Consider the following 72,089-nt stretch of genomic DNA (forward strand, 5'->3'; position numbering starts at 1 on the left):
ACACCTGAGAAGGGGAGCACTTCTTTTCCCCTTTCTTTCCTCCCCCTGCCAGCTGTTACCATGGAGCCCAATTGGTAACTTATCTTAGAAATGTAGACATTTCTGTGAAGCCCAGCTCAAAGCTTAAGGCTTCGTTTCAATATTTCTACAAACTAGTATACTGGATATGTTTGTAGAAAACTAGTAAGGGAGTGTCCAGCACCTGGAGTGTTGATTTTGTTGATTTCTTCCCAGCCAGTGGTCAAATAAGATAGGGCAACATGAGAATAGGAAGTTTATCTATATTAAACTGTTTTGCAGAGACTCTTTTGTTTACAGTCCTAAAATCAGACATGATGAAGATTCTGGAGAAGCCTAGTGAAGAGTTTTATGCGGGGAAAGGGGGTGGCAATTCAATTCAGCTCTTTGTATATTTTATTTATCTTTTCTAAACTCAACTTTAAGTTCTATTGCTTTTTTCTACTCTCTGTTTTCTATTTAATTTATTTGTTCTCAAATCTTTTATTTTTTCCTTTCTGCTAACTTTGAACTTAATTTGTCTTCAATTTTCTAGTTACTTGAAGTGTGTAAAGTTAAATCTGTTTTTCCTTTTTAAGATAGACATCTGTTGCTCTAAACTTCCTTCTAAATATTACTTTTGTTTTATCTGAGTTTTTGGTATGTTTTGTTTTCATCTTTCTTTATTTAATTCATTTTTTATATGAAATATTTTTTAAAAGTTTTTGTTTTTTTCTTTCTTCCAATGATCACAGTGAAAATTTCTAGAAAATAATATAGTCAATATCTTTAAAAGTCCATATGATATGCAAGTTATAATAGATAAAGTGGATTTCATAAGAAACTTCCATCTCATTTATATTGTATAGACAGCAAAATCACAACAACAACAAAAACCTAGTTCATTGTGACAAGTTGACAATGAAAAGACATAAGAAGAGAGCAAAAGTAATATTTGTAGAATAATATATGCTATGACAGCAAAGATATTGAAACACTCATGTGGTTGATGTTAATTATAGAGGATACAAAGATTAAGGGAAGATACAAAAGGGAAATAAAGTACTAGGAGTATAAAAGGCACTTTTCCTTCATTTGATGGAAGAGGATATTAGATACCATCAATGTGTTGAATCTCTGTACCATTTACATAAAGTGATTCCTTTATTGAATAAAGTGGAAAATTCAAGTTATAGAAAATTCTTATTGACTGAACATTGTATGCCACCCAGAAAAACTGATAAGTATCCAAAATGTGGTTGATTGTCATAAATTCTTCATTTTCCTTGTTTGCAGTATCAATGGAATAATGAGAGAATAATAGAGAAATAAAACAGAATGTTTGTGACTGGATCTAAACTGAACCAAGATACACAATACTGTTTTTATAGGAAAGTGATTCTTCAGCAAAAACATTTCAAACATGATTTTTAATATGTTATTTTTACTGCTTTAATACTTCATTTTAAAATAAAAATCTTCCTTGTGTATTCTAGTAACTGTAAGTTTGTCTCCATATGAATGTATTATGACAAGTACAATCAGAATTTCTCCACACAATGACCTTTTTATTATGACATAGTCTTGTATTTACTTTATTCCTGTCCATTTAAATCCATTTTTCTAGCTTTTCTTTAACTTCCTGAATATGTAGATTATTTGTTTTTAATTTTTAACCACTGTGTTTTTACAGGTATTTAACTTAGGATTTAAATTATGGAGTATTCTTGAAAACAATGATATTTTAGTACTATAATTATGCATGGTTAACCTGTCTCCCAATCACATGCAGTACTTGATTGTATCTAGTACTGAGCTCTCATGAAGATCTTAAAATTATTTGTCAATGTTAAGAACAAAACCATTGCTTGGAATCATAAAAATTCAGTATGTCATCCATTGGGCAAGAAAAAAACCAGCAATAACTAACTGTAGGAAGAGTATTTTAAGCTTTACTCTTTGTGGTATTTTATAGAATATGCCCATTAAAGCCACTGGCTTGCCCTACTTTGAAAAAAAATAATTTTTTTTCTAAATTTTAGGGTTTATTCTATAAGAATCTTCATTATGCTATCCTTGAAAACATGGAATATAAAAATATAAATTATTATAATATTTCACTCTTCCCAAATTATTACTGAATGAAATTTGAGTTTACCAATAGTCAATTTTGGAGTGCCCAGGGTAAAAGAGATGTACAGACTAAGAATGAAGTAGCAAGAATCTGTTGTCCATTGGGTCATACAATCTAGAGGGTGGAGCCCCTGAACTACCAGAATTTTTGGTGTGTAATACCTTTCTCTGATATTTTTCTGTCTTTTGACCATGGATTCATTAAACAAGTGTGATTGTCTTGTAATTAGTTGTGTTAATGCTATTCTCCTTTCAGTCTTCAATATCCCAATCCAGGCTGCAATGAATCCCCATGTTTTCATTGAGTGTATATGATACTCAGCTATTCTATACTATTAAGTTTACTAGTTTACCAGAAGTAACCTGGAAGTAACTTTTTTTTTTTTGATGTGTCAGTTTCTTAATTTGGAAGGGGAAAAGACAGATTACTTTCAATACAAAATTACTGTAAAAATAAATATTTTCTATTGATACACAAATACACACCAGGGAGAGGAATGCCTTTTTCCACTAGTTTCTTTCTTTGTCAACCTTATGTTTTGTGAGCTCAGATAGAAGTAAGCTAAAGGTAGTACCAGAAAATGTGCAAGAAAGTCAAGAAAATAGAGTAATGAAAAAGGAGAAGAGTAGGATAACCCCAATCACAGCAGGAATAGCAAACAGAAAGTCAAATTTTTAGTTCACTTATCTCATGAAAGACACAAATGAGCCTAGGTAAAAGTTTTTGTTATTTTACTGTATGTACGATTAAAATGATAATGAAACATAATGAATCAATTATTTTGCCATATTCTATTTAACATGGGAATCATGGGACTATTTTTTAACATAAAAACATTTATGTCTCTTAAAAGAATTTCTCTATATCTATCTTCTAATGTAATGGGGGTAAAGTATATACTTGTATTTTGAATTTAATTCCTTAGATATAGTCAGGGAGAGGAAAAGTCTTCAAACTTTATTGAAAATGTGAACAATACAATAGAGTTTAATGTAATTTCAATTATGATTCTTTTTATACTTTCCACTTAGCCTAAAGTGTATTTAATTTACAATGTAATTGAACAGATGAGAGTGGAGTCAAGAAAGAGCCACCAGCATTGTGTGAGATGCTCCCTTTAATAACCAGAGAAAAGAAGAGGTAAAATAGTCAAAGAAGAACAAGCAGGGTGATGCATTTCTAAAGTTGTTTCCTGAATATTCTGTTTCTGGGAATGAACTACTACTATGTGGTGCTTTTCTTATTCTCTTTCTCTTGCAGTATTGTGGATCAAACCCAGGTCCCTTCACATACTAGGCACTGAACTATGATCCCAGTCCTCAGAGATACTCTAGGGAGATAGAGAGGAAGTTCTTACCACTTAGGGGAAAATCAGACAGTCATCCCAGTGATTCAGAGTTATGTTGATTTCCCTAGTGTGGTAAAATTGTGTCATAAATCCTTTTTGGCCTTAGGACAGTGCTGCTTACTAAAGACTTTAGAATACAGAATTATTTGCTTTTCTTATTTGTTTATTTTACTTGATTTATTTTGTTTTAGAAATTACTTTAGGCCAATTTCAATATCTAGGAGCATTTCAAAATTAAAGAAAGGAATCAAACTATACTTACTTTCCTCTATTTTTCAGATAAAAGTTGCTTCATATTTTAAAAATTAATTAAAGATGTTTATCAGTATCCTATATGCAGCTGGCTTTTTTATAGTATTGGCATTAATACAGCCATCAGACATTTAACTAAATGAATTAAATAAAAATATCTGTGAATAAAAAGACTGTGTACATAATAATATAATCATATGTGAACTAAGGGTAGTTATATATCAGATGCAATTACTGCCCAGGAATTCAAAGGAATAAATATGAACAACACCAAAAGGGAAAAAAATGTTAAATGAATATAAAATAAAATAGGGAATAAAATAAATATTCAATAAAAAACATAAAAAGAGAATATAAAATCTCAGATTACTCTCTAAGGGAACTATATCTTTCTCATAGAATTTTATATGCTATTAAAAATTAGATGTGAATAAGAAGATATAGGACATATATTATAATTTTTATAAACTTACATGATACTAATTTAATCATAAGATAAATAATTTTCCATTACAGAAAAAAATCAAAGTGTTTTTTCTCTTCCTAGGATCCAATAGACAACTTATCAATATACATATATTCATTATCCACAATGTTTCCTACTACACAGAAAATAAAATAACAGTGCCTTCAATTGCAGGTCAGGCCAGATTTTCAGCACCATCTGAGTTCTGATGACAAACCATGAAGTATTGCTCTCACTGATTTCCAAAATGATGCAGAACACCATTTACAAAGTACTGTATTAAGTTGCATTAAACATTGATTATCTAAAAATATAAAATCCAAAATGCTACAAAATCCATATCTTTTGTCCCATTTTTTTATTGCTCCATCATAGCTGTATATATAGTGGTATTTATTGTTATATATTCATTCATGTACAAAATATAACAATAAAATTTGGCCAATATCATTCCCTGGGATTTATTTTTTCCCTTCTCTCCTCTCTCCCACCCCTGGTTTGTTTCATTTACTGTACTGATCTCCCTGATTTCCTGATTCCTCCACTACCACCTTTCTTTATCCTCTGCAGTTTCAGCATATAAAAGGAAAAAAAGTGACTTCAGCTTATTTCATTTACCCTGATGGTCTCAATTCCATCCATTTTCCTGCAAATGACATACTTTTATTCTTCTTTATGACTAGATAAAACCCCATGGTGTATACACCACATTTCTTTTATGTATTCATCCATTGCTGGACACCTAGGCTGGTTTCTTGGTTTGGCTATTGTGAATTGTGCTTCTATAAACATGGGTATGCATGTATCACTTTGGTATGGTGACTTTCTTTAGAATAAATACTAAGGAGTGGTATAGCTGGATCATATAGTGGTTAAAATCCCAAATTTTATGAATACTGAAATGAAACAACAAGTGAAAAATTCTCTACCATGAAACCTTGTTTCATGCACAAAGTTATTTAAAACATTGTAAAAAATTATTTTGAGCCTATTTGAGATTTAAATGAAACATACATGAACTGTGTTTAGACTATTTACCCTTCTGCAATCTCTGTCTCTCTGTCTCTGTCTCTCTGTCTCTCTCTCTCCATACACACACACACACACACACACACACACACACACACAAGCGTGTGTGTGTGTGTGTGTGTGTGTGTGTGTGTGTGTGTGTATGCATGCATATATTCCAAAACTCAAAAATTTCCAAATCCTAAACACTTCTAATACCAAGCAGTTAGGCTAAGGAGGCTTTATTGGTATTACTAAATTACTCAGAATTTCTACTGGGAGAAGAATTTTGCTTCCCAACTCCATTGGTTTCATGATCACCATGTAAATTGAGCCAACTGCATGTGGGCAAAATGCAACACTTCTGAGCAGAGAATTTAAGAGCCAGGCCTAGTTTTCAATTATCTCTTTATCTTTCTGGTTCAGCCTGGAAATGACAGATGGTTTTTCCCATCCAATGAAGGTATTGGAGTGGAGACAACATACATTTCAGTTGTAATAGATATGTAGTGCAGGTGGAAAATACACCCCATTTGTTGTAAATCTCCCAGATTTAGAAGTCATTTCTTATGCAATCATAGCTTTGCCAAACTTTATTAATATACCAGGCAAATCCAGGAATTAGGATAATATTTTTATCCTTTTCTGAGCACAGGAAATACCTGAGAGAGAAATTGAGCAAATAGATAATAGGTGAGTTCTGAGATAACCAGAAAAAAATAAAACTGATTCTAGACACATTGGTAAATCAATAAAACAAAGAGTTGAATAAACTAAAATAGTTTCCCTTCATTCTCAATTTAAATCCTAGTGGTGTGGAATTTTTTGTAACATTTTAATTCAATAAACATGTTTAAATGGCTTTTATTTAGTCTTATTAATGATAGACTCAATAGCATTTCTCTTGCTGAATACAATAGTTTTTATAATATGATATTCATACTTCTAGGCAAAAATATATAAATATAAATATACATGTAAGTGAATATTTACATTTCTGTCCTGTATTTAGAATACTGACGTATATAGAGTACTGCCTTCTAGGCAACTGTACTGTATATATTTATATATACATATACATATGTATGTGGATATATACACAAACACATATCTACAAACAAATATATATATATATATATATATATATATATATATATATATATATATACACACACACACATATATTTGGAATAGTGCCTTCCAGAGCATCTTTTTTCCCCAAATATAGATAAAGATCTATTTGTTTCTAATTTTTCACTATTATAATCAAGATTAGAAAATATATGCATATATATATTCTTTTCATATATATGTTACACTTGTCTCTGTTTCCTATGTATATATGATATGAGAAGTAATGAAACTCCCTGTTAATAAGAAATCCAATTTAAATATTAATAAAAGCTTCCATTATTGACCTCCAAACTGGATATTTTAAACAACCAGGATCAGAAAAGAAAATAACTTACTATGCATTCTGGCAAGCATGTGATAGTTTTATTCTTTTAACAAATGTAAGTGTTAAGTATATCTGCTGTTTTTGTTTGTGCTGGCTCCAATTGATGATGATTTTGTATATTTCTTAATGTATTCTTTGGGCATTATGTATTAACTGCATTTTTTTTCTACTGGCATTTGCTTTTTTTTTTTCAATTTATTTGTGGAGAATCACTAGTGAAGACCACTGATCATTCTCTTGATTCTTGGCATATTATTATCAGGGATCGTTGCAAAACTCCTTCTTTTGTTTTGTTTGTGCCCAAGGCCTTCATGCTCTTGTGTGTGAGGTATGCTGGAATATATGTGTGTCCTCCTAAAATAGACAGTGTTGCTCTGAATGTTCTAATAAAAAAATATATATTATTCTATGGATTCCCTGTTTTTCATGTTTTACCCTGTATTACATTTTCAAAGACCAGTGCATGTTACTCCACATATCTCTAATTTATTATTTCTCTCATCTTCATAATTCTGAGATATATTCCCACCATATTTTGTCCTTGCAGGCTCTTTTTCTCTGGCAGTATTGTTCATAATACATATGAACAGAAGTTTCTCTAGAACAGGTATTTGAGAATGGAATTGATGTTGTAAGGCAGACAGACAATTTCAACTACTACTATTACATTGTACTCAACAGGGCTTTAATTTGCTTCCCCCCTCCCCTCTCTCTTTCAGTTCTTGATTTACCTGAAGAAGGGATTCCTTCTCTAAGTTTCCCAGGCCTTCATCCAGCCTACAACCTTTAAGTAGCTTGATAACATAGTGACATAATTATTAAACACTGGAGAAATAACAGGGATAAAAGCTTATTCTACTCCATGAAACCTGAGCTAATAAGGTCTAAACTGAAGAGGATGTTATTGCAGGGAAGTGATTGTCCTATTACTTCAATGGAATCACAGTTTCATCCTAATATTTTTCATTTCTTTTTATCACTTAATTATTTGACATCATGGTCTCAGAAATGCTAATTATTAGAATCTTTGAATCTTCTTTGAATCTTCAAAATAGGGCTAAAAATATTGGAAAAACAACAAGAAAATAATGACTTTCAGATGTGTCATAGTGGCAGGAGGACTGCAAGTTCAAAGCCAGCCTTGGCAACTTAGTGAGGCCCTGAGCAACTTAGCAAGATTCGTTCTCAAAATAAGAAAAATTAAAAGGACTGGCATTTGACTCAGTGGTTAAATGTCCCTTTGTTCAATTACCCTGTACCAAGAAAAAAAAAAAAAAAGAATGGCTTTCAGAAAAGCGTAGGATTTACACAAATAGAATTGGATGAAAAGTAGAACATGGCTAATAAGCTTGAACTTTATTTTTCAATAAGAACATTTTTTTTTCCTTAGGCAATTTGGAATCTTAACATTAGAGTAATTCAGGAGATCATTATCATTTTTGTTGACATATATTAATTGTATCAATTAATGGGTTTCACTGTGACTGCCATACATGCATATATCACACATAGATCCTGTCCACCTTCTCCCTGTGTCATCATTCTCGCTCTTCCTGCTCCCCCCAGCTACATTCCCTGTGCCTAACAGTCCTACTCTGTTTTATGGTCATCAAGTTTGTTTGTGTTCAGTTTTATAAAGAAGAAACACATGTGATACTTGTCTTTCTGTGCCTCACTTTTTATGTTTTGTATGACTTTTATTTCTATCCCTTTGTGCTGCAAATGACAGGATTTCATCTTTCTTTAGGGCTGAATAAAATACCATTGTGTTAATTTTTCCATTGACAGGCACCTAGAGTGTTTCCAGGTCTTGACTGATGTGAACAGTGCCACAATAAATGAAGGTATACTAACTTTATTTCCTTTGGCTATATACCCAGAAATGGGAGAGCTGGATCATATGGTTGTTTTATTTTTAGATTTTGAGGAAATTTAATACTTGTTTCCATAGTGGTTCTACTAATTTACATTTCCATCAACATAAATAGGTTTGTTTTTCTCCACATCTTTGCCCTCATTTTTTATAATAATCATCCTAAGTTGGGTGAAATCAAATCATTTCTCCGATTGCTAATATGTTGACTATTTTTAAAGATATATTTATTCTCTATTTGTTATGGATTGGATGTGAATTTTACCCTCAAACCTCCTACGAGTATAAGAATATTCAGAGGTGAAATGATGTGATTATGAGAGCTGAAAACTAATCAGTTTATCCTAACTTGAATGAACTGCTTGGGTGATCACTATAGGCAGGTGGGGTATTATTGGATGTTGTGGGTCCCTGGGGACATGCCCTAAAATTTTTCCCTCTCTCTGTCTTTGTATCTTCTAGCCACTATGGGCTGAATAGTTTTCATCCAGTAGGCTCTTCAACCATGATGTTCTTTCTCATGTCAGGTCCAAACAAGGGAGTCAACCCACCATGGACTGAACCTCTGAAACCATGAACCAAAGTCAAGTTTTCTGCCTCTAAGTTGTTCTCAGGAATTTTGGTCACAACAACAAAAACTTGATTTTAAATACTCCATTTATTTTTTTTAGATATTTATACTGTTGATTTGACCATTTTAAAGAATTTTTTTTGTTTTAATAGTTTTTAGCTTTAAAAAAATAAATATTAAACAACTATCAAATGAACAGTTGGCAAGGATATTCTGCATTCTGTATGTTTTATGTCTTCACTCTCTTTCTTGTTTCCTTAGTAGTGCAGAAACTTCTCAATTTAATGTAATCCCATTTGACTGTTCCTGGTTATGCTTCCTGAACTATTAGAATCCCATCTAGAAAATTACTGACTGTGCCAATATCTTTAGGGATTTCCATTAAGTTTCCTTATAATAGTTTCATAATTAAGAGTTTTATAATAAGGTCTTTGATCAACTTGGAGTTAATTTTTGCATAGTGTGAGAGAGAATTCTATTTTCTATCTTCCACATGTGATATACAATTTCCACAACACCATTTGTTGAAGAAGACTGCCATTTCTCCGATGTATGTTTCTGACAACTTTGTCAAGATTGTGTTGACTGAAGCTTTGTAGCTATTTCTAGTTTTTCTATCTTGTTCTATTGGTCAACATGTCTATTTTTATATAGAAAAATATGTTGCTTCCCTACTGAACTTATGTAGAATGTTTTTAAATTAGGTATTGTGAGGCCTTAGCATGATGTTTTTTCCAGAGAAATACTTTGCTTTCAGGGTCTTTGTGGATAATTTTTTCTAGTTTTGTGAAAAAAACATTGGTATTTTGATGGGAATTGCATTGGATGTGTAGGTAACATTGTTCGTTTTAACAATATTCATTCAGCCAATTTATAAACATGAGAGGCCATTGTGCTTTCTAGTGTCACTTCAATTTCTTTAATGCTTTATAATTTGCATTGTAGCCATCTTTTAAATTCTTAGTTTGTATAATCCTCAGTTTTACTTTTTATAATATTTTCTTTTTTCATTGCCCTTTATTCTGTTTTGGTATTATGGATTTTATGCTTTCCTTTTTTCATTCTCAATGATTTAATTTTGGGTGTATGGAAATGCTACTAAATTTTTGTACATTAATTTTGTTTTCTGTTCTTTACTGAATTTGATTATCAAATCTAAAGTTGTTTGATGGAGTCTTCAGTATTTTTCTATATGTAAAATCACATCATCAAGCAAACAGGGATCATTTAATAACTTTCTTCCTTATACGTATATAAATTAAAACAATAATTTATTATTCTTATTACTTATTAATAATTTCTTATTTGTTTTTAATCAATTTATCTTGCCTCATTGCTGTGGCTAAAATTTAAAATTCCTATTACTCTATTCAAAAACAGTAGTGAGGGCATATGCCTTTGGGTTGGTCCTGAACTTAGAGAAAATTCTTGCACATTTAGTGTGATTGGTTCTAAGTTTAACATATATAGCTTTTATTTTGTTAAGATATGATCCATAGTTTTTTTTCTCAAGAGGCACATTGAACTTTATCAGAGGCTTTTGTATATCTATTCAGATAATTTTTGTCCTTAACTACTGGCTTTCATCATGTTGAGTCATTCTTCATCTTGGAATGAGACCAACTTTATCATTGTGTATAATCTTAATTATTGCTATTATTAATGTGTTAATAATAGTACACAAATTAGTGGGTTTCACTATGATATTTTCATACATGCACAGATCATGCACTAATCATATAAAACCACACTGTTTCTACTCTTGAAGCCACTCCCCACTCACCATTCTCTGTCATGACCCAGAACCATTGCCAGTCCTGAAAAATCCCTCTTAATTTTGTTTTGCCTATGAACTTCTTTGAATTTCCATGATTTTAGTGTGTACTATTCTATTCCATTCTTTGAGAAGGTTGCTGATTTATTTGTTTCTTCAAGTGAGTGAGAACATGTGGAATTAGCCTTTCACCCACTGGCTTATTTCACTCAACATAAAGTTCTCCATATTCATCCATTTGCTACAAGTGATAGGATTTTATTCTTTTTATGGCTGAATACTACTCCATTGGGGAAACAAAGCATCTTTTGTGTAACTGTTCATCTGCAGAAGGGCAAGCGTATTGACTTCACATTTTGTCTATTATAAATAATGTTGCAATTAATATTGGGGTATAATTATCATTTTATTATAAAGATTTCACCTTCTTGGAAATACACCAAATACCAAAATTTCTGGGTGAAATGGCACTTATATTTTTTTAGTTTTATGAGGAATCTCCATACTGTTTTCCATAATGGCTGTACAGATTAACGTGCCACTAGAAGTATTTTAACAGTTCCCTTATCTCTACAGACAGAATTTGTTAATTTTTGCCTTTTTGATGATAACCAGTTTAACTGGATGAAATAATACCTCATTATTATTTTCAATTGGATTTCTCTAATGAAAAGTGAACTTCAGCAGTTTTTCACGTGTTTTTGGCCAGTTGCATCATTTAAAGCACTGTCTAGTGATCTTTTTAAATACACTATTTGAATTTGATTTGAAATGTGTTTTTGAAAATTTTTGTGTTCACATTCTTCAAGAATATTGGTGCTGGCAAAATGTGTATATAGAAGAATAAAACTCCATTACTTCCAGTCACCATATGGAAAGGTCTGCTGACCTCTTCATCACCTTGGAGTAAATTCAGATTAAAACTACCAATGATACTTTCAAAATGACTAGAAAAGTACAAACGTTCCAATGCATGAGAATAATTATTGCATGTAAACCTGACAATGCTTATTACCTTGATTTGATTATTAAGCATTGTATACATGTTTTTGTCATTATTATATAACCTCCAATGATGTGCAAGTAGTATGTCTCATAGAAATAAACAAGAACACTGTTTAAAAGAAATGATAAATGAAGAGATAGAAGCATTCAACTTGATTCAAACATTACACAATATATTTGTGTATCTAAATATCACATTTTACCCCATCAATATGCAAAAGTTTGTTTTTCTGTGTCAGATAAGATAAAATAGATTTAGTCAGTTTTGGAAAGAGTAAATAGAAGGAATATGTCTATTTTATCTAAGTCATAAAATAATTAGCAAATGTTATTTTTCACAATCTTTCAGTATGTGTTTAAGCTTGATGGCTCTGTAGTAATACATTCTCTTTCATTCTTGATAACACTGATTTTATTTTTTTCTGGTTTTGTTTATTCAGTTCTGCTAGGGTTGTCGATTTTGCTTATTCATTTCTGTAGGGGTTATGGACGTTATCAATCTTATTATCGGTTTCTTTTTTTACCATGCTTGTCAGAGTGAATCTATGCTCATGGAATGCAGTTATTATTCAAGGGCAGAGTCCTTCAGAGTTTCCAGTGAAGTGACTTGGGTGTTTACTGAGCTTTTATGAATTGACATTGTATAATTTCTAAACTTTTATTTCCACAGTGACAAAAAGTAGCTAAGATTTCTGTTCACCCTTTTTTCATCCTCCTAGTTTTTGGTCTCTCCCTAGAACTATGTACACTGCTCTGTCCCTGTCAATTCTCCCTGATTTCTAGCTAACCTGAAATGCACAAAATGTTTATTACTTGTAAACAAAATACTGTATAGATATTACCCAATAATGTTTACTTAGTTTGACATCTAAACTTTTGCCTCTTTTGTAGTAGGTTAGTACTTTTAATTAGTAGTAATTTTTCAATATTAAAAAAATGGAGATTGATCCTCCTATATGAAGTATGGCCATTAACAAAACTAGAATTACAGGGATGAAATCTTTGCTGGGTAAGGAATCTGTCTAGAGTGAGGGCAGGGATATTAAATTATTGTGGCTTCAGTTATTTATAATTCCATTTCTGGGGACAATATGTCTTATTCATAGAAACTAGTTGCAGTAATTTTAGGAAATTGAAAAGTGGCATTTTAAGATTTAAAAGGTAGGACTTATGATTATTATACTATTATGAGGAATACTTCTAAAATTTTTGGAATTTATTCATGTTTAGGTAGGAAAACAAAAGACAAAAAACAGTCAACAACAAAAGTAACCAATTAACTAGTCACATAATTTTAATTAAATTTGTAATTTGACAACTCAAAAATTCAAAATTGCTATTTGATTTCATCTCCTCAGTCTAGTAGCTACCAAACTACCCCCGTCTTCAGTGTAGTCATGAGACTTTCCAATGCTTCAGCCATTGCATTGAGATACACTTTTGAGAATCTTGGTTTTCGGGCTGGGTTTGTGGCTCTGTGGTAAAGAGAGTGACTTGCATGTGTGAGGCACTGGGTTCCATCCTCAGCAAAACATTAAAAAATTAATGAAGTAAATGTACTGTATCTATCTACAACTAAACTAAATAAATAAACAAATAAAAACTAAAAAAAAAAAAAAAAACTTTCCTTGTATTCCTTTTGCAAAGAGTTGAACACTACCATAGAAATCAGGTATCCCATTCTCTTTAAACATATGATTCTGTGAGAGTGGTCATTCAATTTTTACACTTTTTCTTTCATTCTACAGTTTTTCCAGGTGGTCACTGATTACAATCTAATTACTTTTCTCTCCTGCAGGCAAGATTTCTGAGCATGACCCAGTAAGAGTAGAAGAATTTAAAACACCATCAGCTTCAACATGGCCAATCAATAACGGAATGTTTACATTTTCCTGAGTGATTATCCACAACCTTGTATAGTGACAATTACAGAAACAATTGGTTTTGTTTTTAAAGGGAAAGTAAATGGCTTAATGTTTTAAGCATAGAGATTGTTGGTTAATTGGGATGTCACAGTTGTGGGGGGAAAGGGGGACTAGAAAGAAGCCGGAGGTACAGTAAAAGCCATACCACAGAAATCAAGACCCTGTTTGCAGTAAATAATTTATAGAGAAGCTTGCCCTGTTGCTTCTGTTTCTAGCATCAAAAGACAGTTTTTCTCCTGGAAAACATACTTGGCTAACCCAGGTTCCTCTGCCAACCGAATACATACTCTTCTCTGCTCATCTTTATCACTAAGTCCTTGCTCGTGGCATGACTTTGTGCTTCTGATGAGCTGCGGTTATGCAACCTGTCCATGAGTTAGGTGGGATAGTAAGTGTATTGAACAGCTTCATTCAGCTTTTAAGACAGCAAATATAATCTCATGGTCTGAACAAAATACAACAGTTCTTATTTCCTTTACATGCTAGCTTTGTGTTAACTGAGGTTTTTCTCCATGAGCATTATCTTTGCAGAAACTGGGTCACAAGAGCAGCATGGCTACCAAAGTTTTGTCGCTGACATTACACTTGTAAAGTCCTTGCTTACCATTTGGATGACCATCTTAAGTTATAGCTACCATTTTAAGAAAAAAATTTCACTTTCCTGCCCAGGAGCATTTTGATAATGGCTCACCACTCCCTTGTACCAACCCAGCCCTATATATGCCTGCATTCTTTTCACCCAACCAGTATCACCACTCCCTCTTTCCAAAACCACCCTTAAACACCAACATGAGGACCTGCCAGACTCTAATCCCTGATCCTTCCCCATAAAAGTCCCAAACCCCAAGCCTGTTTTGACTCTTTCCGTCTATGGAGAGATGTGCCTTTATTTGCCAGCTCTGACAAATAAACTCTCTTGTGTATCTCTGCCTGGTCTTTGTCTTTCAATTCTCACTGGCCCATCTCCTGGTTCCTTGTTTTCCTTTCAATACTCAACCCTTTCTGCTCACATTTCATTGATGAAATCAAGTTGCAAGTCCATGTGCGATGTTAATGGGGCAGGAAATTAAACTCCTCCCATAGAGAAACACAAAATATCTTAGCCATAGGCAGGGATGTAAAATCCCTTCAAAATAAAGTCAGAGAATAACTGGAGACATTAATAAAGTTGACTAAAGTAATGTATTTCCTCCCATAGTATTAGATAAGCCACATCAATCCTTTCAGGATGGACATACACCAAATACAGAAAAGGGTTTCAGATGTTTGTCAGTTTTATTATGATAAAAGTGTAAATTATAAACTTTGTGATTCATTCCTTGAAAGATAGTTTTTAACTTGTTTGATCACTTTTGGATACAAGAATTATTAGTTGCAGAGGTGATAGCTGCAGAGCACAACAAAGTCGCAGTTTTTAACTTCTGGCATAATATTTTTAAATGCATGAAAAATGTTACCTACTTAGGGATCTACCTCATTCCCTTTAGAAATATTTCAAGTTACTGGAAATATCCAAATGGGTTTGGTAAGTAGTTTTATAGTACTAACAAAGATAACCAAGTACAGGTACAGTAGACATGATGTGATCAAGAAATATGTTTTAAAAATAGAGCTCATCTTTGTGACTATGAATGACTAATATACTATTTGAAATACTACCAGGATTTCTGAAACAGACTTTCATATTAAGTGTGATCAGATTACTACTGGAAATTGCTTTGGGAATAATGTCATTGAAATTAAGCAATGCATTGCAAGAATATCCAAAAAACTAAACAAGTTCTTCTAAAACAAAGTTCAACAAATTTCATCAAACTCATCTCTACCTAAAGGCAAACTTCTATTTTTATACAGATGATACAGGTAAACACTTATAATTCTGCTATTGATGGAATATAAAACAATAATGCTCACAGTAATTACCATCTAAATATAGCTCTGGAAATTGAGAAACAACTGATAGAGGCAAGTTTTTGGAGGAAGACAACTTTTAAAAATTTTTGTTGATAAAGTATTTAAAATAAAATTTTGAAGGACCTTTTGAATTTTGAAAGACCTTTATTTTATGTATTTGTATGTGATGCTAAGAATCAAACCCAGTGTCTCACATATACTAGGCAAGCACTCTTCCATTGACCTATAACCCCAGGCCAAGGTCTCTTTTTCTTAATAGAGGGCAAGATAGTATGTATGAGCTTGCTCCAAAAAGAGTCAGGGACAATACATTAAGATATAAGGAAAAATAAGGTAATTTAAGCAACATTAAAGTGAAGACAATTAAGTGGAACAAAAAGAGCAAGTTCTGAGATAATAAACTGAAAACAAAAGTTCTTTGAAATAAATGGGAAAAGTCTTGAGCTTTTTATAATAGCTGATGGTACATTTAGTTGAGAACAAGCTTGATTAGAAATGGAGAGGAAGGTACAATGTATTAGATACTCATGTTAGCAGCCTAAATTATTTTTTTCTCTCTCCCTGTATGCACAATGTGTGTGTATACACACACACACACACACACACACACACACACATAATTGTACCTTTTGTTTATGTATATATACATACATACATATGTATATATATTTCTAACTTTAAGATATATCCCCAGACTTTTTTGTTTTGTTTTTCTTTTCTTTTCTTTTTTTTTTTTTTTTTTTTTTTTTTTTTGAGATCATCTTGCTGAGCTTCCAAGTTTGGCCTCAAACTTGGGATTTTCTGTCTCAGTTTCCTGAGTTGCTAGGATTATAGGAGAACACTAATGTGCCCATCTGTAATATACTTTTAAAAATTGATGTTATTTATTTATTTATTCTGCCGTGTTGGGTTTTGGACATTTCTACTATTACATTTACTAAATGAAGACATAAGTGTTTAAAATAATTATAAATATATTTTAAAATAAAGGCCAAGGATCAGGATAATTTTTAAAATTCTAATAAACAAAAAATCTGAATTGAACATAACTTCTTCATTTTATTTGATTCTCAGTAAAAATTTGTATAGCAATTCATGTTGTTTAAATACCTTTAATTAATTTTCATAAATGTGATCTTTTTTAATATGCTCTACATACTGTGGTAATGGCATAATTGTGTCTGTATTTTTATATTATGAAACAAAGCCTCAGTAAATTATGCAGCATTCTCGTGTTATCTCTTTTTTCATCATTGTGCCCCAAATACCTGAACAAGTAAGACTTAAAGGAGGCAAAGTTTATTTTGAGCTCATGATTTCAGAAGTTCATTCCATGAGTGGCTGACTCTATTGCTCTAAGTTAGAGCTGAGGCAGAGCATCAGGTGGAAGGACATGGCAGAGGATAAATGCTTGGTCCATGGCAGCCCAAGAGAAGAGAAAAATAGGAGTTTGGGAAAAAAACATAAATCCCAAAGGGCATGCTCCTAGTGACCTACTTTTTCCAGCCATGCCCTACCTTCCAATAATTACCATCCTATAATACATTCAAATTATTAGACCATCAAATAGATCAATCACTTATTTGTTTGCAGGGCTCATAATCTTATGATTTCACCATTGAACAATCCTACATTGCCTAACACCATAAACTTTTCAGGGGACACTCCATATCTAAACCATAACAGTACTTGAAGTCACAAAATACATACATGAAAAACATGTTATTAAGCACATCCTCTCTGATCTTAGACTATACTATGTCCATTCTGTCTCTTGGCCCAAGAGGATGCTGTAGGTCATGGAAGGTGAGGGGATACCCAAGGACCTAGAAGACCACATAATAGAAGCATAGTGCTACTGCAAGTACTGTATAATAGGTTTTCCAAGTATTTCACTTTACCAAATATGGATTATATTGCATTATCTCTTTTTTATGTATTTCTTTGTAATTGGCTTCATTCAGAACCACCACTCAAATTTATAAATATAAATCAATTGAATATTTCTTGGATCAATGTGCTTCTAAAGCCTTTTGATTCATTATTAATGTATGTTAAGTAATAAAGGTACACAAAATATTCTAGGAGAGGTAAAACTATAGATACATTCATTTTATTATGAAGACACCAACAAGAAATAATAATTCAGCCATTAGCTAATATATATGATAGTTTTGTTGGAAACTATATATTAGGTGCAAAGATAATTTCTTAACACTATGACTCAGTACAGTAGATGCCATTATTATTTATGAATAATTAATGGCAATGAAGGGTCATAGTTGCTGATTCAAGTTCACAGAGCTAGGAGTTTATAATCAATCATAGACAGATTTTTATCAATGCAAACTGTCTTAGTTTTTAACTCCATGTTACATTTACCACACATAGTCATGCCCAATTTTCTGTAGGGCAAATGTTCCAAGAACCCTAGTAGATGTCTGAAATTGTGTATAGCACAGAGATCCATGTGTATTATTTTCTTCTGCATGTACAGAACTATGATAAAGTTTTGCTTAGGAATTGGCCATGACAAGAAAACAATAACTAATAAAATAGAACAATTATAACAATACACTATGGTAATATTTCCAGAATTTGTATTCCTGTAATTTGTGGCCATAAATTAAAACAGAGGATACATAAACTGAAATGCTGCCATTCTACTTCAGTGGATCTGAGAACTCTGACAGCCATTAAGCAAAAAAAAAAAAAAAATTGGAAATGTAACACACTAAGCAGGGGCACGCTGGGCACAGGGTGATTCACATCCTGGGTGGGTCAGAGCTGGACTTGCTGATCATGCTACTCAGTATGGAGTACAACTTAAGTTATGAATTGTTTTTTTCTTGCATTTCCTATTGAATATTTTTGAGTCATAGTGACCTTGAGTAGTTGAAACATAAAAAAATCGAAAGTACAGACAATGGTCAAGAGCTGGAGTACAGTACAGGATTTCCTTTGACTAACATCTGCAGTCAATGGTAGATAGAAATAATAGGATAACTCATGAAGATGTAGTGACCTATGATTGGAGACAGAATGGCAGAGAAGAATTATAGAATAATGGAATGATATCAGCAAATACCAACTGTACTCAAAGTAGAGGGTCTTAAAATTCAGAAGATGAGAGAGATCAAATTCAATTTCAAATCAATGAGAGTTCAATATTGGAATTTAGAAGTGACACAGGGCTAAGAAATTTTTATTATTGTGGCTTTCTAGATTTAGAACAACTTTTTATCTTTTTGTTTTCCTACATATTATGCAAGCAATAAAGTTTAAATCTCTTTAGAAATATTTTGGCCTACTTTAGAAACATTACTGAAAGCAATTTTTATTACATGCAAACAAAAACATTTTTGCAAAATTTAGGAAGTGCTAAGAAACAATGAATGCACCACTTTTGCCATTATTTATTATTGTTTGGGGAGTGTTATGGATTAAATATGAGGTGCTTCCTAAAAGGTCATGTATGAGAAAATGCAAGAAAGTTTAGAAATCAGATAAAATTGGGATTCATATTTTGTTTATAGTAAATCGAACTTTCTCTCTCTCTCTCTCTCTCTCTCTCTCTCTCTCTCTCTCCCCCTTTTTCTCTCTGCTTAGTGTCTTAAGTGATATCCTGAGCTGCTTTCCTTCACCACACTCTTCTGCCAAAATAATCTGCCTCACGTGGAGCCCAGAGCTATGGAGTTATAATTTATGGACTGAGATTTCTGAAACTATGAGCCCCCAAACAAACTTTTTCTCTTCTAATCATTCTTGCCAGGTCTTTTTTTCATAGCAGTGAAAAAGCTGACTAAAACAAGGATAAAGTCACTGGTATAGGAAATAATGGAAGTAGTGTAACAATTATGAGAGTTTTGCAAGATTTTCTGATTTTTAAAAATTAATCAAATTATTCAAATCCTCAGAAGAATTTGAATACCCACGTGTTCAAATGCTAGTCTCTATTGTTTATCTCTTCATAAAATATATGAATTTTTTTCATCCTGCCTCATCTTATAAAATAGTATATTATACTCAATGAAATAAGATTCTTCCTCATGCTACTAAAATCTAAAGTTTGATATGTCTTGATACTTTGTTTCTTAAATTAATTAGATTAACAATAACAATAATGACAAGAGTAATAATAGAAATTGATTGAATACTTCTCCATACCTGGTCTGTAACTGACTTGTTTCTCTGAAACTTACTCAAAATATTTGTATGAAGGGATCTTAGAAAACTGCGAATGGAACCACCATTTGACTCAGTTATCCCACTCCTTGGTCTATTCCCAAAGGATTTAAAAACAGCATACTATAGCGACAGAGCCACATCAATGTTTATAGCAACACAATTCACAATAGCTAAACTTTGGAATCAACCTAGATGTCCTTCATAGATGAATGGATAAGGAAAATGTAAGACATCTAGGTTGGTTCCACAGTTTAGCTATTGTGAATTGTGTTGCTATAAACATTGATGTGGCTGTGTTGCTATAGTATGCTGTTTTTAAATATATATATATATATATATATATATATATACACACACACACACACACACACACACACACACATTCTATAGCTGTGTTGATATAGTATGCTGTTTTTAAATCCTATGTATACACCCCCCCCCACACACACACACGGAATAATATTCAGCATTAAAAGGGCATAAAATCATGGCACTTGCAAGTAAATGGGTGGGACTGGAGAATACTAAGTGAATTTAGCCAATCACCCCCCAAAAAAATAAATGCCAAAAGTTTTCTCAGATGTAAGGATGCTGATTCATAATGGGGATGAGAGGGGGATCATGTGAGGATTAGATGAACTCTAGATAGGGCAAAGGGAAGGGAGGGGCAGGGAGGGGGCATGGGGTAGGAAAAATGGTGCAATGAAATGGACATCATTACCCTGAATACAGGTATGAAGACACTAATGGTGTGAAGATAATTTATATACAACCAGAGATATAAAAAATTATATGAGGGACCCACTATTATTGTTCATTGTTTGATAGGTTCTATGCTGATTCTACCCAACCCCTAATGACATATTAGTGTATTTATTAGTATATCAAGAGTAAGTTTTATATGTTGTTCACTCCATGCTCTGTTCTTGGTTTGGCTGTGGCTTTGTCTGAGTTGCATTCTTCCACCCCAACACTAAGGATGCAGCCAGGAGTGTTGTATATGCTATTCTAATGAGCTACATCCCCAGCCCTTCTCTTTGTATTATTATTATTATTATTATTATTATTATTATTATTACTTTGACATAGGATCTAAGATAATTATTCTGACCTCTATCTTGTGATCCTCCTGATGTTTTCAGACACTAAGTTTGTAACAACTGATTGTACAAGACCTAGGATTTTAATATAGGTTTTGATACAGAGATATGGGACTCATGGGATTATATGCATACACCACCATGCCCTGGCTATCACAGTTTCTTAATTCTGAGATCCAGACATAAGCATAATCCCTTATCTGAGACATGCTGCTATTAGGCAAACACATGCTCCTGTTGGACTTCTTGATGTTTCCTATGGCTTCTGTTATAATAGAGTGCATGAAACTTCCATCCACAATCCATTAGGCAAAGGCAAGTTATATGTCTAATTCCAGTTTCAGGTGTTATGGCACAAGCAATTTTGTACACACTTCTTGTGAAAAGGAATAAATAATGGCAATAATAATAAAATTGGCCGCAAGAATATTTTTCATTTTGCTATAAAGTAAAATAAGCAATACTAACAATGGCACACAGCTAGTCAGTAGTGGATCTTGAGTTCCCTTAAGCAATGTGGTTACAAGTCTACTTCATTTTGCCTAAATTGTAGTGTGACACTTTTTTTGTTTGAATACACATAATCTTATGTACCAGGGATGAGACCCTAGTTGCTCTCTGCATTTTCATTTAGCTAATGATCTTGCTTTCTACTGATACACATTTCCTAAGTGATTTTTACTGAATGTTCAGATATGATAAGCAGGAGTGTGGCCAGGCAGATCTGTGAGAGAGCATTTCCATTTCAAAATATATGCATTTTGTTTTTTTGGAAGTATTGTCCCCAAAATCAAATTATAATAATCTCACTCCCAAGAAGAAAGTGATAGAGACTGATTGGTCCTTTGAAGATGCTTGTAACATAATGAACTGAAATACAAGGAAATGAAATTCCTGCAGCACAGTACATCTATAATTGCTACATTTTTGTGTTGGCCTATTGCTTCAAATCAGCAGGTTGTCTTGCAAGAAATTGCTACTTAATAGAGAATATTAATTATATGCATTAATGTTATAACAGTGGCTTTGCCAGAAGGCAATGAAGTGCCATGTGTACTAAAATACAAATAGAATATTTTTTTTCCAGTTTTAAGGCAATATTCTGCATCTTTAATGATAATCACATGATAAAATATTTACTGAATGTCTGAAAATAAAATGTAAATAACTTCAATAGTTAACCCACTGTGCAAACACCATTATTCTAAAGAAAGCCTATATATTATGTATCAATTGAAAAACCAGACTTACTAAAAGAGTGCATACTGTAACACCCTTAAATGATACTTATTTGTGCAATCTGAAAAATTACCTTTTACTACATTCAAATATACTGAACTTCTTTAATAGAATAAGTAAACTTTTAAAATCTACAGGGTAATAATAGAAAAAACTTGAAGCTACTTTTAACAAAGCAATTCAATCTAAATAGTAATGTGTTGAATGCTGTGAAGGTGAAGGCAGAGATTAGAGCAGCCTTAATAGATGCATGCTAGCAGCCACCAGAAATGTAGAGGCAAGGAAATAATCTCATTGTAGATCTTCTGGAGGAAGTGTGACCTTCCTGACACTTTGTTTTTGTCCCATTAATGTCTTCTCTTGGCTCCAGTCTCTGAAATTTTGTTGGGATACATTACATGGTTCCAGACATCAAGTTTGTAGCAACTGATTGAACAAGAGATAGGATTCTAATATAGATTTTGATACAGATATGGAATGTTGTAACATTAAGTACAAGAAAATGTGTTAGAAACTTTGGAATTGGATAATATGAATGGAGGCTACAAAAATTTTTAGTCACATAATAGAAAATGCTTAAATTTTCTTGAACAGTCTGTTGATAGAAGTATGGATGTTAAGAGTTATTTTTGATGGGATCTCAGAAAAACAAAAAGAAAGTCATCATTGAAAGATGTTGGAAAGGTAATCCTTATTGTAGAATGATAAAAAAAACTGTGCTAAATTATACCTTACTGTTATGTGGATAATAAGAAATTGTAAGAAAGGGATTTTGATTAAGCTGAGTACTGAAGGTATTGCCTACTTGTGTATATAATGTCAGAAGACAAAAATATATTGAAGAAAAACTAATTAATCATAAAGGAATCATGTGTTGAAGACACCTAGGTTGATTTCTTAATTGTAAGTTATTTAAGGGTTGGGTTTATGAGTTTCACCTCTTTATAGTCCCTGCTCCTTGCCCAAAGTGGGTGTTTGGTCATTGTTGATGGACTGAGAATGGGGTTTCATTTAAAAAGTATTACAAAATTAATACTTTCCAGACACATCAGTGGCATTTAAGCTTATTATTTACAGACTGGTAATAATGACTGCATTAATAGGTTACTGTGTGACCAATGTGATTCTTCAACCTATACAATCAGAAAAATTAGAAATTATACCCCATTTGATTCAAATGTATGAATTGTCAAGATCATTGTACTGTCATGTGTAGCTAATATTTTTTTTTCCTTCACACAAATACTTAAGTGCAAATATGTAGTTTCATAGGTGTAAAGATGAATAGAAAAGTTCTATCAGACTCTTTCATACTAAGAGAATTCTATGTATCTGATTTATACTACATGATAATATATGAAAATTTTGGATTGATCAATCCTATATAGATGGCACTTTGGCCTTGAACTGCTGTATTAATATGTCAAAGTTTTTAAAATGTCAATAAGGTATGAATATATTTTAGATCTGAAATGGCCATAAATCTTTAAATTACTAAACTGATTACCAGTTAATACAACTTTATTCTTTGCATAATTACAGTAGCCAATTTGCTTGAACATGGTGTTTTTGAACACTGATATTTTACATAGTTGATGTATTTACATTGGTAAAAAGAAAAAAAAAGGAAGCAGCATTGGATTATTTGGGACAATATCAATCCTGCTTGGTTTGCTAAATGTGATAAAATTAGGAAAGTAACTGCTAGGAAAATACATAGTAGAAGAAATGACTATGGTGTAGATGAAATTTTTTTATTAATTCTGAAGAGATTACATGCATGACACACGAATTCACTCAGCTATCCTGCACAGTACAGCAATACATATTGTGTGAGACAGGAGAGATGTGAGGAAGATGCTCTTTACTAAAGGTGCAAATTCCTGTGGCATACTAGGGGGAAACCAAGGCTTTTCAGAATGATATATCATCATAAGCACTTCCTCTTGAACTGAAATAGACTGAAAAAGAATTCAATGAATAAAAGTTTTTGAACTAAAAATATTACACAGGCAGGAAACTACTAGAAAACACATTACCCTTCAAGATGAATACTCCTGCACCTTGGAAAAAAATTAAAACCTTAAAAAACTTACCTGCATGAAATCAGAATCATTTGGGACTGTGACGACTTCTTCTTCTTCTTCTTCTTCTTCTTCTTCTTCTTCTTCTTATTATTATTATTATTACTATTTCTATTTTGTAAAATGTTTCCTCCCCTTTCTGTGTGTGGGAATGTCTAAGAAGAATATAAGTATGTCTGTCACATCTTTGGAACTTTTGTAGCTTCATGGGTGTAAAGATGAATAGAAAAGTTCTATCAGACTCTTTCATACTAAGAGAATTCTATGTATCTGATTTATACTACATGATAATATATGAAAATTTTGGATTGATCAATCCTGTTTAGATGGCACTTTAGCCTTGAACTGCTGTATTAATACATCAAAGTTTTGAAAATGTTAAAAAGGTATGAATATATTTTAGATCTGAAATGGCCATAAATATTTAAATTCAAAAAGACTACATAGGCTGAATAAGGTTCCCCAAACACTAAGTGTTTTTCTGTTGGGTTTGGGTATCTTATCATATTTGGAAAGAAGGGGGGGGGGGCTTTGCCAAATGGTTTAAGGTAAGAATGTCAAATAGGAAAGATTATCCAGGATTTTCTGGATGATCTCTATATGCATCCCAGTATATCCATATAAGAGGCAGAGGCAGATTAGATACATACAGCAAGAATGCAATGTGATCAAGGAGGTGGAGATGGGATGAAACAGTGCAAAGCAGAAAAAGCCATCAGAGGCTCTACAAGGAAGGGAAATCTCTTCTCTTGATCTTCTTTTGGTAATGGGCTCTGCCAAAATATCTTTTGATTTTAGCCCAGTGATAGTGGCACTGAATTTTTGTCTGTGATAATTTGTTATAGCACTAATGTGAAACTAACATGATATGTTAAGATCACAACATTAATGTTATTTGCTATGGGAATCATGCTAACATTTTCTAAGAATCTTACATAAAATGCCCACATTTGAACTAATAGTCTAAATGCTTGTTTTGTTTTTAATTTTTGTTAGCAATTTTATTAATAAAATCAAGTGCCTACCTGAATACAAAGCTTCATGTTAGAGGATAGATTTCCAATTTTAAAGAAGAAAACAAAGAAAAAAAGAGAGATAGATAATAGGGAAAGGATAAAAATGTTTTTTGGGTGTTTTTTTTTTTTTTTTTTTTTGAGCTCTGTTGAACTTCATATCCAGTTTAAACTGCTGCCTCAGGACAGTTGTGAGGGTCACATACCCTAGGAAGTACATGTTGTAGTGACTTTAGCTCTATGGTGACATGTTGATATAAGAAAGACCATTTTTGTTGTACTGATTCTCATTAGAGGACCCTGATGTAGACAGACTTCTGTAAGATCTATAGACCCCCCATTCTCTCCAGATCTTCCTTACTTTTTGCTACACTTTATACACAGCTTTTTTTAAAAAAAAATGTGTTTATGTAGTGGAATAAATTTTTGCAATCTGAAAATTGTGCTTTCTTATGGGAAAAACAAAGTGCCTACTACCACAGTTTATTTATTTATTTATTTATTCACTGATGATTGTATTTGATGAAAATCATGTAGTCAATAATAATGATGATCATGACGTGTGTGTGTGTGTGTGTGTGTGTGTGTGTGTGTGATAATATAATTAAGCTGGTAACTCTGGGACAGGCTAATTTGATACAGACACTTTTAGAAATCTCATACTCCCATGCTGGCTTTTAACTAATATCTGCTCTGATAAACATGCACATGTGAATTCTGTATTTGAGTTTGTTGTATGTAGAACAAAAGTCATTTTCTATGTTTTACTGATGGAAGGCAAGACTTAAAATGTCATTGTCCAAGAAAGTGTGTACAGTCAAGAAGTACATAATTTCTAAACCAGGAAGCAACAGCAGAAACATCACAGGAACCACTGATGTTTTCAAAAGAGAATGTGTCTAGTTTCCCTAGTAATGTGCACAGTGTTCTGAGCACATTGGAAACCCTGCACATTTCTCCATAGGAAAGCACCTCTAGGCATGGAACTACTGGTCTCAATGGAACTATTAGAAATTTTAATGAGGAAAGAAACTTTTCTCCATATGCACTTTTTGTTAACTTGCTCAATTGATGAAAAAAGTTGAGATAATATAGTGATAAAGTTCCCAGGGCATTAATAATATTGCCTTCTGATGATATCCCAAAAAGAATTATCAGGAAAATGACTGGTTGAAAAGTAGTAGAATGTTGAAATTTGATATGTGCTCACTTTGATATCATGTTTGAACTAAGTACTCAATCATAGCTAAAAATATAAAAAATATGGCACACTCTATGAGATTCTAATTTATAGGTAAAGGTAGGCAAAATGCATTCACAGGAATAGATTTTCATTTTTCTAGTTCAAAATAGGATTCATATTAAAATAATACTGTTATAATTCTGAATTCTTAATAGTTGGAAAACATGGTGATTGTGCATCTACTTTCAAGTTCAATTCAGGTACTCATTATATTTATGGTTTTCTACCTGAGAGAAATTAATGAGCTCTTACCTAACTGACATATATATTTTTGAACTAAATTAAATTCAAACACACAATGGACAATCAAGAAAAATTTTCTTCATCTCTGTTACTTCTTAGTAGAATATTAGGTATTAGGTGAGAGAGATTTTTCTTGATCTTGTTCTAGTTTCAAGTGTGAATATCTTGCATCCTTTTTACCCTTGTCACTGCTATGGATGAAACCCAGCTCTTGCATATGCTAGCCAATCACTTTATAATTTGGCTCCCCTCCACTACCTCCCAAACAATATTTTACACCTGAGTTATAATACTATTTATAAACTACTCAGCGAAATTTTATGTATGAACTCATCTTCACATGGTATTTAAAATTTTATTTTTGTTTACAATATGTAAATGAACAACACACTGTAAAGTTGGATATAAAGGTTCTCAACTTTATAGAATCAGAGCCTTCTAATTGTACTTTCAGCCCAACTTATTAAAACAAATACACAGAAATCTAGAAAAATGAGAAAAGGCACAAGACAAGAAACACCCATGAATCCCACTCACTTTCGCTAATATTCTTCTGTGAAGTAACTCCAGACAAACATGATTTTATTATATATATATATATATATATATATATATAGAGAGAGAGAGAGAGAGAGAGAGAGAGAGAATGACAGCCATCAGATTCAAATTATCACCCTGAAAACATTTTATGTTTGCATTTCTTTTAACTATTTGTTCTGCAAATGTATTTCATAAACTAGATATTAGAACTATTGCAAGCATCAATAAACAAGTATAGAATTTATTTGGCAGAAAATTGTAGAATACAACAGAAAAATTAATGTAAGAAATGATGTTTTAGTATCTAAATACAAACTAGAATCTTGAGAAAACTAAATACATGTACATGGGCAAAAAGTAAGTAAATATATTTCAAGAGAACAGCAACTAATCACATTGTGTGAATCACATTTCTTAAAAAAAATTTTATTAAGAGAAAGTTATACTGAATTTATTTTGGTGATTGTCTTTTGGCCTAAGCAATCAGCATCTCAGAGAATGAATAATGCTGTTTAATAATACACTGTATTTGAAAGCTCATGAGATGATTACTACAAAAAAAGGAAAGGAACTAGATTAAAAAATGTTTTGACAAGGAGTTTGCAGTTGTAGTTAGATTTTGATTAAAAACTTAAATATTAAAAAAAATTGACAGCTAGTACAACATACTGACATTAAAAATATGTCAGGAGGCTGAAGTAGGAGGTTCGAGAGTCCAAGGCCAACTTTAGCAATTTAATAAGGCTCTAAGTATCTTAGTGAGACCCTGTTACAAGAGGAAAAAAAAAAAAGGAGTGGGCACTGAATGTGGCTCAGCACCTCTGGGTTCTATCCCTAGTACCAAATAAATAAATATATAAATAAACAAACAAAACAATATCAAAAAAAGAGCTCTTTGCATTTTTCTTTATTTCTTGCTTTTGTGGGCATGTAAAGAGTAATGATGTCATAACACGTAAAATGGTGGTAGCTAAAATACTGACTTTTTGCTCTAGGGTATAATTTATCCTTTGCACCATATTTAATATATAATTTTAATTGTGGTCCCGGTCAACTTACTGGTTTACCGTTTCATATATAGCATTTTCGTCCAGTGTCTGTTCATAGCAACTTTCTCTAAATTTAGTTGACTATGGATACATGTGTTTACCTCTAGACTCTATTCTGTTTTGCTTGTCTATGTGGGTCTTTGTAAGCCAATACCATTCTGTTTTTGTTGTTACCATTTTGTTTTGTGTGATTCTGGGGACAGAACTCAAGACTTAGGACATGCTAGGCAAGAAACCTACTTCTGTGCATCAGCCACAGGTCCCTTGGTGTTTTGTTTACTCTGTTTTTTTGATACTTTTTAAAGCCAGTATCATAATGCCTCCTTCTATGTTCTTTTTGATCCAGATGGCTTTCTTATTCACTGTTGCTTTTGATTTCCTGTACATCTTAACATTTATTTTTGGTTCTGTGAATTTCCTCAAAAGTTTAAAAATATAACTACAATATGATTCATCAATTCCTCTGCTGGATATGTATTCTAGCCAATGCAGAAATGATGTCAAAGAGCAATCTGCAAACCAGTGTTCATGAAGCCACATTCATAAATACCCAGGAAATGGGAACAGAGAAGTGTCCTTCAACTGATTAATGGGTGAAGAAAATTTGCTACATATACACAAACAACTTCTATTCTATTATAAAAAGAACAAAATCCTGCCATATGGGACAACATGGAGGAACTAGGAAATCATATGTTAAATGAAATATACCAGACACAGGAAGACAAGAAACACACAGTATTACTTATGTTACTTATGTATGGAATCTAAAGAATTTGATTACTTAGAAATTAAGAGTAGACTGCTGACTAGCAGAAATTAAGATCAGAGGAGCTTGGGGTGTGGAAAATTTCAACAATAGGTACAACGTTTCTGTTGGGAGCAACAAGATCTAGAGTGCTATTACACAATATTAAAAATAGGTAATAATATACTATACATTTCAAAAAGCTAGACAACAGCATTTTGAAAATTTTCACTACAAAGAATTGATAGATACTTGATGGGATAAGTATCTTTAGCCTTATTTAAGCATTTCATAGGATGCACACATATTAATCTTTACACACTACTCCATTAATATACATACATTTTCTGCTTTTGTGTATGTTTGAATTACATTTAAAAAAGTGCTTTTCTTAACTTTAAATGTCTTTGCTGGTATCTTTCCTCATGGAAAATTATTTATATTAATTACCTTTTACTAAAACTTAAACTACAAAATTGTCCCTGCTTAAAATCTATCAAACTTTTAATTACTATATTTATTAATAATAACCATTGCAATAGTAGATTTTATATTTTATAATTTTAAAAATTAAACTTTAACTTTCATTGTAAACATCAAATGTTAACAAACCCAACAAAAATATTAAAGGTGAGAAAGTTTCAGAAAATTAAAAATCAGCAGATATTTTAAATTTTTTGTCATAATATGAAATTACTAGATATTATATAGAAATATTAGTTGATATAATCACAGTTGTTTTTATAAAATTAGTGTATTTATAATTTTATTTTAGTCGGTCATGAAAAAAAATAACTAAAATTATGAACTTCAGGGCTATGTGCAAGAGGGAAATAAAGCAAAAAATGGATGAAATTTTAATTTCAAGAAACTTTAAAAAATATTAAGTACTTTCAGAAACAAAGTTTTTTTTAATAAAATAATAAAATTGATAGCAATTTTGAAAGCCCAGATGGTTCATAATACTATTAAATCACAAAAAAATTAAAATGCAATTATATTGAAATAACTTTGGACTTTTCAAGGCTAAGTATGGACTAGAAATTGTGAATTAAATATAAAGCCAGAAAAAAGAAAGAAGGAAAAGAATCTGGAAGATTTTAAGGCCAGAATAATATATTACTCTCACTTTTATGTTACAATATGATAGTGATTGATGTAATTTCAATGAAGATAACACATAGAATTAATATTTGATCAATATCAATTAGTATTAATCCTTAGTCTTATTATTTACCCATCTTAATATAAGTTTAACTCTCATACAAATTAGAAAGGCCAACATAATGACTGAAAGCTAACTATTATAACACCAGGGGAAATAATTGGAATTCAATGAAGTCAAATATCCCTAAATATAAAGAAATGTCTTACATGTAAATTAAACTAATTAGCCTTAAAGGATTAATGCCGCTTCCAAAGGCACTGTTCTTAATAGTGAAGAACAGTTTATGAACTGAATGAATCTGGTTCATAAAGCCTTATAGCACACTATCAGTTTTTATAGCTTGGATGTTGAGACATGAAAATTTCTAAGTTTTCAAACCTCACCTCAGTGGTCATTAAATAATCCCCTTAATTAAGTTTCTGTTCTATTGCATCTCAAGATTTTAAAGCCAGTTGAGTAACATTTATTAAATTTGTATGAGATATACATGTCTTTAGTATATAAATTAATTTATGAGATTTTTAATATTAAATGTTTATCTTTTGCACAGTTAATTGTGCTCCATTTATTTCTACCGTTTGCTTTTTCAACTTCAATATCTGTGACAAAATAAATATTTTTTTATTTTTTATATTTACCTTTACAAAAAGAAATGGAAATAATACAAAAATCTGATATTTCAAACTTCATAGGAAAATTATAATTAAATAATATATTTTTTCTAATTTATGTTTATAATTCACTGATTCCTGTTAAAACTCATTTAGAAGAAAATGGCAGCATATATTTATGAAATACACTCTAAAATAATGTGTATTTAACTAAATGCAAATTAAGTATCAATTAGAAGGCCACCATAATATAGCCAACCTCTATTTATAGTCATCAAATTTTCTTGGAAGTCATTTTCAGACTGTGAATCTGCATTAAGCAAAAATTATGATTCTAATATTTGATCATATACTTATTTTCTAAACTCATATTAATCATGAAGTAAGGACAATCTTTGAATCTCATTAATATTTAATTTATTTTATGAAGTATTTGTGATAGTCCTAAGCATGGTTAATATTATGTAACGCCCCAAATATAACAAGAAAGCAAAGCAGTTTCATCCTGGAAGAAATTTACATAAAATTGAAATTATTTTCTACAAATTCACATAAATTGTGTATTTGACATATGTCATAATATTTCTCTATTGAATTTGTCATATTTGATCAACAGATTGTGAGCTTTTACAAATTAATACTTGATTTTTTTTTATCCTCAGCATTTAGAAAAAAACTATTTCATTAGTGGAATATATATGTTTGATGGTAATAACAAATATGTGTATTTAGATAGACTCCTCATTTTACAGGCAATGACTTTTTGGATAGGACTCCAAAAGCACAGAAAACTAAAGCAAAACTTGACAAATTTGGCTTTACATCAAACTAAAATGCTTATGCACAGCTAAGGAAACAATCAATGGAGTGGAGAGACAGCATACAGAATGGAGAGGAAAAAATGCCAGCTATTTATCTGACAAAGGATTTGTAGTAGAGAATGAGGGTCCGAACACTGAGATCTGGAAGCAACACTTTATTAGTGGCATCATGGCTCAAAGGGTTCATTTCCAAAGTGTGAGGCCTGAGCATAGCAGGGCTTTTACTTTTATGCATAATCAAGCTGTGAGCACATCAAGGCAAGAGAGTTGGTGCAATTCTAGTGGAGGGTATATCTTACATTCCTTATATTAGTACAAGTGGTCAACAGCCTAAGGGCTTTCAGCTCATACAGCTTGGGGACTTTTACTAAACTAAGCTTATAGGATTATTATTATTATTATTATTATTATTATTTTGCCCTTGCTACTTTATTTCTGGTCATATTGTTACAGGTACCTGTAGCTGATGGAAGCCTCTAATGCTTATATGTCAGGTTTTATGTTTATATATATATGCAGAGAGAGAGAGAGAGAGAGAGAGAGAGAGAGAGAGAAGTTATGTGTCAGTATGCAGAATTGTAGCCTTTCCATTCTGTTCTACTACAAATTAATTTCCAGAATATTCAAAGAACTTATGAAACTTAATATTAAAAAATCCAATCAGGTTGGATGCTGTGATGCATGCCTGTATTTCTAGTGACTTGGGAGGCTGACACAGGAGAATCACAAATTTGAGGCCAGCCTCAGCAACTTAAGTGAGGACCTAAGCAGCTTAGGGAAACCCTGTCTCTAAATGAAAAAAAGAAAAAAGAAATGGGAAGGGCTGGGGATGTGACTCAGTGCTAAAACACCTCGGGGTTCAATTCTCAGAATTGCAAAGAAAAAAGAAAAGAATACATTCACAATGAATCCAATTTAAAAATGGGGAAAATTATCTGAATAGATATCCTTAAAAAGACAAAATATAAAAGTCCAATTTTTATTTGTGAGAAAAAAAAACACTTCAATAGTATCAACCTAACCATCAGGGAAGTGCAAATGCAAATCAAAAGTATCATGATACATCGTTTCACTACATTTAGAATGTTATCAAGAAAACAACCAAAATAACAGATGCTGGTGAAGATGTGGAGCAAAAGGAACACTTATACAAAATTGATGAGAATGTAAGTTAGCACAGTCACTACAGAAAAGAGAATGGAGTTTCCTCAAAACAAACATTGATCTACCATATAATGCAGTTATCCCACTCCTTAGTATATATCCAAAGGAAACAGAGATAGCTACCTACCCAAGTTTACTATAACACTGTTCATAATAGCTAAGATATGGAATCAACCTAGGTGTTCATCAGTAGGTAAATAAATAAAGGAAACATCATATATAAACTTAATAAAATACTATTCAGACATAAATAAAAATGACAGGTAACATTTTAGTTAAAAGCAAAAATAAAGCAAATTATCTTTGATACAATTTAAGGATTGACTAAATTAGGTATTTGGTTAGAATTGGTTTAACTTTTTAATTTATGTCATAGTTCAGACTCAAAACTTCCTAATATAAAGAGAGTATTTGTAAGAAACTTAACTTGTAATTTGCAGTAAAATAGATGTAAAGAGGACATACATGACAAGTGAAATACAACAGACACAGAAAAATAATTATTATATATTGTCTTTCTTATGAGGAAACTTTAAAAACAAAAGTCAACCTGAAAGTAGAATCATAATTCCTAGGGTCTAGAAGGGTTCAGGAGGTAGGACTAGTGATTGGATATAATGAATGCATCTATAGAAATATCACACTACTCTAATATGCACAATTGATGTTTTGATAAAAAATTTAAAAGAGTGTTATAAATTTGTCATAAATATCATAAACATTTTAGGCAAAAGTATAAATTGTATTTATTTATTTGGTACCAGAGATTGAATGCAGGGGCACTTAACCCCTGAGCCACATCCCCAGCTAATTTTATATTTTATTTAGAGCCAGGTTCTTTATAAGTTACAGCCTTGCTAAATTGCACTGGGATTACTTGCATGAACCACTGTGACCAGCTCAATTGTATATATTTAGATATATAAATTTTAAAGAACACATAGATTTTGGTTGATTAAAATTATTACAAATATTTACCTTGTATTACTTACATTAGAAAGGTTTTGCATTTTGATGAATTAAATTAGAGACCTAATTTAGCCAATCCTTAAAAGTATATAAAAGAACATTGGTTTTGTTTCATGTTTGTCTTTAACTAAAGACATGAAAGCCATGAAAGGAAGAAGAAAACTTCAATAAGTGAAAACTGTGAACATGCACTACCAAGATAATTTTGCTAGTGTGTATAAATTTTTTGAATCTTAGTATGATTTTTTTTTACAGCCATGTAAATAAAAGGCTCATGAGAAAAGGATGAAAGTATCTAAAACAAAAAATATAGGATTTATTTCTCTGATTCAGGAATGAATTAAGAATTTTGGTTTCTAAACAAACAATTTACTACAAATAGATTAAATATTCTGCCTTAGACTTAATAATTTGAATTAGATTGAAAATAACTAAGTTATACAAAATTCACTGTGATATATAGAATTCACTGTTATTAACATCAGATAATTTAGGGGAACTAATATTCACCAGGGAATTTCTTGAATGAAGATGTTAAAATTCATTTTTTGAAGTAGAATGAAACTTTTTGTTTATACATAATTTCAATTTCTTATGAATATTTTAGTTGTCTAAAACTTGATCATCTGAGTTAAAAGCAGATGAAATCCATAAAGGTGATTGGCTATCTAAGTAAATTATTCACAAATAATTTACTAAAACAACACTGTATTTTTATTTTAATTTAAATTTTATTCAGATAAAGTCCTAAAACCTTTTTAGAATACAAAATATGTACCTGATCTTTCAAATTAAGCCTATGTCATATTTTCTGTGATTTTCATAGGCAACTTTGAGACCATAGGCTTATTTTAAAACTACTTATTATGTAGTGTGGCTGGGTGGGGAAATCTAATCACTATTTGACAATTTTGACAAATTTATAGGGACTTTTATGAAAAGTTTCAGTGATAAAACTCCAGGAGGAACCTACCATAAAATTTTTGTGATTTATATGTTCTGAAGTTTGACTAGGCTTTCACTGTGTCTGTTAGTGAAAAATCTTTTTTTTTTTTTTTTTCCTGAAAATGGAGGGGGAAATGAACACTTTTGAAATGCATAAAATGCAGGTTTTTTTTTTTTTTTCTAAAATATCTGTAATCAGAAAAGACGATTTAAGTAGCAACTAAATTGCTGAATTTCTATTAGAGCTAGCTATTCTGAAAAAGAGAAATATGAATCTTTACTATCCTCTAGTAACCTTGTCCCAGCTGAGTTGGGGACACTCAAAAGCTCTTGTGAAGTCCACAACCCAGAGGTACAAGCTAACTAACAGAGTAAGAGAAAGCTTCTGAACCCAAGTCTCAGAACACACATTTTTAGAAGGCCATAGAACATAAGAAAGTTGTTTTTGTGAAGTAGTTTGATGCTCGTATTAAACAATTTTTGCATCTAGGATGAATGGATGAATATCACTTCATCATGTGCACTGGGACAATATTATTTATCACCACTGTGGATTAAAACAAACAAACAAAAAACTTATTTGTACATACAGAGGGGGTGAGGGAGGGAAGGAGGAAGGGAGGGAGGGAGGGAGGGAGGGGGAGAGAGAGAGAGAGAGAGAGAGAGAGAGAGAGAGGAAAGTTCACCAGACAAGCATATAACAGCATACTGAATGTTTGAAAGATGTGACTGAAGGATCAATGAAGGATCAACTGATTTCTCTCCTTTACTATGACTCAAATCTAGGTTTTGGAAGATGACTGGAATATTTGTGTGGAAGATAAGATATCAGGATTAAATTCAGGGGCTTTAGACCACTGAGCAACACCCCTGCCCTATTTTGTATTTTATTTAGAGACAGAGTCTCACTGAGTTGCTTAGCACCTCATTTTTTGCTGAGGCTGGTTTTGAATTTGCAATCCTCCTGCCTCAGGGTCCCAAGCTGCTGGGATTACAGGCATTCACCACAGTGCCCAGCTAGATGACTGGGATTATAAGAGTGAGTTCTCTAGCCATTCTGAGGCAATGCAGGTTTGGAAAAACCAAGGCCTGAAATCTTAGAAACTATTTCAAAACAAGTTGTTCATAGGAACCCAGGGCCATGTCAAAGTCGTCTATTTTTAAAATTTTCACTTCTAGAATATCATAATGATGAATGACTTTAGGCAGCAACATTACCTGAAAATTCCCACTTAAATCATATTATTTAAGGTAATGTATCTTGCTTATTTTGAAATGTAAATTATTTTACATAATATGAGGAATGTATTTTCAACACACTCAGCAACCAACAGTTCATCCAGTCAGCAAATGAACACATAAACATGAGAGTTCAACTTCCTTCTAAACTAAATGAATCTGACAGACATTTACAAAATGTTGCATTCAATAGATGCACACACAATCTTCTCAATTGCACATGGAACATGTGATCTATCTAGTAGAGTGAAGATTGAAATCATATGAAGAATCTGTTCTATCACAATGATATAAAAATATGAGAAATAAATAAATAACCGGAAGAATTTAGAAATTTAAATGAACGTGGAAATTCAACAATCAATGAATAACCAAAGTGTCAATAAACAGATTAAAAGGAAAATTTAAAAGTTCCTTTCAAGAAATAAAAATGGAAATATAGCATAAAAAACCCTATGGTGTTCAGCTAAAACACTTCCAAGAGTAAAGTTTTTGTCAATAAAGGCTTATGTCATAAAAGTAAAAGATAGCAAAGGGACAATCTAGTACTACAAATCAAAGAATGAGAAAATATGAACAATCTAAAATGAATTTGGTGGAAAGGAAGAAATACCAGAGTAACAATAAATAAAATAAAGACTAAATTTTCAATGAAACAGTGTTTTTTTTAAATTAACAAAATTGTCAAAACTTTTGCTAGACTAAAAAAAAAAAAAGAGAGATGTCTAATAAAAATTACAGTTGAAAAAGGAGAAATCATGGCTGATGTTGTAATGTAAAAGAAACATTGTACAGAAATATATAGAAGTATGAGAGACTGATGAATAATATGTCAACAAAACAAATAAGGTAGAATAAATTAACAAATCCCTTTTCAGATTTAAGTTACTAAGAAAGAATCATGAAGGAATCGAAAATATGAATAGATTAATAAAGAGTTTAAAAATTAAGCTACACTAGAAAATCTTTCATAAAAGAAATTCCAGGACCGGTTATCTTCTACAAAACAGTTATAAAATTATTGCCAGTTCTTCTCAGACTATTCTGATACATCAGAGAGAATGAAATCCTTCTAAGTTTATTTTTTGAATCAAGAACAAAAGAAAAAAATCAAGAAAACTATTGGACAATATCACTTATGAAAGTGGAAGCACAAATCCTCAATAAAATATACTCAAACCAAACTCAATAGCACATCAGAAAGATCACCCACTGTAATCAAGTAGTATTTATCCCTGGGATATAAAAATGGTTTAACATCAAGAATTGTGAAACATCACATGAACTGAATAAAGAATAAAAGCATTCATTCACTTCAATAGATGCAGAAAAACAATCTGCAAAATTAAACAGGATAAAAAATCTCACAATTAAAATTCTCAACAATTTTTCTGTAGAATTTATATACAATACAATAAAGGCTGTAGAAAACAAACCCATAGCTAACATCATGTCAAATGGAAAAGAGTTGAAAGCCTTCTTAAGATCTTGAACAAAAAATGAATGGCCACTTTCAACACGTCTATTTAACACAGTATTAGGAGTCCCAGACAGCAAAGAGACAAGACAAAAAAAAAAAAAAAAAAAAGAAAGAAAGAAAGAAAGAAGCCCTCTTAATTAGAAAGAAAAAAATTAAGTTTTTCTTGTTTAAAGATGGCACAATCTTATGTTTAGAAAACCCAAGAAAATTCACACAAAAAAATGTTAGAGCTAATTTAAAAATGTAGCTTAGTAGTAGGATGCAAAATCAACATACAAATGTTCATAGTGTTCCTGTACATTTGTAGAGAGTTATCTAAAAAAAAAAAAAGAAATTAAAATATGAGTGACTTTAACAAATTCTGTATACTAAAAATATCTAAAACATCATTGATGCTTGGTGTGGTTGTGCATGCCTATAATCCCAGCAATTTAGGAGGCTTAGGCAGGAGGATCACAAGTTCAAGGTCAATTTCAGTGATTTGGTGAGACACTGTCTCTAAATAAATAAAAGTATTGAGAATGAAGTTGAGTGCTAAAGCACCCCTGGGTTCAATCCAAAGTACAAAAATAAAGAAACAACCAAACATTGACAATATAAAAAACACAACACAAATAGATCATCTATATTCATGAATTAATAGGGTCAATATTGTTAAAATGTCCATACTATCCAAAGATATCAAAGGAGTCAATGCAATTCCTACCAATACAATAATGACATTTCTTCCCCTAAGTAGAAAAACAATTCAAAATTCATATGAAAATACAAAAGACTCTAAATATCCAAATACTCAATAAAAACAAAAGTTTAGAGGTATTATACTACATGACATCCCACTCCTTGGTTTTTACACAAAGGACTTATAAACAGAATACAACAGGAACACAGCCACATCAATGTTTATAGCAGCACAATTCACAATAGCTAAACTGTGGAACCAAACTAGATGCCCTTCAGTTGATTAATGGATAAGGAAAATGTGGTATATATGCACAATGGAATACTATTTAACATTAAAAGAAAATAAAATCATGGCATTTGCAGGTGAATAGATGGAGTTGCAGAAAATAACGCTAAGTGAAGTTAGACATTCCCGAAAAAAAGAAATGCCATTTTTTTTTTAAGTAAGGTTGCTGATTCATAATGGGGTTCTGAGGGGGAGCATGAGAGGATTAGATGAACTCTAGCTAGAACAAAGGAGATGGAGGGGAAAGGAGGGGGATGGGGGTATGACAGAAGGTGGAATGAGAGGAAATCATTACCTTAAGTACATGTATAAAGATACAAAGTGTGACTCTACTTTGTGTATAACCAGAGATATGAAAAACTGTGCTCTATATGAATAATATGAACTGAAATGCATTCTGCTGTCATATATAACAAATTAGAATTTTTTTAAAAAAGTAGTAAATAAAAATATAGAATGAGGGCTGGGTTTTGTGGCTCATTGGCAGAGCACTTGCCTAGCATGTGTGAGGCACTGGGTTTGATTCTCAGCACCAAGTATCAATAAATAAAATAAAGGTCCATTGACAACTAAAACAACGTTTTTAAAAATACAGAATTAATATGTCTTTTAATATAACAAATATTTTTAAAAGTTTTATAATTATTTATTAGAAAATATAAAAAATGTAACACCAGGTCACTTTATTTTAACAAATGACAACAACAAAATCCATGAAAGCTATTCTGCAGGAGGGGTCTGGAAATGCATGTCCTTTCCAAACCAATTGAACTGGTTGGTGGTGCGAGGCACATTCCCTATAAATCCATTCACTCAAGAGGAGAGTATAGGTAAGTTGCAGAGTTGCAGGCCAGCCTCAGGATACAGAGACCCTGTCTCAAAAAAATCATATAAAATAGACAGTGGGTATCACTTTGTACAAAAGCAAACCTCAACTAACTTTATGAAGAGACTGGAGAGAGGGAATCAAATATACTAAAAGATCCACTGTAGGTATTCTGACCATGGAAATAGACAGGGAATTGTCCCCTGGTGAGCAAACTCCCAGGGGAAGGGGGGGAGGGTAATTGGTACCCTGATTCCCACAATTGGAATGCCCAACAACTCCCCACTGAGGCTATTGAGATAACTATGGGGATGCACTACCTGGTTTACATAGTGACATCCTTTGAAGGAGACAGGTTCTGGGTTTTCATTAACCTGGACCTTTGCTCAGTTAGCTAACACTCAGGATTAAAAGAAATACTGGCTAAAATGTAGTCATTGGTGATGGGTAATATGTAACTTTTTATTAAAGTCAATGGCAGAGAGAGGTACACAACCCCTTTTGTCTGCCATCCCTCTGTCTGTCTGCACCTTCTCAGTGTGTCTGTGTCTGTGCTTTGTGCTCCTCCTCCACCAGTCTCCCCGCACAGGTGTTCCTTTACAGCTCACATCATAAGAGATCATGACTGGTGTTTCCTAATGCCTTAAATTTGTTAGCAATTTTAAATATTATGCTATGAACTTGGTCATTAATGCAGTATATCTATGAGTCATGTAATGAACTTTTGGTCAACAACAGATCATTTCACCTAGTAATGTCGTGGTTTGTGTAACAATAGTCGTTTGTGTAACAATACCTAATTATTATAGAATGGCAAAGCCACCTAGCAACCTATTTCTCTGAATCTATCTTAATTGTTTCAGAGTACATGACTGTTCAATGCACCCAATCTGGGTCTAAACAATATTTATCAAGTAGATTTGAAGTATTAGCATACATTTTCCCATTTGCAGACATTTATTTTTCCTCTTTATCTGAGTCTTATATTCTATATTTGTAAGATAACATTACACTGCCTTCCCAGTGATTTTCTTCTCCTGTGTTTCAAACCTGATTAGCATTTTATGATTCCATTTTACTCATATTTTTCCTCCTATATACTTATCAATCTTCAACCACATGCTGTCTTTAGTTGGACTTTTTTTGTTGTTGTTCTTATAGTCATCTTGTGGACAAATTCTATTTCTTTCCTCAAGTTGCCAATTCAAAGTTTTTCTTGATTTGTTACATAGATCAATAAGTTTTGTGGTATATTCATGCATACTTGTAATACTTTGATCAATTCCACTCCTCTTTCCCCTTACCCTTCCAATGTCTTTCTCTTCTTTCATTTTCATGTCATCTTTTAGACTATTTTTATCCTACATTAGAGAAGCCCAGGCATTCTTATATCTTTAATTGTTTGAAGAAATATGTGTCAAATGAGAGTGTGTGTTGAAATTATTTCTTTTGAAGTTTTCCACTGCTGTTAACCAAAAATTCCTACTTCCATGAATTTACTTTTAATTTTTACTGATTTTTTCCAATGATCACACTGATCCTTAAGACTTGGACAAGAGCTTTGACCACAGTGCCCTACGTCACTGTGTGTACACTGGGAATTGCTCTGGGTAAGGACACTTCCTGAGGCAAGTGCACATATTTCAGACTATGTCTTGTGAGTTGATTCAAAATTATGGTGAAATTTTATTTTATCGAATTCTGAAGCTATTCATTTTATCTACAGTAACTTTGTAGAGCAGAATGGTGTCTCCCCATTTTCCTTTGCTTTATGTATTTTTCTATTATGTAAGTTATTTAGTATTCTTCATGACAAATTATTTATTGCTTATTCATGACAAGAACATATGATTGGGCTGGGGATGTGGCTCAAGCAGTAACGCGCTTGCCTGGCATGTGTGCGGCCCTGGTTCGATCCTCAGCACCACATACCAACAAAGATGTTGTGTCTGCCGAGAACTAGAAAATAAATATTAAAAAAAAAAAGATTCTCTCTCTCTCTCTCTTTCTCTCTCTCTCTCTCACTCTTTCTTTTTTTTAAAAAAAGAACATATGATTAACAAATACATTATAGAATCTTTTATAGAATAATACCAAGAATTTTTGTTTAGATACTTTCTATTTCTATCAATGTCTTATGAAATGAATACCTTCTTATACCTCCAATTTCTGATCTATTCTTTTAGGGGACACATACATATGGAACATCTTAACTAGATTTTTTCAGTTTAAAATTCAGTGGATGTACCTGTTTAAATTTTTTTATTATTACTAATATTTTATTTTACTCCAAGTTTTTTATCGGTCTTTTTCTTTTGATACATGCCTCATATTCTGCGTTTGTGCCTATATTGTGGGTTTCTTTGCTTTCTTTCTTATCTAACATTCCACTCATTGTGGCCCAGAGTACTTCTTCCCTTTAGTCCTTGATTTTAGAGGACAGTTATTGTGTCTGTTTCTGCTTATCTGTTTTCTAATGACTTTGGAAAGCAGGGCCCAGCTGGCTGTTGGTAACATAAATTGTAGGATTTGCTCTCTAGATTTTTCAGTTATTGAGTTGAAAGTACTGTGCAAGGATTTATTCCATTCTATAAAAGTACTGGATAATCCCTCAATTCAGGATGGAATCCTGAGACTTTGCCAATGCCAGAGGTAATTTCATATTTATATTCTTTTTCTGCCAACATGAAAACGAATCTGTTCTTCTATCCTCACTCACCAAAGCAGAGACAACATAGGGAAAAAAATCCCTCTTTGCTTATAGTGACAGAGGAAAGCTATCATGAGGAGGTTTTTGTACATTCTACTTTTAATGACATATCCTGATTAGATTCTCTGTCCTCTTATCTGATTTTACAGATATTCCAAATGCTTGATTTTTTTGGGGGTGGGGTGAGAAAGAAAGTTATTGTAAAAAGCATGCTTTTAAATACCATTCAGTTAGCACAGCAAATTTTATTTCTTATTTATATATTATTTCTTACATCATAGTCTAATGCAGGTTGGCTTCTTTCCCACTAGTGTTTGAGAATCAGGCCTAATATATGGTGAAAATGTAGGTTAGGAACACTAGAGTCCATTATCTCTACTAAAGGGTAAAAGGAGTTTGGGAGATTAGATGTAATGGGTCACATTTGAAATATTTTACAAAATGTTTACCCATATTCCACTGATCAGAATTCACTTATAGACCCTGAATTAACTGAGGCTACACATGAGGTAGTTTCTATTGTATCCAAGATGAAGTTTTGAATGCATATTACTATCTTTACGGAGCCTTGTGGTAATCAAAACATGCTTTTCTACTTTCACTTATACCAGTTTCATCCCTTCTGAGAGAACATGTAAAGACTCATCTGTTCTCTGATTACAGTTGACAGTTCATATTATCTGGGTGCCATCAGATCCAGATGTGACAGTGTTAGGAAGAAGAAGTACACATTTAATAGGCAAATTATGTGTTCCTCTCTAGTACAAACCTATTATGAAAAAAAAAATGGTACAGGCATATCATACAAACATAACCACTCCTGTTTGGAAAAGGCAAGTATGGTGGCAGGTAGCACCATCTGAACAACAATTTAAACCATTTTGGAAGAGATTTTTAGTTATTTCCGGCTACACACACTAAGGCTGATGTATGTGACCTGATATGACTGATTCTTCATCCTGAAGGAGTCCTTTACCCAGGACCCCTGAGAAACTCTTGTTCCTTGCACTCCTTTGCCATTTCTAAAGCATGTACTCCTGGAGCAGTATCTACAATGAGCATCTCGTCTCCAAAAGGGTAGATACCAAGGCTTCATTTTAGGTCAAGTCTTCAAATTTTTCTTAAAATACTTTTTTAGGTATCAATGAATCTTTATTTATTTTATTTATTTATATATGGTGCTGAAAATCAAATTCAGTGTCTTTCACATGCTCTGCAAGCACTCTGCCACTGAGTTACAATCTCAGCCCTCAGGTCCTAAATATATAAAGGCTTTTATGGATCAATTAATACGTAGGCCTTAGACTTACTGGTATTCCTCCTTTCTTGCTTGGACTTCTAAGAATAATAGTCAAATTTCTGGGAATGCAACACTATGAGGTAGGGAAGGACTGGCCTGAACAGCCTGGACTCTCTTCCAGGCCTCCCCTAGAAACAGAATGTCCTTCCATATTTTAGAGCAGTGGTGCACATATCCCTAGGGTATGAGATCCAGGACAAGTTGCTTTCCCAGTTGTCTCTGCTGCAATGCAAGTGGGACATGGAAACATACTTCTATTTGTTCAAACAACCTTTTGTGAGCTTTGTGTGGCTAGTTCAACATTAATGCTAGGCGCTGCTTTCATCTTGTTGTATATTTGCAAGTAATAAATCCACTTCTTTTGAATTGTGTATGTAGGTGTTCTGTATGGCTGGACGCAGACAAATTGGGGACTACTATATAGCGAATCTGCTTCACAAATGGTTTCTTTAGTCATCCTGCACAAACATTTAAAAAATTGTGGTCTTTTATTTCTGTCTCCTAAAATTTCTTTCTCAACATAAGTTTCAAGTTTACTTTATTCTATACTTTTAATCTCTTAGTAGCTTTCCTTAGAAGTTATCTTGGGGGGGAGTGAGATCATCTTTGGTTTGATCTTTTTCCTGGGTCAATTAATTAAATTTCCTTAAATTTATAACTGCCTTCTTTTCCATATAAATTTTGTAATGCTCGGTTTCAGAAATATTTCCTCTCACACTTGGAAGGGCTTGAATTTTTGGAATCTCTGATCTTTTTATCCTATCTTTACAAATCTGCCAATCGCTACAAATGTTTACTAATCTTTTATAATTTTCTGTTTTGTCAGCATGCAGTCTGCATTCTAAGTTACATCAAGTCGCTTTTTTATTGTCAGTCTCGTGTCTGTTTACTTGCAATGCCTCTTATAATTGGTACCTTGCTGCATAAACAGGAGAAACAATGCTTTGCAGTATAATTTGCATTTTTAATAATGTAGAAAATCAGTTCTGTATCAGTTTATTTCTTGATGAGATTAAACTAGACCCTCCTATGGTAATAAATTGACAAATCCCTGTGTCTTCATTTATGAAAGTTTTATTTATCAGTCAGCTCACAGCTGCTCACTGCTTCTCTCCACTGAATGACTGTGAGACTAATTCCTTCTTAGGGGAATGCCATATAGCCCAGTGCTTCCAAGGAAACATGGAAAGAAGAGGGAGTAGAGCATCATACACAATATTATTTTGAGGAGTATCTTGTGGTTGGCCTGCTTTTCTCTTCTTTATACTCATTACTCAGAACTTAGTTTCATTAATTACAAACTAACTCTAAGAGAGACTTGGAAATGTGGTCTTTTTTATCTGCTTAATATTCACTCAATTGGAGGATCTTAATAATTTGTATTCCCTTTACTTCTTAACACAAGACAAGAAAAAAAAAACAACTTCAAAAAAAATTAACTTCTTGGGCTGGGGTTGTGGCTCAGTGGTAGAACGCTGTCCTAGCGTGTGTGAGACCCTGGATTCGATCCTCAGCACCACATTCAAAAAATAAATAAAAACTTAAAATTATTGACAACTACAAATAAAAAAATATATATAAAAAGTTAACTTCTCAGTGGTCACTGTTCATTATTCATGAGCAGGAGAGTTAATTATTGAAGTAAATTTTATATCTCTGTCCCTGAAACAATTGCCAAGATCAAATTACTCACAATTTCTTAAAATACTTGAGAGTTTTCATAATTTTCATAGGTTTTTCTCTCCTTTGGTTTTTAATCTACACTCCTTGCACTGCCTTGGGAAGAATAGTTGGGATTTGTGCACAGATTTTATCTTAAAGCGAATGCATACAATTATTTCCTAGCAAGTTCTAAGTAATCAGTGAACCACTGACCTATGTTAGAAAAGATATATGAAATATAAATTGAAACAAAAAATCAAAACAAGATTTAAATATTTTTTCTATATTTAATAAAATATTTTATATTTTTAATAATTCATGACATTGTCAAGATCTAATTATTTGGTTATTCAGCACTAGTGAAATTCATGGGATTCATTCAATTTTATTCTATTTCATTTGTCTATCTCAACAACATATTTATATACCATTTGGCTTAACTCAGTGATATTCTTTCTGAAAAATGGTCATTGCTGGTGGAAAAAAAATATGCTTCCCATAACTAATTAATCCTGGTCATTTCAGGAGTGTGGTCACCTTCATTAGTTATTTAAGATAATGACCTCTTCCTATCATTGTTAGTTCTGAGAAATTCCACTACATGTATGACTTGCTAACTAACTTAAAGGAAAAAAAAACCTACCATATCTGCAACAATTGCCTCTTTCCTTATTGTCTTTGAGATTCTATCTGTAGATAGAAAAGAGCAATCATTAAAATTCCTTGAAGTGAATAAAATTCCTTGAAGTGAATATAAATATTTTCCTCAAACTTTATTCTACCACAAAAACATCAGCATTCAACAATCTTATCACATAAGGAGACACATTAAGTTTTAAAACAAGTCCAATTTCTATCAAGATTTAATGACATCATCTTTATGTAGACTTTTACTATCTATTTTGTACTAACGTGAGAGGAATCTTGAATATCTTTTTTTATTTAGAAGCTTCTAAATCTAAGTCATGAGAAAATTATACAACTTTTGAATAAATATCCAAAATGAATACCAAGATATCTCATTTCCTTAAATTGGCAGAGAATCCTTGGTATAATTTCAATACTCTTGATAAATGAGTCACACCTATTAATTTGATTTGATTGCTATAATACTGCATATAGTGTGGCTTATTCATTTTTTTACAAATTGTTGACATGAATATAAATACATGTACAAGTTTATTTGAAAAATTTTCAAATAATCATTGAGATTCCACTTATAACTTACACATTCTCTCCGTGAAATTGACATATCATAAGGTCTTTATGGGAAGACATTAATAAGAGGTAATTTAAAATATAGTATTTTTATGAAGCTTTTTAGGAATGGCATTTTCTAAAGGACAATAAATTCTATTCCATTACTCTTGTATTACCCCTGAGCTTTCTTGGTAATTCTCATGGAAGTTCTTTCCTTCGTCATTATCATTTCATAGTAAAATCAATTCCCTTTGTTTTGCTGAAATTGGATTTCTCTTAGTTTGCTGACTTCTGGTTTCCATCAATCAGAAATATATTATTTTGCATTTAAATTATATTAGTCAAAGTCATCCAGAGAAAGTGAACATAGATAAATAGAGTAATGGGGAGAGGTAGATACAGACAGATGAATATAAAGAGAGATAGAAAGTGTTACAATTTATATATGAGGTATCCTCCAAAAATGCTGGTGTGAGAAAATGAAAGAATTTTCAGAGATAAGATACTAGATGATGATAGCCAGAAATGAGTCAGTGGATTAATCCAACAATGTGGATTACCTGGGTGGTAACTCTTAACAGGCAGGGTATGTCTGGAGGAGGTGAGTCACTGGAGCTGCTCCTCTGGGGTTTATATTTTGTCCTTGGTAAGCAGAGCTTTCTTTTTCCTAACTATCATGTATTGAGCTGTTTTCCTCAATCATGCCCTTCTGCCTAATGTTCTGCCTCAGCTTTTGCTAGGGATCTCGAGTTGGCTCATTATGGACTGAACCTCTGAAACTGTGAACCAAAAACACCTTTTCCTTCTTTAAATTTCTTCTTGCCAACTCTTTCAGTACAGCAAGGCAAAAGCTGACTAAATAAGTAATATAGATGGAGGATAGATAGATAAATAATGAGGAAGTAGTTCACATCATCCTCTCTGGGGGCCTAGAAGGACTGTGAACTTCTGTCTCTAAACTGGAGACCAAGGAAAAGTGTTGGCATAATTCAACATAAGCCCAAAGCTTCAGGAATCAGGGAGTCAATAATGTAAATAACAGTCAAGTGCAAGAGAAAAATATATGAGATAATTCAGCTCAAAAACTGAAGTAAGAAAAATGCCAAATTCTTCCTGTCTCAGCCTTTTGTGCTATTCAAGCCCTTGAAGAATTGGATGAGGCTTACTTCTACTGGCAAAATCCATCAACTTTATTTAGCCCACGGGTTCAATTTCTTATTTCATCTGCAAATACCATCATAGACAAAACCAGAAGCAATATGTAAGGGAGCACCTAACTCTTGCTCAAAGCCAATTGACACATAAAAGTAAAATTAACCATCTCAAGGACAACCATCTTTATCCAACTTCTAAGATGTGTACAAGTGTGAATAAAAATCCAGTTATATAATTTGGAAGTTCCAGTAAAAACTAAAAATTGGAGACTTCCTAAAACCAGATACAGTAGAAAAATATGCTATTAAGTGTTATTATAAAAAAAACTTTCAAAAAGTTTTTGGGGCTGAGGTTGTGGCTCAGTGGTAGAGTGCTCACCTTGCATGTGCAAGGCACTGGCTTCGATCCTCAGCACCACATAAAAGTAAACAATAAAAATAAGGGTATTGTATCCAACTACAACTAAAAATATATATATAAATTTTCAATGGTCACATTTTTCTCAGCTTATATTGGGAGTTTTATTGACTGTTTGATACCCTATGTAAAGGAAATTTTAAATTTAAAAATACTATTACAGGTTTTGTTATTCATTATTATATTCTATAATGTCAATTTTAAATATAAGGAGCTAAGTTCAAGAATGGTAGGAACACTGAAAGTTTTTCAACTGTGTTTCTTAAAAGTCTATTACCTTCTTTCTTTGTCAGAAGTAAGTTCTAGTTCCAAAGAAAAGAGTGTTTTCTCAAAGCTCTTAGCACCTGGCTTACTCAGACACTGAGCTAACACACTTTCCTGGAATTGGATGAGTCTTCCTGTAGGCCTGTGGAAGGATCTTGGGTCCTCCCCAATTCTGTATTTATGGTATATCCCAAATGTTGAATGATGAATGGAGCAAAAAGCAAGATGGACACACATGTTGCACATATCTCTTCAACATATAGTGCATTCAGTGTTTGTCTGCAGGTTACTGTGACTTTGATTATGAAACACAAGTTCAAAGAACAACTTTATAATTTCAGGTGCATCACAGTAGAACATAAAATATAGTATGGAAAACTTTTTGAACACAGCTGATCAGAATTAAGTCCCCATTACAAGACTTCAAACATAAATTGTGAGCAATTACTTACATGGTAGTATGGATAAACTTGCTTTCTCACTTCTAATGGGAACAATTTCTCACAAGTAAGTAGTAACAGGAAAATACCACTGGATTTTTTTTGAGTTAATAACTTAAGAGAAAAAAGCAGAATAAATAGTTTGCAAATATTTCCTAACATAACTGATGTTAAACATTTCGTATCTGGAGAAAAAAATCCTAAAACTGAAATGACTTTGAATCTAATAGTTTCTTTAACTTTGCAGTATTTGTATGAAGAAATTACTAGTATAGAAGGCATGAATCTCATCTCACATTCTCACTGTGCAAAAAAATGAACTGTGTTCTGAACTTAATTCATTTTTGTGTGCCATTTCCAATAATGTGAGACATTTGAAAAAACTTTATTTATGGCCTTGTCAGAGTTCTTTGGATTTCTATAAGGCATCTAGAGAGCAAATGTTTTTGAGATAGGAAAGTAATCTATATCTCCTGACATTTTTTAATACTCAGTTTTCCTTCATCTGGTCTAAGATATAGTCATTTTCCCATTCTGACTACTGCTGATGTTCTCATGCTCTTTTATTAGCATTTGGGTTTATGATCTCTATGCACCACCTTTGCCACCTGCAGTGGTACCAAACACATTCTAAAGCATCCTTTCCTCTGGGACAATTGAAATGTCTGTCATCTTATCTGGGATATCTGTGGTATCTGCTTCCTGTAGACATTCCTTCTACCATGCTGACCCAAGGAATAAAACTATTCCACAAAGGTACTCTTGAGTATGAAGAGCACACACTTTGCTGTCAGAGACCCTAGTTATTAGTATTTTCCACAGGGCAAAATCCCAGCAGTCCTATAATTGATACTGACGCTAGCCTTTCCCCAACACATTTTTTTTTTCTATTTCTATCTAGACTTTGACAAAAATCAACTTAAATAACCACGAGTCTTCTACATCTTTTATCTCAACTCAAATTTAGAATCAAAATAAAAAGCCAGCTTGAGTATTTCTTTGAATTTTCTGTGCTTTCTCTTATTTCCTCATGTCCTAAGGCCATGGATGTTTCTTCATGCATTAAGGAGAAATGCATAGGCTACAATGTACAGTGAATTGCCAGAACACAGCAACTTTCTAAAAATATTCATATACACAATAATGGCTTTGAGGCATAATTTTCTGAACACCAAGAAATGGAGAAAAGTGATAATGATCCTTTGTTTTCTTTCATTATTTAAAAAATGTATCAGTTACAGGAAGAATATAGCCAGTAAAATTTTAAAAGTATATGTTTTCCTTGATTTTAAGAAGAACCAATTTTAAAAAGGTTTTTCAAAGAGAGTTTTCATCTTATTTGAATAAAAAATATAGTCTAATTCATTATATGAAACATATATTGGAGAACATAGTACACATTTATTTTCTAAATACACATATTTCAAGGCTGGAAATATTTTATCATATTGTACCCTTTATATATTTTTATTTCAAAATGAGCTATACAATGTTTCTCCTTAATCCCTGTCCTGTTTTTTTTCTCCATTCCTCCTATGTAAAGGCAAAACCTAATTCAGATTCTACTCTCAAAAAAAAATTAATACCATAATCCTGATAATTACTGACCACTATCCAAAATCCAGATCTTTAATGCTATCATCTGTTTACTTGGTTATTCTCTTAATACTTCAATTACAGCTAATAAGCTTAAGGGAGATTGTGTAAATTAGGTAAATGAAGGCCTCAATATCAAACTTTCATTCTGTGTTGTTAACCTTGTACTTCATATTAAATAGCTCAATACTCATCACAATGAAATATTGCATATTTTCATATTATTATATTCATTATAGAATTATTCAATATAATGCAGAACTTCCAATATAAAACAGCCTATAGGAACATCTGTATTAATACATACACCACACCTAATTTGTGCTGTGCCCTCTGTTTTCCCAGGAGCTGCTCTGGTAACACTGTGTTTAGGTCAAGTAAGACCCTTCAGCAGAAACTCAGATTCAAATGCTAGGAAAGCAAAAGCAGCAGACATCTCATCAATAAACAAGTGCCCCTGACAGTTATTTTAACAGTTTTCAGCCATTCATCTATCATATGCTCCCAACACTTTCCTATTGTAAAATATACAATGTATTTTGGAACCAACTTATTCCTAATGTCCCAAAAGTTCTTAAATTCGTTCTTTATTTTCATGCTTGTGAGCTAAGAACATTATATTTAACTGGTTTCTTTGTTGTCCCTTTCAGTCTCTCATCTGTTTCTATTGTTGTGACCTCTGAGATGACTTGTGAAAACTGTTCATTCCTCAAGCTAATAGCTTACTCACAAAACTTTGGTGACTCCTAGTTTCTTATTAAATGGATTATATGAATCAGGGTCACTTGGATTATATGAGTCAAGGTCACTTATGTCACCGAATCACCCTTGCAGACTTGATCTTTCATATAAAATGTGTGAGTTTGTTATAGAATTCATTGTAGAGGTCTCAAGGATAAATGACAAAAATGAAAGAAGCAGATAGTACAGTGGGTTTAGTGTGAATGTGGAATACTCACTGTGATATTGTTTCTCTTTTTCATTGATATTATTAAATGAGAAGAGGGTCCATGGGTCCACAAATTGGTATATAACATCCAGGGTGAGAGATCATAGGAGACAGAATTGTTGGGTTGGTGCAAGGTTAGCTTTGAATTGCTTTATGTAACCAACTACTTAAGGTAGTTATGTACAAATGGGAGAATATATTTCAGAGAAGAAATTGAAGCTATGGCAATGCAAATTAGGTTGGAATTGAACTTTCAGGGAAGAACTAAATAATGTCATTTGAAGAATTAAATAACACTTATGCTAACTTCACAACATGATTTGAAGTATGATTTTATCCTTAAATGATGGCTACAAATGTTATGATTTTCCTAACTTTCTGGCTTGACATTTTTCTGTAGATAGATAAAATCATATGATGATTTGATGGACAATAGAGATGGCATGATATATTCTAAGTAAAACCTATTGTAAATCATAGATGAATTATACTCTAACATGAAATCTCTGTTCTTAACTTTATTCTATTTATTTAATCATATCCTCTTAAATATTCACACATCATTATCTCAAATGAAAATTATAATATCAAGGAACTTAAGATATGAAGACTTTAAAATTTAAAATTATAATATTTTTATATTCTATGCAGTATGTATTTCTTTTTGTAAAATTTTAAGTTTGCCTTAATTAGTTATGCATGACAGTATAATACATATATGTTCTTAATAGTAACCAAAACCTGATATTTTTTAAGGACAGGACTTCATTTTCAGTTTTTGGTAAACATGTAACACAGTTCTTGCTAATTAAATGTAAGTGTAATTCATCAGAAACCACTTGTATTCCCAAATGAAAGAAAAAATACTTAAGAGGAGAAGGCTTCCAAATTTTCTTTTCTTTGCTCAAAAATTGGTATATTTCCAGAGCTACTGTAGTCATGAGGAGAAAACTGTGACCTGAAAGATAAGTTTGAAGTACTCCACAATCACTCAAGTGCTTCCCCAAACACTTTGTTAAGTGTTATGGTTTAGATATTAGGCTTCTCTCAAAAGCTCAGTGAGGCAATGTAAGGAAGTGAAGAATTGAAATATTTGGGATTTGCTAGTCCTAACCTAATCAGTGTATTATTCTGCTGATAGGAATTAATGGGGTGATAACTATAGGCAGGTAGGATGTGGCTGGAGGAGGAGGGCACTGTGAGCTTGTCTTTGGGGTATATGTTTTGTTCTTGGTAGGCAGCATGTTCTCTTCCTGTCTCTATGTCTGTCTCTGACTCTTTCTCTGTATCTCTGTGTTTACAAGTGCCCTTTCTCAGTTGCTTTTCTCTGTACAGTCCTCTTCCATGATACTCTGCCTCATTTTAAAACTTTGAATCCAGAACAATGGAGTCAACCATCTATGGACTGAGATTTCTGAAACAATGAGTCTCCAAATAAACTTTTCCTCCTTTAATTATTCCTGTCAGGTATTTTGATCACAGAGACAAAAAAGCTGACTAAGACATTAACTAATGGTCATTGCTTCAACAAAACATGATTGAATGAACAGGTAAATTCTATATTCAGTCATATATTCTGTTGTCTTAACGTATTTAAATACTAGATGCATTTGCATCCATGACATATTTGAAAATTATTTCATATTATGTGTAATAGATAATTTTATGCTTTTATATGGCTACAAATTTCTTATATATTCCATTATTTTCACTTTTATTTAAAATATGTCTCTTTTTACTTTATAAATACCATCTTTATTTGGAATATCTTGTGATTTTTTAAATTTTAAATTTATTTCCAAACAATCTGAATTGTTAATTTCTTTCTCTGTGTACACTGGATTAATAAATTAATTTATCACATTTCTTGCATATTTGTAATTTGAAAAATATTTCAGAGAATTTATTTCACTTCAAAAATATATTATTATATTGGTATAATTTTTTAAAGTAAAGACATCATAATAATTGGCTCACATAGATTTGGATGATAAGAATTCCCACAATATGAAATCTGAATTGGGAGACCCAGGAAGGGAAGGGCAGTGGTGTGATACAGTTGAAGTCTGAAGATCTAACAACTAGTTACTCTCATGACCAAGGACAGGAAAACAACAGATGCACCAGCATTAGAAGAAAGAGGATCCACCCTTCTATCATACAATGGATTGGATGATGTCCACTTTCATTTGTGAGGTGATCTTTATTCAGGTGATGTATCCAAATGTTAGTTGTTTAGACTAAGGTTTTTTACTCTCAAAGTCATAAACCAAATGTTTTATCAGTTAACTAAGTGATGCTTAGTCCACTTAAGGTGACACATTAAAGGAACCATCCTAAGTACCATAGGATACAGAATGATTCAATAAAATAATGTATAAATACATAATGTAAAATAATAAAAGAAAATGAACAACTCATGGATACAGCAACATGAATCAATGTAGAAATAACTATATATGATTAATTATGTCAGAACTACATATTTTGTCTTCAAAAATAATAAAATAAGACTAACCTCTGGAGATATCAGTCAGTGTTTATTGTTTCAAGGGTAAAGAGAAATATAGTTCAAAAGGCATAATGGATTTTGGGGATTTGGAAAGCGTGCTATATTTGGATTGAGTAACTATGTATAATATGCAAGGCTCAATTCCTAATTTCATTTGATCATTTTCACATGATTAGGCTAAGTATAATGAGCTGTTGGGGGAAACCATAATAGGAGTAATTCTCCATTTCTGTTAAGTAGAACTTGTACATGAAATATTCCAGGCAAACTGTTTTCATTCCACTAACTTGTAAGCATACAGTACACTTCTATCTACATTCATTCTCAATAGGTAACTTTCAGCTCCAGCATTATTAACCATCATGGGATCATGATCTGTTCTTTACCATGCTTCTGAAGCAATAAGCTGGTAACTTTTATGAGTATGTATTCACATTCAGTATATACCTACCATTTTACTTCAAGCTTCCAAGCTAATTTTATTAGCTTTTACTAGGATTTGGTCTGCAGGATGAGATAATACTAGTGAGGATTGTTTTTAATTTTTTTTCTGATTTGATATTTATAACAGCAGAATGCATTATGATTCATAGTATATAGAGAGAGTATATATACAGAGTATATATACAAAGAATATACACATAGTATATATTCATAGTATACATACAGAGCACAATTTTTCATATCTCTGGTTGTATACAAAGTATATTTACACCATTCATGTCTCCATGCATGTACTTAGGGAGACAATGTTCACTGCATTGCACTATCTTTTCTACCCCTCAACCCCTTAATTCCCCTTCCACACCTATCTAGAGTTCATCTATCCTCCCATGCTTCCCCTCCCACCCCACTGTGAATCAACCTCCTTATATCAGAGAAAACATTCAACATTTGATTTGAGGGATTGGCTAACTTCACTTAGAATTATATTCTCCAACTTCATCCATTTACCTTCAAAAGCTAAGATTTTAATCTCCTTTATTGGTAAGTAATATTCCATAATATTCCACTGGGTATATGTACCACTGTTTCTGTATCTATTCATCCACGAAGGGTATTTAGGTTGTTTACACAGTTTCACTATTGTGAATTGTGCTGCTATAAACATTGATATAGCTGTGTCTCTGCACTATGCTTATGACTTAATGTTTTTAAGTCATTTGGGTATAGACCAAGGAATGAGATAGCTGGGTAAAAAGGTGGTTCCATTCCCAGTTTTTCAAGAAATCTCCATACTGCTTTCCATATTGGCTGTACCAATTTGCAGTCCCACAAGCAATGTGCCTTTTCCCCCACATTCTTGCCAACACTTATTGTTGTTTGTATTCTTAGTAGCTGCCATTCTGACTGGAGTGAAATGAAATGTTACAGTAGTTTTGATTTGCATTTCTCTAATTGCTAGAGATGTTGAACATTTTTCATATATTTGTTGATTGATTATATATTACCTTTTGATAAGTGTCTGTTCAGTTCCTTGGCACATTTATTGATTGAGTTATTTGGTTTTGTTGTTGTTGTTGTTGTTGTTTTGTTAGTTTTGTTTTGTTTTTTGTGTTTAGCTTTTTGAGATCTCTATATATCCTTGAGATTAGTGCTCTATCTGATGTGAAAGTGGTAAAAATTTTCTCCCAAGATGTAGGCTCTCTATTCACCTCACTGATTGCTTCTTTTGCTTAGAAGATGAATCCATACCATTTATTAATTCTTGATTTCAATTCATACGTGGTAGGAGTCTTATTAAGGAAGTTGGGGGCCTAATTTGACATGATGGAGATTTGCGCCTCCTTTTTCTTCTATTAGGTGCAAAGTCTCTGGTTTAATTCCTAGGTCTTTGATTCACTTTGAATTGGCTTCTGTGCCTTGTGAGAGATATGGGTTTAATTTCATTTTGTTGCATATGGATCTCCAGTTTTCCAAGAACCATTTGTTGGAGAAGGTATCTTTTCTCCAATGTATGTCTTTGGTGCCTTTATCTAATATGAGATAACTGTAATTATGTATGTTAGTCTCTGTGTTCTCTCTTCTGCACCATTGGGGTACCAGTCTATTTTGGTGCCAATACTATGCTGTTTTTGTTACTATTGCTCTATAGTATAGTTTAAATTCTGCTATATTGATGCCACCTGCTTCACTATTTTTTCTAGGGATTGCTTTAGCTATTCTGGGTCTCTTATTTTTCCAGATGAATATCATGACTGCTTTCTGTATTTCTATGAGTAATGTAATTGCGATTTTGATTGGAATTGCTTAAATCTGTATAATGCTTTTAATAGTATGGTAATTTTGACAATATTAATTCTGCCTGTTCAAGAACAATGGAGACCTTTCCATCTTCTAAGATCCTGCTTAATTTCTTTCTTTAGCATCCAGTAGTATTCATTGTAGAGGTCTTTCACATCTTTTTTTTTTTTTTTAGGTTGATTTCCCCATATATATATTTAAGGCTATTTTAAATGGGATAGTTTTTCTCATTTCTCTTTCAGAGTATTTACCACTGATATACAGAAATGCCTTTTATTTATGGGTTGTGATTTTGTATCCTGGTACTTTGTTGAATTCATTTACTAGTTCTAGAAGTTTTCTGGTGGAACTTTTTGGATCTTCTAGGTATATAATCATATCACTGGCAAATAGCAATAATTTGAGTTCTTCTTTTCCTATCTTGGCCAGAGTTTCAAGAACTATGTTAAATAGAAATGGTGAAAGATGGTATCCTTGTATTTTTCCAGTTTTTAGAGTGAATGCTTCATTTTATTGTAATTTAAATGATGTTGGCCTGGGTCTTAGCATAGATAGTTTTATGATATTGAGATATGTTCCAGTTATCCCTAGTTTTTCTAGTGTTTTGAACATGAATGGGTGCTATACTTTGTAGAATGCATTTTCTGCATATATTGAAATGGTAATATAATTCTTTAAATATATTGATATAATGAATTAAATTTATTGATTTTTGTATGTTGAACCAACCTTGCATCCCTGGGGTAAATCACACTTGATCATGGTGCACCATCTTTTTGATGATTTGCATTTGGCTTGTGAGAATTTTATTGAGAATTTTTGCATCTATGTTCATAAGAGATATTTGTCTGAAGTTTTTTTATTTGAGGTATCTTTACCTGGTTTTGGAATTGAGTATGATATTCACCTCATGGAATGAGTTTAGAAGTGCTCTCTCTTTTTATATTTCATGAAATAATTTGAAAAGTATAGGTATTAATACTCTTTATTGGCCTTGTAGAACTCATCTGCATATCCATCCAGTTCCAGGCTTTTCTTCGTTGGTAGGCTTCTGATGGCATATTCTATATCATTGCTTATAATTAATCTGTTTAAATTGTGTATATTGTTCTGATTCAATTGGGGAAATCATATGACCCTAGAAATTTGTCAATGCCTTTGATATTTTCTATTTTATTGGAATATAAGTTTTCAAAATAATTTCTAATTATCTTCCATATTACTGTAGTTTATGTTGCGATATTTCCTTTTTTATCATGGAGGTTAGTAATTTGAGTTTTCTCTCTCCTCTTTTTAGCATGGCTAATGGTTTGTCAATTTTATTTATTTTTTCAAAGAACCAACTTTTTGTTTTGCCAATTTTTTCAATTGTTTATTTTCTTTCAATTAATTTCAGTTCTGATTTTAATTAATTCTGTCCTCTACTGCTTTTGCTGTTGATTTATTCTTCTTTTCCTGCCACTTTGAGATGTAATGTTAGGTCATTTATTTGTTGTCTTTCTCTTCTTTTAAGGAATGAACTCCATGCAATTAATTTTTCTGTTAGTATTATCTTCATAGTGTCTAGAGATTTCCATTTGTTATGTCAGTCTTCCCATTTACCACTAAAAATTTTGTAATCTCCTCCTTGATGTCTTCTGCAACACATTGTTCATTCAGTAGCATATTCTTTAGTCTCCAGGTGTTGTAGTATATTTTATTTTTAATTTTATCATTGATTTCTAATTTCATTCCATTATGCTCTGATAAAATGCGGGGAAGTATCTCAACGTTTTTGTATTTGCTAAAAGTTGCTTTGTAGTATAATATATGGTCTATTTTAGAGAAGAATTCATGTGCTGCTGAGAAAAGTGTATTCACTATTTGAAGGATAAATTATTCTATACATGTCAGTTTAGTCTAAGTTATTGATTGTATGGTTGAATTCCATAGTTTATTTATTTTGGGTGTGTTAAAGTCACCCAAAATTATCATGTTTTGGTCAATTTGACTGTTAAGCTTGAGAAAATTTTGTTTGATGAACATTGATGCTTCATGGTTTGGGGCATATATATTTATAATTGTTAGATCTTGTTGATATTGTTTCCTTGAGCAGTATGTACTGTCCTTCTTTTTCTCTTTTGATTAACTTTAGCTTGAAGTCTACTTTATTTGATATGAGGATGAAAACCCCTGCTTGCTTCTGTAGTCCATGTGAGTGGTATGATTTTTCACAATATTGCACCTTTAGTCTTTTTATGTCTTTTACTATCAGATGAGTCTCACTGGAGGCAGCATGTTGTTGGGTCTCTCTCTCTCTCTCTCTCTCTCTCTCTCTCTCTCTCTCTCTCATCTCTGCTAACCTATGTCTTTTGATTGGATGTTTAGGCCATTAATATTCAGGGTTATTATTGAGACATGATTTGTATTCCCAGCCATTTTTTTTTAATTTTTGTTATTTAACTTGACTTGGTTTCTCCTTTGATTCATTTCTCCTTTAGTGTAATACCTCCCTCTACTGATTTTCATTGTTGTTTTTGTTATTCCTCTTCATGGAATATTTTGCCAAGGATATTCTCTAGTACAGGTTTTATTTTTCTAGCTGTAAATTCTTTTAAATTTTGTTCATCATGGAAGGTTTTTATTTCTTCACAAATTCTAAAGCTTAAAGTTGCAGAATAAAAGTTTCTTAGTTGGCATCCGTTTTCTTTGAGAGCTTGATGTATGTTGTTCCAGGATCTTCCAGCTTTCAGGGTCTGGGTTGAAAAATCTGCAAATAATCTAATTTGTTCTCCCTATATGTATTCTGATTCCTTTCTCTCATGGCTTTTAATATTTTTATTATATATTTTATCATTTTCATTATAATGTGCCTTGGAGTATATCTTTTGTGATTTTGTACATTTGGTATTCTATAAACCTACTGAATTTGTTTTTCCAATACATTCTTTATGTTTGGAAATCTGTTTAATATATTTCATTGACTAGATTGATCATTCCTTTGGTTTGGAACTCTATGCATTCCTCTATCCTCAAAACTTTTAAATTTATTCTCTTTGTGCTATCCCACATTTCTTAAGTTCTGCTCATGGTTTCTTATTATTTTCTCTCTGTGTTCTACATTCTTTTCAAGATTATATATTTTGTCTTTATTGTCTGAAGTTCTGTCTTCTAAGTTGTCTAATCTCTTGGTGATGCTTTCAATTGAACTTTTCATTTGGTTTATTACTTCTTTCATTTCAAGGATTTTTGTTTGTTGTTGTTGTTGTTGTTTTTAAGAACCTTTATTTCCCTATTGAAGTAATCTTTTGCTGCCTGTATTTGCTCTCTTATATCATCTTTTAATTCACAGAATATTTTATTTATATACATTCTGAACTCCTTCTCTGTCATTTCTTCTGCTGTGCTAGCCGAGGATTCTAATAATGTGTTGCCTTGATTTATTTGTGGCACTTTCTTTTTTTAATCTTTTCATATTGATTATGTCTATTCTTTTTCATCCCTGTTCATTTGAAGCATTACCATTTTTACCCTATATGTTAATAGTGCCCCTCTAGCAATCCAATATCTCTCCTTTGAGGTGAAAGACAATGTTAACTTATCCCAAAATGAATAAAATATACACTAAAAGCAAATATTTGCTATTAAGACATTTAAAGTTTGGTCACAATGAACAAAAATTCAATTATTATCCACAATACAATTAGTAGATTTGTAAAAGAGTTTACAGTTTCTGATGGTGGACAAAGAACCAAGAGTGAGGTGTAGGATGATATACTGGGGAGGTAGGAGGTGTGACAGAGTTATTATATATTAGGAAGTGAGCAAATGAAATATAAAAATAAAATTTAGTAGCAGAAGAGATTTGACAGTATGCTGATTTTATATGTTTGGGAGGTAGATGCTGAGGAATGAGATAACTAGGTCATATGGTGATTCATTTTTTTTTTAACTGAGCAATCTTCATATTGATTTCCAGAGTGATTGTATTTATTTCCAGTTCCACCAACAATGTATGAGTGTACTTTTTCCCCAACATCCTCACCAATATTTATTGTTACTTATGTTCTTGATAATTATCATTCTAAGTAGAGTAAGATGAAATCTCAATGTAGTTTTGATTTGTAATTCTTAAATTGCTAAGGATGTTGGACTTTTTTTTCATAAATTTGTTGTCCATTTTGATTTCTTCTTTTGAGAAGTGTCTGCGTAGTTCTTTTGTTGATTTGTTAATTGGATTTATTTATTTTTCCTTTTGTTTTTGCGTGCTGTGTTTTGAGTCCTTTATATATTCTGAATATTAATCTCTTCAGGATCTGGTAGCAAAGATTTTCTTCCATTCTTTAGGCTCTTACTTTACCATCTAAATTAATTTTCTTGTAGTGCAGAGGTAATTTTTTTAATCTGATACCATCATATTTATTGATTCTTTTGTATTATTTTTATTTCTTGTATTTTAGAAGTCTTGTTAAGAAAGTTGTTTTGTGTGCCTACATTGGAATGTTAAGCCTACATTTTCTTCTTCTGCAGGTCCAGAGTTCCTCATCTACTTCTTATGCCTCTGATCTATATTTCCACTTTAGCTGACTTTTGCACAGGGTGAGACAGGTCAATTATCATATTTCTACAAGTGTGAAGCTAGGCAAAAAAAAATAGTAATCATATGAAAAGAAAAGATTACAGAATGGTGATTAAGAAGGAGGGAAGTGAGATGAAGAATAGGAAAAAGGGTGAAATGAAATTGACTGAATCATCCTATGTACCTATATAAATATACCACAGTGGATTTAATTTTACCTATATGTATATCTCTAAAGTACTAATTAAAATGCATATATATTATACGTATATAAGGAAGACCAGTAGTGTAGGGGAAAAGGAATGATGTGGGGACAAGGAAGGAAGTGGGGAAGGAGGAAAGGGAAGTACTGGGAACTTAATTGGAGCAAATTATATCCAATACTTGTTTAATTATGTCAAAAGTAACTCTATTATTATGTATAACCATAATGCATTAATAGAAAATAATTTTAAAATAGTGTTTTAAATTTATGTTTGTATCTATTATGGGCACGTTTGCTGGAGATACTGTGCTACTAAGAGTTAGGGCACAAACACACATTCCACAGAAGAAAATGACGTATCAGGGACAGGGGAGAGAAATGATAATCAATCTTGAGACCGTGGGGAACATTTGTTCATGTGTCCTCTGATTCAGACAACATAAATTACAATGTCACACAATTGTCTTTAACCCTAAAATCTAGAGGCCAGAAAAGCATTTGGTTTCAAAGTATTTTAAAACTATATTAGCTAGACTTTAGTTCTAAATAGAAGGAAAGGAAGGGAGTAAAAATAAAGAACATGAAAGAAATAAATTATATTTCTACTCGGCACAAGGTTATTGACAATGACGCTCAAAAGTAAGGTATGGTAACAAAACTCAAATCATTTTTTTATTTTAGTTTTGAGATTCAGTTTTTACTTTCTTCTTTACTAATTATTGTGGTCATTAAAGTATTTTTTTAAATAAAAAATTTAAAATTATATTTCCAAGTTAACTTGTTTGTACTATATATATACCTACATTAGGGATTGATTTTTCACTGCCTTGACTTATTAAATTTTTGTGATTTATTGAAGTATATTTTGTTAAATAATATTTTTAAAATTCTTTATATGTATATATGTTTATGTGTGTGTGTATATATATAATATATATATATTATATATATACAAACACCCATATATATACAAACACCCACATATATACATATTCAATTCAATGCATGCTATATGTGTGTGTGATTATAATATGTATACATTACTGTGGGAGATATGAGATTCTGAAATATTCTGCTATAATTCATATATATGTGGCAATTCTATGTTGATAAGATTTAACAGTATGATTCAGTTCTATGATCTTCTAGCTATTAATCTTGAATTAGTTGTTTAGATTTTATATTCCTGAATTTAGCTCCCTTATGAAATTATAAAGAGAAAAATATTTGGAATTGTAAAGTACCCAGTTACTAACAATAATAAATGTCACATGAATGTTGGTTACTAACACATCAGTGACTATCTTTAAATGATATATTATTCAAACGTTTTTATTCATTATTATAATAGTCTACAAACAAGTAGCATAGAAGTTTCTTTTTCAAAGTTGAAATTTAAAAATATTTGCCTATTTTATTTATGCTTTCCACATTATTATTTAATCTTACACAAATTGGTAAGTTAACAAAATACCCCCCTCAAAAAATCCCTCACATCATATATAGACTTATTTTAAATATTAATTTGTCCATTTGAAGGTCAAAATTGTATTTTCTACTTATTGGTATTACATGTCAACATCTTGAAAGAAACAAGTTCAATTAAGCACAAGCATTTGACATTTTAAAATGTTAACCCATGTGTTTTGTTGTCTAATATAATGAATATATTACCAAAATACTCAGTCAATTTTGAATAATTTTAAGACAAAGAGCACAGCATGAATGGTGATGTTTTTCTCAAAATTTAAAAGCTCCAGGCAATTAAGCAAAATCATTTTTATTAGTGCTAAAAGTGAGATAACCCCTTACTTATGAAAATAGAGATATATTTGTATTGAAGAAAAGTATAGTTGTATTTAGAAATTGAAAGACAAATATGACTGGTGCCAAAATCATCATTTAAAGTTCCCTTTTTTCAAACGTAACATATGTTTGTAAAGACAAAAAAACTTTTTGTATCATATAAAATCTGTCTGTAGTTTAGGCAACATCTATTTTATTTGTGTCTGAACTATCAAAATAAAAATGGACAAAATATCTTTAGATTATATATTCAGAGAGAGAAAAAACAAACAAAAATCAGCTATGTTGGTATTTCAGAGTGGGTTTTAATCTAACAGTAGAAATCAGAGTTTCTTTCAATCCTAGAAAGCTTTCATTATCTAAGTTCAATCTATGCAAATGCCATATATAGAAAATTAGGAAAATAGAGAGCTATTTAATAGATTACACAGAGGATGAAGAGGAATGGATGAAGGATATATCAAATTACCATCCTCCATAATTTTAACATAGCATAGCATATTTTCATGCTTTAGTCTCCTCTTCTGTCTGAGGCTAGTAACAGGCACACCACTCAGTGTGAGGCACTGGGAGGTATTGGCTGGGAGGGGCAAGGACACCCCTAGAAGGAAAATGTGTAGTGCTTCTTCCCTCTCTTCAGAAATTACTGAATGAAATTTGAGGGAAATCATTTTTTTTATGAAGTTGGTAAAAGTTTAACTTTCTGAGTAATGGTAAAACTATTGCACAAAATTATTAAACAAATTTATACTTCCACAAAAATTCTATTTAGAGTGAGTTTCTTCCACATTCTTGGGTATAAAACGTTATTCTTTTTAAATTTCAATTTGCTTTTACACAAACAATGATGTTGATTATCATCTTACATACTTGTTCTTAAAAATATTTTATTTGAATATGTATATAATATACATTTAAGAATAGCTTATATCAGAATACATATTTTCTTAATATTGTACAAAAGATAATTTTCATTTACCTAGCAACTCCTCCTTAAGTGGGAACAAATTTGTTCTCCAGGATTTTATTATAAATACTGATTTTTAATTCATATTTATAAATAATGTCATATCTCATGATTTCTCCAAACATTAAATATTTTTATGTTCTTAAAGGGGCAGTTTCCTTGGAGTGCTCAGTACACTGGCATCAAAACATAGTTTAATAAAAACAGGAATCATTGTTCTTCAAGGCTTCACAACTAGTTTATGTTTCTCCTCTCACAATCACAGTTTTGCTTAGGTCTACATTCCCAGATTTATTTTCTCTGACATCATGCAATAACATTTTCCAAGGTTCATATACCTTTCCCTCAACTAAGTGAATCCAATACCTAGAGTTTATCTCTTTCAGTATAAGGAGTATAGATATGTTCTGAACCATATCCAGAACTTGAGTTCCAATTTAAGAAATGCCTATTGAGCAGTAAAGAATTAAATGTTATCATTTTTCTGTTACCTAGAATTGGTTTGTAGTAGAAAAGATATGAAAATATTATAAAAGGATTATTTTATTTTAGTCAGGCATACACACGCAGGCAATTGCCAGAGCTGTCTGATTTCACATGTTTCTGTATTTACAAATATTTTGGTGGATAAATTTTTTTTTTTGCATTCAAATTTCATTGTTAAGAACAGTGAATAGGAGAATTGATAAGAAACCATATTTATTTTACTTGGAAGAATCTCTTGACATATTTCCTTTAAGTTTCATAACTTCTTTTAACAAAAAGACAATGACTATTTCACAATTGGTTTAATTTTTACAGTTTTTCAATAACCAGATTTTCTTTTTTTTTTCTTATATCAGCATTTTTGAATCTGGAAAAAAATAAATAAATTGACATTAAATCTTAGATTTTGAATCTAAGGATTAGAGAATTAAAGGTAAACTCTGTCATCAGTACTTTAAATTTATTATTAAAATTAACATTAAAATAAGTAATTCAAACAACTAAACGAAAATAAACATGAGACATGAAATTCTTCAATACTTAAGTAATATCGCATTAATAATAGTAATAAGTGTGAGAATTAAAAATCCATGTGAGGTAACAAAACTTTGTGTTAAAATTATGCATATTAAATTTAATTCTGTAGATGTGGTTTTGTAAGGTAGGAGGCTAAAATTGATAGGCTCTTTTAACAAAAATATTAATGTACTTGGGCAGTGAAATTATAGTTTGATTTGTTATTTGTAGCATAAGAATGAAGTTATACAGTATTTCTCTATGTACAGACAGAAGAATTATATGTGAAAGTATGGCAGTTCAATTATTCACAGACTGAGATGAACTTGTCTGTGGGACATAAATGTGAATATGTTCAACAAATATTGATAGAATTTGTCAAAAGTGATCAAAACTCCAAAATTTAAATATTGAGAAACAGAAGAACCACAGCAGAAAACCTAAAATGTAAAAAATTGGAAGTTGGTTTGTTTTGGTACAGACACCATGTTTTAGTGACTATAACTCTGTAGTATAATTTGAGATCAAATACTGTGATGCCTCTTGAATCACTTTGCTTCTTGCTAATGATTGCTTCTTCTATTCTACAGCAGTTATCTTTTCAAAAAATTTTAGAAATTGGAAACTTATTTTCCACTTCTCTGAAGAACACCATTGGTATTTTGTTGGGTATTTTATTGAGTCTGTTTATTGTTTTTGGTAGTATAACCATTTTGATAGTTATTAATTATGTCTAACTAAGAACATGAGAGGTCTTTCCATCTTTTAAGGTCTTCAATTTCTTTCTTCAGCTTTCTATTGTTTTAATTACAGAGAGGTCTTTCACTTTTATGGTTAAATTGTTTTTTTGCTTGTTTGTTTGTTTGTTTGTTATTTTTTCCATAAGTCTTTCTTTCTTTTCTTTTTCTTTTTATAACCAGAGTATTGAATCTGCTTAACTACTGAGCAACATCTCCAGTGCTTTTTACATTTTACTTTGGGACACTGTCTCACTAAGTTGCTGAGGCTAGCTTTGAACTTGTGATCTACCTATCTAAGCCTCCCAAGCTAATAAGATTAAAAGCATGCTTCACTATGCCTTTTTTTTCTTTTTTAGGTTATTGTGGGCTATTTTTGATTGTTTTTCAACATATGGATTATTGAAATATAAGAAAGTTATTGATTTATTTACATTGTTCTTGTATCCTACCACTTTATTTGTTTTTAGATCTAAAAGTGTTCTGGTGCAGTTTCTTGTATCTTCTAAATATAGTATCATGACATAAACAGAGACTAGAGGTGATGAGAGTAAATATTCTTTATTTTATCCTGTTTTAAGAGAAAATGTTCTAAGTTTTTCTTTGTTCAGTATGATGTTCACCCAGGAATTAACATCAAAATAGACATAAAGATCAATGGACTAGAACAAAGACACAGAGATCCACATAGATACACTCATCTGATACTCAACCAAGGTGCCAAAAACATAGGCAGGAGAAAAGATAGCCTTTTCAACAAATGCTGCTGAAAAAAATGGATATCCATTTATAGAAGAATGAAACTTGATACCTATTTCTCACCCTGCACAAAAGTGAATTCAAACTAGATCAAAGACCTAGGGATTAAACCAGAAATCTCTCAACTGCTAGTAGAAAATGTAGGTTTAACAATCCAACATATTGGCACAGACATCAACTTCCTTAAGAAGACAACTATAGCTTAACAAACAAAACTAAAGTCAATAAATGAGATGGCATCAGATTAAAAAGCTTCTGCACAACAAGGAAATAAGTGTTTGATGAAAGAGCCTACAGAATGAGAGATATTTCCCACTTACTCCTCAGACAGAGATTGATATTCAGAATACATAAAGAATTCAAAAATGTAACAGCAAAAACAAATATCCAAATAAATGCACAAAATATTTGAACACACAGTTCTCAAAATTATAAAAATAAACAAATGAAAAAAATCTATACGAAAAAAATTCAACATCCCTAGTAGTCAGGGTAATGCAAACTAAAATTCCATTAAGATTCCATCTCACTCCACTCAAAATGGCAATTATCAAGAACATAAATAATATAAACATTGGCAAGGATGTGGAGAAAAAGATACACCTTATACACTTTGGGGACTGATAATTAGTACACACTGGAATGCAATGTAAAGATTCCACAAAAGCCCACTGCTTTGCAGTGGGTTGTATATAAAAGATCTAAAATCAGCATACTATAGGAATGTAGTTATATCAATAATTATAGCAACAAAATTAACAATAGGCAAACTGTGGAACTACCATAGGTGGCTAAAGAATGTATAAAGAATGTATAAAGAAAATGTGGGATATATATATATATATATATATATATATATATATATATATATAATGTATTTATACTCAAGCAAAAAGAGGAATAAAGTGATGGCATTTGCTCGTTAATGGATGGAATTGGAGGGCATCATTCTAAGTGAAATAAGCTTGACCCAGAAAACCAAAGGTACATAATTTCTCTTATATGCAGAAGCCAAACAGAAACAAGGAGAAATAAAGAATAGAAAATAAAAAGGCAGAGGGATTCCATCAAACAGAAGAGACATCACTGGAGTAGTGTAAAGAGATTGATTGGGAGGGAGGAGAAACAGGAAAAGGGTGGAATAACTTTGACCAAACTATGTCTGTACATACATGAATATACCACTGTGAATTTCCCATTTGTATTCATCCATAATGCACTAATTAAAAAAGAAAAAAAAATAAATCAATAGAAGAAAGATCAGTAGTAGAAAGAAAACAAGTAAAAGGGAGTATGGGAGGGAAAGGGAAACTACTGGGATGAACTAGAAAAAATATAATCCATACTTATATAATTATGTGAAAATGAACCACAATATTATTCATAACTACAATGAACTTAAAAAAAAACCCACTACAACCCCTAAACGTTTGGGTTTATAAGATGAATCAAAGCCAAATGACAAAATATTGGAAATTTCAAAGTGAAAGTGATTTTTATTTCTATTTGCACCAGAAAGCACTAAAAATCAAAGCATTCATAGGGACAATATGTTCCAATTTTAAAAGGCTATTCATTCTGTGGGAAGTAGCAGATTAAGTGGAGCAATGGACGCAGGCTGCATATATTACAGTCAGTTATCTGATAAACACAAGTTATGGAATTGAGAATTGTACATCAAAAACACTCTTATTGTTTTTATTCTTTGGCATCTGACTAGATCACAGTTATTTTGCAATATGTAAAGAGATGATACATAGGTTGGTTATTATAATTAAAATATTAAATGCATTATTGAATAAAAATTAAAAACAATTTATACTTTTAAACTGAACACACCAGACCAAAGAGCATCAGTTGCATAATATAATTATGTATGGATATGTGGTGGAAAGCACTATTAACACAATGTGTTGTATATAATGTTTTTTAAAAAATCTTAGTATTTATTTTGTAACTTACAATCAACTTTAATTTGTTGCTCAAATATTAGTTACTACTTTCTTTAAATACTTTTTTTATGTTCAAAAGGGGAAGAAATTAATACTGGAATAAAGCAACCAACCTTTTCCCACAAACACACCTTGGGAAGGAGGATCATCTTAACTACAAATAGTCTTCCATTTTTACATCATTGCTATGAAACTTCAAGCTGGTTATTCTCCAGGCTGCTTTATTTTGATAGCTGTGATAGCAGACAATTTTATATTAATATGTCCCAAACAATTAATTCTTCTATTGTGTTCACAGATTACCCAAGGTTCCTATAGCACCAAACCACCTTCTGTAATGACACTCTGAAGGTGGTTCTTCAGGGTTCTGTCTGCCATCCAAAGGAATGTTACTGGACCATTAGATTCATGCATCTAGCACAGGTCAACCACCATTCACCTTACACTCTCACAAGTCACATTTTTGATACCATAAATGTGTTTTTCAATAGCCCATTCATGAGTGGAGGCAGAAACAATAGCCACTGCCATGCTTAGGAAGAGCATTTGTATGATGCTGAGTCCTTATAACTATAACAATCTCATTCTTCCAGGGCTATACCTAAGAGCTCCAGATTCCAGGAGTTCATGTTTGTGAAATCTGGGCAAACAGCTTCATTTTCCAGAAGCTCCTCTTTGGGCTTCAATGCTCAGGTGGACCCGGTGGAAGCAAATTTGCATTCTAGGTTCGTGCAGACATACATGGACTTCCACAGATGAGACTGAAGTGCCATCACTAAAGGAATTCTGGAAAAGCCTTGAAAACCTCACTTCCTTTTCCTCAAAATTGTCTTGTAGGCTAACCCACAAGGGCCTTATTTGCATTGTATTTTCCTGACAGAATTACAGAGCTTGCAAAATTCACAGACTATGGACCAAATCCTCACTGTCTTGAAAGAAATAATAAATGTGAACATTAATTAAAAGGTGTCTATTTTCTGGTTAACCACAGGTCACATAGCTCTCTATTATGTTATACCCAGTCCATTCATGTATTATTTTAACTCTTTGATCCCTGTAGATATCTTAGTGTGAAAGAATAGAATAAACCTGAAACACACCCTCTATACAACAAAGGCTATTGCCACTACTTTGAGAGTCTCGAAATAAAATCCTGCTTTATGATCTCTGACACTGCTTTTGCAATATCACTACAACCTAGAAACTTTTTAAAGCACCAGAATAGTTGAGCCAACACAGGTGCCAAATCAATATGTGTATTGTTATGTTATAGATGTGAAGTGCTGCACAAAAGCTCATATGTGAGACAATGAATGAAGGTTCAGAGAAAAAAAAAATGACTGTTTTCTAACAGCCTTACACATAATGGGACTGAATGGTAACTGAAGGCTGGTAGGGTGTGGCTGGAGGAGAGGGGTTGGGGAGCATGTCTTTGGGGTATATTTGGTACACAGAGATTGAAACACCCCCCCCCACACTCTCCCCCTTTCACTCTTTCTCTCTGCTTTCTGATCATCATGTGAACACTTTACCTTTGTCATACACTTCTGCCATTATGTTCCACCTCACCTCAAGCCCTGAGGAATGAAACTAAGACCTCTGAAACTGTGAGCCCTCAAACAAATTTTTCTTCCTCTACAGTCCTTTTGGTCAGGTCTTTCAGTCACAGCAGTGAAAAAGCTGATTGAAACACTTATTAAATGAATATATATATATATATATATATATATATATATATATATATATATATATAAATAGCCAAAGGCTTTTGTCCATTATATATTAATATGTTGTCAAGGCCTTAAACTTTGAAACCAGAGTCTCAGCAATTTAGAGGAAGTGGTTCACATTATTGTGTTCAATCAATATTATTTTCCTATAGACATAAATTAGTATATCTATATTTATTTTGAATACTTTGATGTCCAAGTCTACTTGGGAAGTAGTAAAATTAAAATCCTAACTAGGAGATCCAAGATGCCAGGCCAGAGGGAGGCAGCATTCCATATTGCTACGTGACCTGGGACTCAAGTAGTGAAAATACTGTGAGTGATATATCTGCTCCCATGCAGGAATCACAGCCACCATGCCTGTGCAGGACTCCAGGCCTCAGTGCCAGAGTAGGTCTCCCAACTACTACTCCATGCAGGACTACCAGTTGCCCAAGCAGGCCCATCAACATCAGCACCTGTACAGAACTTTTGGCCACCACCCCCCGAGCATAAATCCCTTACACTGCTCCCACACAGGACAACCAACAGCTTCCCATACGCAGGAACCCTGACCTCCATTCCCTCGTGGACCCCTGTCTACCAATGCAGGGTTCCCATTTGCCTCCTTCTTGGGACTCTGCAGCAAAGGAGATAGTCTCCTGCTTGCCATAGCCTGCCTGCATCTGGGAACTTCACACAAACTCTGAAGTCAGCTGACAAGCCATACAATACAAGCCACAGATCTCGTCTCTTAATTCGTCACCCAAGGCCATCAACAAGCTTCCCCCATTCAACCCAACATCCCATTGCTGAAAGAAATGCCTCCATTTTGGGTTATCTTCATCACCATCTATAGTGAAGGCAACTCCAAGTTTGGATCTCTGGCTGGCCAGGAGACCTCCAACCAGGACCAACCCTCTAACTTTTATTACCTTCACCATCCTGAGGGCAGAGATACCAGCTAACAACACATGACCCTATGGAAAAGGGACAATTCAGCATTACATAGAAATGAGTTCTAAAACTAATAGAGGTGGATTCTTTGTAGGACACTAAGATATTTTAATAATTCATTCCCTCAAATTACATTATATGAGAATGAATTATCTAAAAGTACCTCAATATCATACTATGTACTATCTATTCTGATCCCAAAACCATGGAGAAAATATTGAGAATGGTGCTAGAAAATCTACTATAGAAGAGATTACAAACAAGATTCTGAAATGCAGTGTACCAGTTTTTCACAGATCCAATTATCATTTAATAAGTAGACACATGGGTCATTATGACATTTATAAGAGAACAGTTTTGTCATATATAAGTATCTCAACAATATAAGGGAATCTAATTCACTCTTTTTTTAAAAGTACTATATTCTACATTGCATTTTTATAAACAAAATATTTTATCTTTTTGAACATGCAAATAATTTTAGTTTTCTTTCCTGTGTCTAATTCTCCTGAGTTGGTGTTTAATTGATGGGATATATGGATCATCATTGAGAGTTAGGTTTATCCCACTGATCTTCCATTTTATGTATTTTCCATACACATGAGACAGAACAAAAGCTTACTTACCTAGACTTCGTACATTAGAAAAAGAAAACATTTTATAAGGTAAATTTCAAATTACATTTGAAATAATCTCAAAATTTTAACTAAAAACTTAAATTTAGAGCAATGAGATCTATATAACCAGTTTCTAATAACTACACAGAACATTATTGTTTTAATAAAGAGCAAAATGTCCTTCATCTATAACCCCTAAATAAATCTACAGGATAAAATAATAGAAATACTGATACTGTTTTTATTCAAGAAGGAATCTGTAGCAATAACACGTAACTACACAGTTGGATAACTTTTTTCCAGGTTAAATAAATGAGTGGGAAAAATAATTACCCACAGAAACTGAGGTTGACTATAAGACTGAAGACCAGCATCTCACTTCTCAGGCTCTTAGTTAATGACTTGTGTAACTTGGCAATGGTTGGATAATACTATCATGGGTGAGTTTTTGTTGGTTGGTTGGTTTTTTCTGTTTGTTTGTTTGTTTGTTTGTTTTGTTCATGAACTACCTTGACTGCCTTATGAGAGTTTAATAAAACAGAAAAAAATAATCTTCAAGGATTTTTTGAAATAGTTCTATTACTATAAAAATCACCCTCTTAAGAGTTTCTATACAATTTCCACCCAGGAAATCTTTCAAGTCTGAAAATTAAACCATTTGGTTTCTTGGAATAAGAATACTAAATAAGCTAGTCTTTTGAGATTTCATCTAAAATATGGTTAGGATGGGGTTTGGGAATTTTTAAAGATCTGTAGTGTTCTTTGTAGCCTCAGGAACATTTGAAGTTTTCAGTGCTGATGGAATCTTTGCTACAGTAATGTATTGAGGGGCTAAGATTAGCATAGCATGTTTTTAAAATAAACAGTGTTATGCTAAGCATAATAAGTATGAAATCCAGACTATGTTCCATCATATCAAGATTGCTTATTTATTCATCTGTATTTGACAAATTCTAGTTATTTAGAGTACTTTGAAATTTATTAAATGCAGTTCCTGAGGTATGA

This window comes from Urocitellus parryii, chromosome 1 (assembly GCF_045843805.1).
Source record: "Urocitellus parryii isolate mUroPar1 chromosome 1, mUroPar1.hap1, whole genome shotgun sequence".
NCBI lineage: Eukaryota > Metazoa > Chordata > Mammalia > Rodentia > Sciuridae > Urocitellus > Urocitellus parryii.